General features: G+C 50.5%; 3 protein-coding genes across 5 annotated transcripts in view; 1 reads left to right on the forward strand and 2 right to left on the reverse strand.

Moving 5' to 3' along the window:
- The first annotated feature begins 269 nt into the window (after nt 1-269).
- Nucleotides 270-19,062, forward strand: ROBO3 (roundabout guidance receptor 3). The gene is made up of 28 exons (XM_027959794.3): nt 270-689; nt 3,634-3,960; nt 4,255-4,412; nt 5,088-5,208; nt 5,307-5,445; nt 5,752-5,879; nt 6,262-6,386; nt 8,017-8,188; nt 8,490-8,695; nt 9,262-9,343; nt 9,629-9,794; nt 9,994-10,160; nt 11,042-11,163; nt 11,344-11,569; nt 11,792-11,913; nt 12,143-12,314; nt 12,422-12,607; nt 14,748-14,771; nt 14,863-14,905; nt 15,119-15,258; nt 15,806-16,000; nt 16,165-16,303; nt 16,476-16,688; nt 17,094-17,242; nt 17,371-17,481; nt 17,662-17,829; nt 18,316-18,500; nt 18,820-19,062. The coding sequence occupies exons 1-28, from the start codon at nt 530-532 to the stop codon at nt 18,829-18,831; spliced, it is 4,158 nt and encodes a 1,385-aa protein (XP_027815595.1). The 5' UTR covers nt 270-529; the 3' UTR covers nt 18,832-19,062.
- Nucleotides 19,063-20,726: 1,664 nt separating this feature from the next.
- On the reverse strand, nt 20,727-35,370 carry ROBO4 (roundabout guidance receptor 4). Its single transcript, XM_027959296.2, has 18 exons — nt 35,261-35,370; nt 34,353-34,682; nt 33,990-34,147; nt 33,696-33,816; nt 33,054-33,181; nt 32,732-32,960; nt 32,372-32,484; nt 31,507-31,675; nt 31,180-31,365; nt 31,005-31,047; nt 28,510-28,646; nt 28,125-28,388; nt 23,945-24,052; nt 23,625-23,763; nt 23,246-23,491; nt 22,759-23,117; nt 21,540-21,746; nt 20,727-21,387 (listed from the first exon to the last, which is right to left on the reverse strand). Exons 1-18 carry the CDS (start codon nt 35,322-35,324, stop codon nt 21,377-21,379), a joined length of 3,012 nt encoding a protein of 1,003 aa, XP_027815097.2. The 5' UTR covers nt 35,325-35,370; the 3' UTR covers nt 20,727-21,376.
- Nucleotides 35,371-52,264: 16,894 nt separating this feature from the next.
- Nucleotides 52,265-69,209, reverse strand: part of HEPACAM (hepatic and glial cell adhesion molecule) — a 19,253-nt gene continuing 2,308 nt past the window's right edge. The window contains exons 2-7 of one of the 3 annotated variants that reach the window (XM_012101841.4): nt 58,793-59,134; nt 57,578-57,859; nt 57,184-57,283; nt 56,035-56,108; nt 55,666-55,736; nt 52,265-54,469 (exon numbers count right to left, since the gene is read on the reverse strand). In XM_012101841.4, the coding sequence (XP_011957231.1) occupies nt 54,167-54,469; nt 55,666-55,736; nt 56,035-56,108; nt 57,184-57,283; nt 57,578-57,859; nt 58,793-59,134 (1,172 nt within the window). In that variant the 3' untranslated portion in view covers nt 52,265-54,166. Of the gene's footprint in view, nt 54,470-55,665; nt 56,109-57,183; nt 57,284-57,577; nt 57,860-58,792; nt 59,135-69,209 lie in introns of all 3 variants that reach the window. The other 2 variants (XM_042238423.1, XM_027959684.3) reach the window with 2 other exon arrangements.

Consider the following 69,209-nt stretch of genomic DNA (forward strand, 5'->3'; position numbering starts at 1 on the left):
TCCTAAGGGCTGGGAACAGAGAGAAGGGTCTCCTCCTTTGAAGTCAGGCACAGGGGCAGGCTCCGACAGAGTCTCATCCCTCATATCGGGTGCTTTGAGAAAGGAGAGAAACTCTCCTGCGGTGCCCAGAACCGACGCGGGACGCCTGGAGCCGGGCGCAGGCCGCGGGGCGGGGACTCCAACTCGCGCGCTAGGCGACTCTAGTCTCTGGCCCTGCTAGTGGCCGTCGGGGTGGGGGTGGGAGGGCGGAGAGAGGCGGATTAATCCCTTAATTACGCGGTGATCGGCGTGGCACCTGCTTTCTCCCGCTCGGCTCCCAGGGGACCCCGGCTCTGGGGGGTGGAGAGAGAAGGAAGGAGGAAGGGCGCGCGGAGGCACGCACGGTACCCAGGCGCGCCGGCAGGAGAGCGGCACCGTGGCTGGGGCAGCGCGTAGAGGCTGTGGAGGGGCTTACGGCTCCCGGCCCGCGGGTCTTAGACCCAGGGGCTGGGCCCCGAGCCCCCAGCCCCGGGCCCCATCTGGGCGCGCCATGCTGCGCTACCTGCTCAAAACACTGCTACAGATGAACTTGTTCGCGGACTCCTTGGGTGGGGACATCTCCAACTCCAGCGACCTACTCTTTGGCTTCAACTCCTCGGTGGCGGCGCTCAACCAAAGCCTGCTGCCCCCCGGAGATCCTTCTCTCAACGGTAAGACCCTGCCCCGCGGGGACTTCAGATCCAGGGATGGGGGTAAGGTGGGAGGGAGGCGCGGACGGGGAGGTCCAAAGCGCTCCTGCCTTGAGGTCCGGGATCAAGCGGCGCCCTCCAGCGCTTCCCAGCGCCTCCCGGGTGGTGGGAACCGATGGGTAGTTTGGGACTTAACGCATCTTAGTGAGGACATCATCGGGAGGTCGAGGGTTTGGGAGGAGATGGCTACTGAGTCCACCACTTCTCACCTCCCCAACCGACGCCCACGGCCACCCCAGGTGAGAAGAACCGGAGTATGAGAGGCCCGGACCCACTGCGCCGAGGGTAGAGGAGGGGGCTCAGTCACCCGAGGGCCTGGGCCAAGCCGGGCCACTCGGTGACCCACCCAGGGCGCAGGTTTCCCTTCGGGAATCTAAGTTTTCCAAGAACTCACTTAGGACGAAGGTGATGACGCCAAAATGTTTAATGTGTTTGCTACAGAAGACGACCGCGACAGCGACCGTTTCAGGGAAACTTACAAGTTTGCCCCTCAGAGGTAGAACTCACCGCAGCCCCACCCCGGCAGAGCTGCGGCAGGCGGCCAGCGCCGGCGGGGAGGTCATTACCTCTAATTACGGTGATTAATAAATGACTGAGACAGCGCGCTATCCCGGAGCGCGGCGGGGCGGCGGCGAGAAGGGACCGCCGGAGGCTTGGGGAGAGCCCGATGGCGCCCCTGCCGGCCACATCGGAAACTCGCGCTTCCCTGAACACCTTTGCGGTTGATCCCTCTTTGGAGGTCACAGCCTCCATCCCTCTGCCTCTACCCATCCGAATCTATCAGCACCGTGCTGGGGACTGCAAGGTGGCCAGAAGACCCGGCCAAGGAGTGTGTTTGTGAGCGGGGTGCTCCAGGTGCTGGGGGAGGAGCCCCAGAGCCCCATTAGCATGGCCATTAGCTATTCATTAGCTGCTGCGAAGCATCTCCTGAGACCGGGAATGGCAGGGAAGAAATTCCAGGGAAAGGGCGCCCACAGCTGTGTCTACAGGAATTAAGGGGAAAGAGCTGATGAGAAGGGCATGGTAGGTGTGGAGGGAGCAGGGAGGAAGAAATTGGGGAATGATCTGGGATTCCCCAGTCTCTTGACCCTCCTAGGTTCCTAGGGGGATTAAGCACAGAATCCTCCCCACAGACACTTTGGAAACCTCTCTGCTCCCCCAGGGCTCTTACAGAGTGTTGTCGCCAACACATTGCCTCCTTTAAACTCGAAAATGTAAGGAGGTGCGTTGATGGCCACATTTTGCAACTGAAGAAACAAACTCAGGATGAATAATATCCCAGTGGTAACAAAAGCAGTGTAAAGTTTGACAATAACCAGTTCCCATTACACCTGAGGTTATGTGAAGGGCAGAAAGGGAATATTGGAGCCTGGAAAAGTCTGATTCAGGTGGAGACTGTAGAGATCAAGATAAGGTAAGGTGGCCCAGGAGAAAGAGCCCTTAACTAAAGGTAGATTAGCCATATTCATGGTGCCTTCTCCCAAGTTCTTTACATACACCATGGTCTTACGACAATGCATCACAACTCCCACATACAGGTAAAGAAACTTCGACCCAGAGAAGGCCATAATTTGCCCTAGTTCTTACAGCTAGGAAGTGTTGGCGTCTGAGATTCCAACCCTGGTCAGTTCCATAACATTTCTTGAGCGTTAACCGCTCACTAAAGGGTTGCCCGTCTGGTCTGCCTGAATGGGGACTGGAATGGGACAGAGGAGAAGAGACGAGAAACAGAGATTTCCATCTAGGATGGAGGAAATCGAGAAAAATTTCTTCCTTCCCTAAGTGGGAGGGAAACTGATCTTGTCCCAAACTGGTTATACACTCTCCCCAGGATAGCACCAGGCTGGGGCAAACCGTGCAGCTTTGTCTCAAGAACTTCTGAGAGCCGGGTCTGAAAATGAAACTCAGTACGACTCAGTGGCTGGAAGCCACTGAGGTCCCCGTGGGTGTTGGAACAGGGCCAGGGTGGGGATGGGCAGGAAGGCAGAGAACCGAAGTGTTAAGTGGTCCTTGGTTATTTAAGGACATCAGGTTAGACAAGGCGGCAGCGACGCCTACTGGCCACTACGGGGTACAAATCCATTTTTGACGAAGCTGGGGGTTGGGTGTCTGAGCTCAATCGGCTCCTGGATCCTGGGTCCCAAACTGAAGATGAAAAGTGAGCTTGGTCTGTAGACCAAGTGAGGGGCAGGAGCAGACATGCGGGTGAACGGATCTTGAGTGACCAAGAAAAGTTAGACGAATTCCTCTCTCAATGATTCTTAGCCTCTCTTGGCTACATCAACCTGTAGAATAATCTGTTGAAAACTATGCCTTCTTAGAAAAGAAGCGTTACTCACTCTTCCATCATCAGTTGTGTTCAATTCTTGTGATTTAAAAAGACCAGGAAACCTGGTTATCAGGGGTGTCAATGAGAAGGGTACTCTGCCCAGTTACAGAATCCAGGTGAAGGGCCGCTTCCAGTCCCAGGCCACAGCCCATCATTGCTTCTTCCCTTTCCTATGGTCTCCCCAGGCTGGGCCACGGTCTCTCCATTTCAGTGGAAAATCAAGTGTCAGCTTTTCACAGATCAGGGATGAGCCGCGAACCAGCGCGGCTTGGGGACTGGAAACCAGTCGGCTAGACTCGCGGTCTACTTGCCAAGCCGTGGTCCAGTCGCTTTGCACTTGAACTTGGCAGGAGAGGAGGCAGGAGTCTTCAGGCTCCCTAGGCGCTTGCGTCTCTGCTGATCGTCTGTTCTCAGGCACCTCCTTTCCAGCCTAAGAATATGCGGGGCAGATGCCTAGGAGAAACTCGACCTTACCCAGAGAGAGGATGGGCGGGTCGGCTTCTTTTTCTCTCTGGAGCCTCGCGCTCTCCTCTGATCTCCGGGTCTGAATGCTCTGCGCCATCCACCCCACCTCAGGGTCAAGGATCGGGCCGGAGGACGCGATGCCGCGCATCGTGGAGCAGCCGCCAGACCTGCTGGTCTCCCGAGGCGAGCCGGCTACGCTGCCCTGCCGCGCGGAGGGCCGGCCCCGGCCCAACATCGAGTGGTACAAGAATGGGGCGCGCGTGGCCACGGCGCGCGAGGACCCGCGCGCCCACCGCCTGCTGCTGCCCAGCGGCGCCCTCTTCTTCCCGCGCATCGTGCACGGGCGCCGCTCGCGGCCAGACGAGGGTGTCTACACTTGCGTGGCGCGCAACTACCTGGGGGCAGCGGCTAGTAGAAACGCCTCTTTAGAAGTGGCAGGTAGGAGTCTGCTGGTCGCTGCCAGAGCCTCGGGGAGGTGGAAGGGCAGCGGGTAATCCCATCCGAAGCCAGTCCCAATCTCACCCCATCAGCAGCCTCCCTTAAACCTTCTCCTTGGCCAGAGGAGGAAGCGGGCCTGGTCTTATCGCAGCCGGAGAAGAGCTCTGGCCTGCGGTGGTGATCCAGCTCTTCCCCCAAACCCTTTCCTGGGTCCTCACCCAGTTATGTCACCCCACACCCTGTTTATTCCTCTGGTCATTCATTCTGGCTTTCTCTCTTTCTCCCTCGCTCCAGTCCTCCGCGATGATTTCCGGCAGTCTCCTGGGAACGCGGTGGTGGCAGTGGGGGAGCCTGCCGTAATGGAATGCGTGCCCCCCCGCGGCCACCCAGAGCCTTCGGTGTCCTGGAAGAAGGATGGTGTTAGACTCAAGGAGGAGGAGGGGAGGATCACGGTGAGGGGTGAGACCAGGGCTGAGGATCTCACTAGGAGCCAGGTCCTGACCAGGAACATCCTGAAGGTCAGGCCCTTAGGCTAGAGATCTGGGACAAGCGTCAAAGGAGGAAGGTCTGAATCTAAAGGTCTTGGAAGGGTGGGGGTGGGGGGGATGTCCTGGAAGCAATAAGAGATTTTAAATTGGGGCATTAGCTGACCAGAGGCTGAGAGTCAGCTACTGAATGGGGGATAAATCAGCATGGGTAAGATGGAATTGGTGTAAGAAGGTGGGGGTATGATGATGCCCCATGGACTGGTGGGAGGTGGTCTGGGCTACAGGAGCAAAGATTACACCTGAGCCCTATCTTGGGCAAATCACTTAAGGATTCCTTAGAGGGCTTCCCTGGTGGCTCAGATGGTAAAGAATCTGCCTGCAGTGCAAGAGACCTGGGTTCAATCCCTAAGTCAGGAGGATCCCGTGGAGATCCTCCAGTATTCTTGCCTGGAGAATCCTATGGACAGAGGAGCCTGGCGGGCTCCATGGGGTTGCAAAGAGTTGGACACGACTGAGCGACTACTACTGCTATAAGGGGCCAACTCCACTGGTCGTCTACATTGGCTTGCTGTGAGGATCAAATAAACAAGTGTGCAGTCGTGGCTATAAAGGACCCAAGTCTCCATGATTACTCTGCAGATCCGTGGAGGGAAGCTGATGATGTCACATACTTTCAAGAGCGACGCAGGGATGTATGTGTGCGTGGCCTCCAACATGGCTGGAGAACGGGAGAGTGGGGCAGCCAAACTTGTGGTCCTGGGTAGGCTTGTGCAGTTTGGGAGTTACGGGAATGGGCAGCCCAGGGAGTGGGTAGCTGTGCAGACCCACTGACTCTTCACTCCCCCCACCCCTCCACAGAGCGTCCCTCCTTCCTGCGTAGACCTGTCAATCAGGTGGTCCTCGCTGGTGCCCCCGTTGACTTTCCGTGTGAGGTGCAGGGGGATCCCCCTCCTCGTCTACGCTGGCGCAAGGAGGATGGGGAACTGCCCACAGGCAGGTGAGAAGGCCCCTCCTACTGCCTGTAAGGAGACCCAATCAGCTCAAGAACATACCCAGCCCTAGAAAACTGGAAAAAGAAAAAGAAGGTAGATGCTTCTCATTGGACCACGCAGTCTGTTCCCAGAGCCTGTGGCCCTGCCCCAACCAGTCCCCACCTCCATTCATGGGTCCATGAGTACCAGCTTCTGTCCCTGCAGAGGTCTACGTTGTCCTTACGTACCCTAATTCTGGTGTCCGTCCTGGGGGATGCGAGAAGGGGTCTGTAGTTGTGGCCAACCCAGCCTGGGGGTGGGGAGGGGAGCAGGTACGAGATCCAGAGCGACCACAGACTTCAGATCAGGCGTGTGAGTGCTGAAGATGAGGGGACGTACACCTGTGTGGCGGAGAACAGCGTGGGCCGCGCCGAAGCATCCGGCTCCCTCATTGTTCATGGTGAGGGTGCCCCTGGGCCGGCCTTGGTGGGCATGGGACGAGGGCAGGTGGAGGATGGGTGGAGGTGGAGAAGGCGGAGAAAGGACAGAGCAGGAGATATGAGTGGGTCCCCTGAGACTTCAGTATTCTTGCCTGAAGAATCCCCATGGACTGAAGAGCCTGGTGGGCTACAGTCCATAGGGTCACAAAGATTTGGGCATGACTGAGGGACTAAGCACACACACCCTGAGGCTTCTAGGAGGAGAGGAAGGAAGAGAAAGCTAAACAGGCTTGAGCAGGAGACAGATATCTGCTTCTCCCTAAGCCAAGCTCAGGCTTCTCTCTCCTGTTCCTCCCTTAGTGCCCCTGACTCCCTGCTCCTTTATCTCCCTCCCCTTCCCAGTCCCACCCCAGCTGGTGACCCAACCCCAGGACCAGATGGCGGCTCCTGGAGACAGCGTGGCTTTCCAGTGCGAGACCAAAGGCAACCCCCCGCCTGCCATCTTCTGGCAGAAGGAGGGAAGTCAAGTAGGTGGCCAGCTCCCAGGGCCTGTCCACAGCTCCTCCTCTGGGTCTTGGCCTCCCTCCTCTCACATTCTGCAAACTTCTCTCTGGGCTTCAGTCTTACCCTTCCTCCCAGAAACCCATGCAGGTTATTTGGGAGGATTAAATAAGGTAATGAATATAAAAGGCCTGGAAAAAGGAGAATATAGTTAGGTGGCAGGGATTCCTATATGGGAATTCCTTGGAGAATCTTTCTGTTTTGGACAAGGCTATCCAGAGGATGTGGGCTTTCTAGGTGGCACTTGTGGTAAAGAACCCGCCAGCCAATGCAGGAGATATAAGAGACTAGGGTTTGATACCTGGGTTGGGAAGATTCCCCTGGAGAAGGGAGTAGCTACCTACTCCAGTACTCTTGCCTGGAGAATCCCCATGAACAGAGGAGCCTGGCAGGCCACAGTCCATGGGGTCGCAGAGTCGGACACGACTGAGTGACTTAGCACACACGCACGTGCTGGGGATGTAGCTGATCCTTCCTCCTCCCCACGCCTCGGCCTGGACTTTAGCATCCTGCTCTGGAAAGGGAGTTCCAGACCAAAGCTGCTCAGGGTAGAAAGTGACGGGCTCATCTACTTACAAAAGACTTCCACCAGGGGGAGCTCACGGTCACCCCTCTTTAACCTTCACAGGCAATTCAGAGTTCTGAGCAGCTTTGGTATGGAACTCAGCATAAAACAAAATAGAACGGGGTCTCCCACATTTCAGGCTGATTCTTTACCGGCGGAGCTACCAGGGAAGCCCATAAAACAAAATTTCAGTCTGATTAAACCCACCCCACTAGGAAACCAGGCCACCACCACCTCACTGCATATCCACAGCCCCGATTTTTCAACATCTTTTCTAGCACTGTGAACTGCTACATTTTAATTATTTTCTTAAATGAATAAAAATGCTGATAATAGGGACTTCCTTGGTGGTCCAGTGGCTAAGACTCCGCACTCCTCATGCCAGGGGTCTGGGTTTGATGTCTGGTCAAGTAACTAGATCTCATATGCCTCCACTGGGTTCGCGTGCCCCAAGTAAAGATCCCACATGCCACAACAAATACCCAGTGCAACTAAGACCCGGTGCAGCCAGATACATAAATATTTTTTAAATGCTGATGGTAGTAGAGGGTGGGAATAGATATCAGAGAGGGGTTCAGCATGGTGTCATTTTCCCTGAAACCCAAACCTGCTTCCCTACCTTCTGTGTATCTAATGTAAAATGTTAGAACCAGAAAGAAGCAGAACATACTTAATATTTCTCACTCAATCTACTGAAAGCGTTTCACGCAATTTCTTGGTTTAATCCTTATAACTACCCTTTAAGAGTCAAATTTGGGGAAAGTGGGTCTCAGGAAGGTTGCTCAGATTTCCCCAACTAGCTTGCTCAGATTTCCCCAACTAGTAATGCTGAGATGTGTACCCCCAAATCATCTAATAAAACTCTGTTACTGTTGTGAATAGGCTTAACTAGTTTGCCTCAGGTCACAAAACTGGCTAGGGACAGCGTCATGAACTAGCACCTTAGGAATTCTCTGGATCCTGGGGTTGCTGAGAATGCAGAGTTCTCCCTGGCAGCTGCCACCGGGCTCTGTTGCTTGCTCTGTCCCCAGGCTCTGCTATTCCCCAGTCAGTCGCTTCAGCCCACAGGGCGCTTCTCAGTCTCTCCCAGAGGCCAGCTCAACATCACTGAAGTGCAGAGCAGGGATGCAGGATACTACGTGTGCCAGGCAGTCAGTGTGGCCGGCAGCGTCCTGGCCAAGGCTCTGCTGGAGGTAAAAGGAGGTACGTGCCTATGGAGATAGGGCTGGAAGGAGGTAATAGCTGAAAAAGGTCTGTTTTTCTTGGATTCTATGTAATATGTCTGCATGGGGAGAGGCATGTTCCTGGCACATGTCCGTGAGGTTTGGGAACCAGGTACAGAAGCCGCTAATGGATGGCTGATCCCAGGCAGAGAGAACACACGGCTACAGAAGCCCCGCCGATATCCAGGGGAGGGGAAGTGAAGGGGTAGAGACGAGGACAAGGAGCTGGTTGCCTGAACCCAGGACCCTCGCCTGAGATGCCCAAGTTCTTCCTCTCTTAGCTTCCCTGGAAGGACTGCCTCCCATCATCCTCCAGGGACCAGCCAACCAGACGCTGGCACTGGGCTCCTCCGTGTGGCTGCCATGCAGAGTGAGCGGGAATCCCCAGCCTAGTGTCCAGTGGAAGAAGGATGGGCAGTGGCTGCAAGGGGATGACGTCCAACTCAGTGTAATGGCCAACGGTACCCTGTACATCGCCAGCGTGCAGGTTAGGCTCACTCCTGGACCCCAAGTAACTGAGAACGGCTGCGTGGTCCGTGTGCCCCGCTCTAGTGCCTGCTGCGACTTGAACTCCATCTCTGTCCCTCTGCTGTCAGACCACCTAGAGCAGGGAGTCCCCGATCCCCAGGCCATGGACCAGTACTGGTCCGGGCCTCTTAGGAACCGGGCCCCACAGCAGGAGGTGAGCAGCAGGTGAGCGAGCAAAGCTTCACCTGTATTTACAGCCAATCCTTATTGCTCACATAACCGCCTGCGCTCTGCCTCCTATCAGATCAGCGGTGGCTGGCATTAGATTCTCACAGGAGGGTGAGCCCTACTGTGACCTGCACATGGGAGGGATCTAGGTGGCGTGCTCCTTATGAGACTCATCCCCAAACTACCTCCCTATTCATGGAAAAATTGTCTTCCATTTTGGCACTGGTCCCTGGTGCCAAAAGGGCTGGGGACCGCTGCTGCAGAGTGGACAGCATCCTCTCCATCCTCCTATATGCCCACCTCCACCCTTCACCTTGCTCACTCCCAGTGTGCCAGTTTCTCCACCCTCTCCTGCAGGAGGGACACATGGGATTCTACAGCTGTGTGGCCAAGAGCTCCACAGGGGAGGCCGCCTGGAGTGGCTGGCTTAGGAGGCGGGGTGAGTTTTTCCTTTGTTCTCTCATTTTTTGCCAGCACTCTTCTCCAAATTGGCCTCAAAGGTGGTCAATACCTCCCCCTCAAACCCCAGAACTGGTTTTATCTTCCAAAGGCCATAGTTGTGGCTGTTGGGCGGAGGACAGAAGTGGTACCTGTGGGAACAGATGTGAGCAGGGTCAGTTCACTCTGTCCCCGGCTCCAGGATCACCATTCTCACGGCTCCTCTGGGAAAGAGGAGATTACACCGGGCCCATCGTTCTACTCAAAGATTATCTCCTCACTGCAGAAGACCAGGGAGCAACACCAGACCCCCCTGCAGAACCCGTTACCCCTCCGGGACCTCCCTCGCAGCCTGTGGTCACTGAGATCACCAAGAACAGCATTACTCTGACCTGGAAGCCCAACCCACAAGCTGGGGCCACAGTCACCTCATATGTGATAGAGGCCTTCAGGTACAGAGGAAGTTTCCAATGCAAACCTGGAAAGCTACCGGGAGGCACCCCTGTGTCTGCAAAGTCTTGGCTGTGGCGGGAAGAGGTTTACCAGTTCTGTCTCCCCAGCTGAGGAGCAGTTAGAGGGGGGGTGACAGAGAATGGATGAGAGGGAACAGACAGCTTGGGCTGGCACAGCCCTGTGACCTCATTCTTGTAGCCAAGCTGCTGGTAACACGTGGCGGACAGTGGCGGATGGCGTGCAGCTGGAGACACACACAGTCAGCGGTCTGCAGCCCAGTACGATCTACCTGTTCCTGGTGCGAGCCGTGGGAGCCTGGGGCCTCAGTGAGCCCAGCCCTGTCTCTGAGCCCGTTCGCACCCAGGGTGAGTAAGGCCTGGATCTCTGGATCACAGGTATGGCATGCAACCCCGCAGAGCACCCCCTGCCTGCAAGTTATGGCACCTATCTGCTTCCAGTTTCTGTACTGGTGGCCGGGCCTGGAAGAGGGAGTCATGCTTCCCTTTCACTGAGGGAACAAGAGAAGAGGCAAGAGAGAAACAGAGAGAGAGAGAGAGACTGATTCAGTCATCTTGGTAGCTCCTCCCTTCCGAGCCTTTACTTATAGATAACAAGACTAGAAGGAAACTTGGAGGGACGTCTTCATGTGAGAGATGAGGAACAAGGCCTTGAAAGGTGCAAGGGAATCCCCAGGCAGTCCAGTGGTTAGGACTTCGTGCTTCCTTCCACTGCACGGGGCACAGGTTCAACCCCTGTTCAGTGGACCAGGATTCTGCATGCTATGCATTCAGGCAAAGAAAAAAAAAAAAAATATATATATATATATATAAATCTGCAAAGAGCCAACTCATTAGAAAAGACCCTGATGCTGGGAAAAATTGAAGGCAAAAGAAGAAGAGGGTGGCAGAGGATAAGATGGTTAGATAGCATCACCAACACAATGGACACGAATCTGAGCACTAACTCTGGGAGATAGAGAAGGACAAGGAAGCCTGGCCTGCTGCAGTCCGTGGGGTCACAGAGTTGGACACAAGTTAGCAACTGAACAACAACAAATATATGCAGAAAGCAGGCTACCCTGGCCCACCTCTGGAAGCTCTTCCCTTGACCAGCCATCTCCTGACTCTGGGATGGGCTCCAAAGTACTAAGTAGTGGTCTGCGGGGCAGGGCAGGGGACATACACATGCCCTCAGTCCTGGCTCCCCGTCCCAGAGGCCCTTGCTGAGTGGACTGTTTGGCCAGCAGACAGCAGCCCATCCAGGCCAGTGGAGGACCCATGGAGAGGCCAGCAGGGACTGGCCGAAGTGGCTGTGCGTCTGGAGGAGCCTGTAGTCCTTGGGCCTCGGACTCTGCAGGTGTCCTGGACCGTGAGTGTGGCCCAGGGATGAGCGTAAGGGCAGGCATGATGATGGGGGACACAGGGGAATGCGTACGGGAGTGTGCAAGGTGCGTGGCTGGGGAAGACTGCTGGGTGAAGAAGGGGCTGCGACAGGAGGACTTGTTGGCTCCAGCCCCTCCTCTGGCATCCTCTGTCCTGCCTCCCACAGGTAGATGGCCCAGTCCAGCTGGTGCAAGGTTTCCGGGTGTCTTGGAGGGTTGCAGGACCTGATGGGGGAAGCTGGTCGGTGCTGGACCTACCGTACCCAAGCCAGCAAAGCACAGTGCTAAGAGGACTCCCCCCAGGGACCCAAGTCCAGGTCAAGGTGCAAGCTCAAGGCCAGGAGGAGCTGGGGGCTGAAAGCCCCTTGGTGACCAGGAACATTCCTGAGGAGGGTAAGGGAGTGGGGCACAGCGCTGATGGGTGGACAGGAGGGAAAAGAGAGAGGGGAGGAGGAAGGTTTGCCTGGGGAGGGCAAAGGGCGGGGGGTGGGGGGAGGAGACACGCCTCTCAGTTCCCTAAGAGGTTAGCACTGGGAGGATGAGCAAGGTTGGGGCTGGAGGGGCAGCTTGCAATGACTGTCTGTGTCCTTCTCACCATGCTCCACCCTGGCCCAGCCCCCAGTGGTCCCCCCCAGGGAGTGGCCGTGGCCTTGGGGGGTGAAGGCAACAGCAGTATCACTGTGTCCTGGGAACCTCCGCTCCCCTCGCAGCAAAATGGGGTCATCGAGGAATACCAGGTGCAGGGGTTGAGAAGGGCCTGGGTGGGCAGGCTGGGCAGTGGAGGGAGAAGGTTAGGATCAGGGAGGAGGGAACCTAGGACTGGCTTTGGGACTAGAGACGAGGTCCGGGTAGAGGAGAGAGGTTTCAGAGTGCTCTCTCCGAGCGAATTACGCCTGGCCGAGGCGTCATTCCCACCATTCAGAGATCCACTTCTGACCCTCTAAGCCCGGGTCTCGGCCTCCCCAGATCTGGTGCCTGGGCAACGAGAGCCGCTTTCATCTCAACCGGTCCGCGGCGGGCTGGGCGCGCTCGGCGGTGCTGCGGGGCCTGCTGCCCGGTCTCCTCTACCGGACCCAGGTCGCGGCGGCCACCAGCGCGGGCGTGGGCGTGGCCAGCGCCCCGGTGTCTGTGCAGCTGCGTGAGTCCGGAGCGGGTGCGGGGGAGGAGCTGGGGTTTCGGGAGTGGGGCGGGGGGTGTCCTGGGGTAGAGTTGCCTCTACTCCCCTCACCTCTCTGACCCCCGCAGCGTCCCCGCCGGAGCTGGAGCCTGGGCTCGAGGCGAGCCCGGGGCTGGCAGAGCGGCTGGCGAGGGTGCTGCGGGAGCCTGCCTTCCTCGCGGGCAGCGGCGCCGCCTGCGGGGCGCTGCTCCTCGGGCTCTGCGGCGCCCTCTACCGGCGCCGGAGGCAGCGCAAGGAGCTCAGTCACTACACCGGTGAGAGCCCAGCCCCGGGGGCCGGCGGCTGGGAGACTCGACGGGGGTGGGGTGGGGTGGGCGGAGCCTTGAGATCTCGCTCCCCCAGGAAGGGAGGCGCGGAGAATCGAGAGAGAGTTCAGCCGCTCAGTTGTGTCCGACTTTTTGCGACCCGATGGACTGCAGCACGCCAGGCTTCCCTGGCCATCACCAACTCCGCTGAGCTTGCTCAAGCTCACGTCCATCGAGTCGGTGATGCCATCCAACCATCTCGTCCTCTAACCTCCCCTTCTCTTCCTGCCTTCAATCTTTCCCCGCATCAGGGTCTTTTCTAATGAGTCAGTTCTCCCCATCAGGTGGCCAATGTATTGGAGTTTCAGCTTCAGCATCAGTCCTTCCAATGAACATTCAGGACTGATTTCCTTTAAGATTGACTGGTTTGATCTCCTTGCATTTCAAGAGGCTCTCAAGAGTCTTCTCCAACACCACAGTTCAAAAGCATCAATTCTTCAGTGCTCAGCTTTCTTTGTAGTCCAACTCTCACATCCATACGCGACTACCGAAAAACCATAGTTTTGACTAGATGGACCTTTGTTGGTAAAGTCAAGTCTCTGCTTTTTAATATGCTGTCTGGGTTGGTAATCGGAGAAGGCAATGGCACCCCACTCCAGTACCCTTGCCTGGCAAATCCCATGGACGGAGGAGCCTGGTGGGCTGCCGTCCATGAGGTCGCGAAGAGTCGGACACGACTGAGCGGCTTCACTTTCACTTTTCACTTTCATGCATTGGAGAAGGAAATGGCAACCCACTCCAGTGTTCTTGCCTGGAGAATCCCAGGGATGGAGGAGCCTGGTGGGCTGCCGTCTATGGGGTCGCACAGAGTCGTCTGACTGAAGCGACTTAGCAGTGGCAGCAGGTTGATAATAGCTTTTCTTCCAAGGAGCAAGCGTCTTTTTATTTCATGGCTACAGTCACCATCTGCAGTGATTTTGGAGCCCAAGAAAATAAGGTCTCTCACTGTTTCCACTGTTTCCCCATCTATTTGCCATGAAGTGATGGGACCGGATGCCATGATCTTAGTTTTCTGAATGTTGAGCTTTAAGCCAACTTTTTCCACTCTCCTCTTTCACTTTCATCAAGAGGCTCTTTAGCTCCTCTTCACTTTCTACCATAACGGTGGTGTCACCTGCATATCTCAGGTTATAGATTTTTCTCCCAGCAATCTTGATTCCAGCTTGTGCTTCAGGAAGGACTCAGCTGCTGGCGGGGGCGGGGTGGGGGGTGGAGGTCACGGGAAGAGTTGCACTGGAGCTCAGCCCCTTGGACAGAGGCAGGGTGCCCATGGTGGAATCCCCAGCTGTTGGAAGCAGGAGGACGGGGGTTGGGGGGTTGAGGGGGGGTTGGGGGGGAGGGCAAATTCCAGAGGGGATGGAGTCTGCAGAGAGGGGTGAGATTTTGTCCTTTAGACTCCTGGTGTATGGGGAGGAACAAGCTTTGCAGTCAGCCCCAGTAGAGAAGTGGGCTTCCCAGGTGACGCTAGTGGTAAAGAACCTGCCTGCCAATACAGGAAATGTAAGAGACCCGAGTTCGACCCCAGGGTCGGCAAGATGCCTTGGAAGAGGACATGGCCACCCACTCCAGTATCTTTGCCTGGAGAATTCCATGGACAGAGGAGCCTGGCAGGCTACAGTCCATGAGGTCATAAAGAGTCAGACACGACTGAGTGACTAATACTTTCAGTAGAGAAGGGGCAAGTCTGGTGGAGGGAGGGAAGCTCACTTCCTGGAGCCTGGGGGCTGGCAGAGGGAGTGTGGCCACAAGCCCAGGTGATAAATTATCAAGCGGGGTCTGGATGGAAGGGAGGGGGGCCCGCTGAAAGGAGGAGACTTGAGTTCTCCTCCCTGGGATGGTGCCTGTCTGGAAAGGTCTGAGGTCTCTTAGATAGAAGGTTCTGTCTTGGCTACACGCAGGAATCACTTGGGGAGCTTTAGAAAAATACTGATGCCTGAGTCGAAGCCTTAGGAATTCCTATGAACTTGGTCCAAGGTACCGCCCGAGTGGCGTAATTAGGACCAGAGCCAGGGAGTGGACAGGAATATGGGATTTCTGACTTTCCTTCCCTTTTCCCCTCTTCTTTCTCCCATGGGTTCCTTTTCGGAAGCCTCCTTTGCCTACACGCCTGCAGGTAAGACATCTGTCTCTGCCTCCGGGGTGGGGAGTAGGGTTCAGATCCCAGGTAGGGGCGCTTCTCACAGTCTCCCCCTCACCTTCCCCAGTGTCGTTCCCACATTCAGAGGGCCTGTCGGCGGCCAGTTCCAGGTAATTCTCTTAGCTCAGCTCCCAAGAATGATCCCCTCCCCCAAGAGACCAGTCCCTCTGTCCCCACACCTGCCTGCCTCCTGGTGCTGCGCTTCTCCCTCCTCCCACCCCTATACTCCCCATTTCAGTCCTCAGCTCCCGTTACCCCTGCCTGCCTTACTTTGCTGGCCTCTGCAGGCTCTCTGTCCCCAGTGTTCACCTGCTGTCCCTCAGGCCACCAATGGGCCTTGGCCCTGCTCCCTACCCGTGGCTGCCAGACTCGTGGCCTCACTCATCTCGGAGCCCCTCAGCCCAGGACCCCAGGGGAAGCTGCTGCCCGAGCAATCCTGACCCGGATGACAGATACTACAATGGTAAGGAGGTCTGCTTCCCGCCCTGGGAGGGGAGGGCAGCAGCAGGAGGCCCCACACCCTTTCTCCTCTCCACTGCTGGGGTAAACTGAAGGGGGCCAGGGAATCCCTTCTTGCTGAGGCTGCTCCATCCTTGGGAGGCTCTTGGGAGTTAGGGGAGACTCTCTAGTGCCTAACCTTTACCCCGGCTTGGGGTTGGGGAAGAAGATCACCAGCTTCCCTGGTGGCTCAGATGGTAAAGAATCTGCCTGCAATGCAGGAGACCTGGGTTCGATCCCTGGGTCAGGAAGATCCCCTGGAGAAGGGAATAGATACCCACTCCAGTGTTCTTGCCTGGAGAATTCCGTGGACAGAGGAGCCTATGGGCTATAGTCCATGGGGTCCCAAAGATTTGGACACAACTGAGCAACTAATACACACACAAACTTTACCCCAGCTTGGCATGGGGGAAGAAGCGGGATCTCCTCTCACCCTCCATTCTTCTGTCATCCTCTGTTTTCCTGTTTCTGCCCCATCTGCTCCCCTGGGCCTCTCGCTCTCTCCCCCTCAGAAGCAGGGATCTCCCTCTACCTGGCTCAGACGGCCCGGGGCACAGCCGCCTCTGCTGAGGGTCCTGTCTACAGCACCATTGACCTGGCTGGAGAGGAGCTGCAGACCTTCCACGGGGGGTTCCCCCCACATCCCTCAGGAGATCCAGGCACCTGGAGCCCATACACTCCCCCAGAATGGAGTCAGGGGGACAGTGGTATGACTTCAGTTTCCAACACCCCACTTTGAGCCCTGAGCAGCACCTCCCCAAGAGCATCCTCCAGGCTTCCCCTCTGGGACCTAGTGCAGCACTTCCTTCTGATGTGTCTCACCTCTGCCTCTTTCCTGCCTGAGTCTTGTGTGCCCCCATCCTGTTCTCAGGAGCCAGGGGAGGCAAAGTGAAGCTTCTGGGAAAGCCTGTACAGATGCCCTCTCTCAACTGGCCAGAAGCCCTGCCCCCCCCGCCCCCTTCCTGTGAACTGAGCTGCATAGAGGGGCCTGAGGAGGAGCTGGAGGGCAGGTAAGGATGCTCACTGCCTGCAGATGCCTGTACACAAAGGACCAGCCCAGGGCCTCCTGCCAGGGCAAGGAGGGAGAACATGCTGGGAGAAGAAGGGAAGGGGCAACGGAAGGTCAAAGGGAGGGTATGAAGCTATTCAGTCATCCTTACCCTCCTGCCTCTTTGCCCCCAGCTCAGACCCAGGAGAGTGGTGCCCACCGATGCCTGAGAGGAGCCATGCGGCAGAGCCCAGCTCCGGTGGGGGGTGCTTGGTCCCTCCGTCCCGAGGACAAACCCCCTCTCCCACACCTTCCTATGGGCAGCAGTCCACAGCCACTCTCACCCCTTCACCTCCTGACCCTCCCCAGCCCCCCACTGACATTCCCCATCTCCACCAGATGCCCAGGTAGGGAGGTATATAGTACCTTGCACGTTATAGCCCTCTGTACATCTCTATTCAGTGTGTGGATGGATGGATGAATGCATGGATGGATGGATGAATCTGGGGTCTGGAGATCTCATGACTGTATCGGGGTGAAAGTGTGACTTGAGGAGAAACGTGGAGACAAACGAAGTCTCTCACTCTCTCCAGACTTTCTCCATCAGAGAGACCCTGCAAGCTTACCCTGCAAGCTTCCTGGGGCATTTTAGAGATGGCTTTCCTCATACTGCACTAGGATGGGAGCTTTGTGGGGGACATGCTGTGTCTTTTTCATCTGAGTATTAGGCTGACTGATTAGGCCAGTGCCTGCTACAGAGTAGGCACTTAGTGTTTGCTGAGCAAACAAAATGCAGTCTCGTCTCATTGCAGGAGGGTGCCCCTCGGGCCAAGCTCCCCTCTTAGTGTCTCCCAGCCTACCCTGAGTAGCCACGAAGGGAGGCCCGCCGGCCTGGGTGCTGGCCCTTCTGGCCCCCATCACATCCCCAGCCCCGTTCCTGCTACAGCCAGCAGTGCCCCCGGTGAGTCTGTAGGCCCCTCAACTTGCCCCACACCTCCGCATCCTCCCAAAACCTTGTTTCCCCTTCACCCTCGAGCCCCTTTCCTGACCCCCTCTCTTACCCACCTATCCCGTCTCCCAATGCTGCAGGGAGAGCCCGGCAGGTGCCTGGAGAGCTGACTCCTCCATTGCACGGGCCCCGCGCCCGAATCCGGAAGAAACCCAAGGCTTTTCCCTACAGGCGGGAGCACAGTCCTGGAGGTGAGGGGGCAGTGAGCCTAGGAGGTGGGGACAGGAGTGGGGACAGGCTGGAGGAGGGAGCCAGTGAACCCAAACCTCAGGCTGTTCCTTCACAGCCTTCCAGTGCCAGGGAGTGGGAGTGGGAGAAAGACTGGGGTCAGGAGAAGCAGGAGACCCGGCTGACAGCAGGTCTCTCCCCAGACCTGCCCCCGCCACCCCTGCCACCACCGGAGGAAGAGGCAAGCTGGGCCTTGGGGCTGAGAGCAGCAGGCAGCATGTCCTCCTTGGAACGGGAGCGGGAGCACAGTGGGGAGAGGAGACTGGTGCAGGCCGCGCCCCTGGGGGCCCAGCGGCGCCCCCACCCAGATGGTAAGGAGGGCCATGGCTACAGAGAGGGTGGGCTTTGGGAGGGCAGCCTAGTGTATGCAGGGTGCCAAGGGTGCGCTCATTTTCAAGCCAGCTCACCCTTGACCTCCAACTGGGTTCATGCATCAACGCCAAAGACACTTGTCTCTCTAGCTTTCTCTGGGCAGAATTTCCTCCAGTTCCCAAATCATACCCTTCCCCAGGACTGGAGCCCAGGTGCAGTGTGGGGGCTGGGCGCTCTGTCCCTCCTTTCCCAAGGCCGTCTCTTTGTGGCAGCGGGAGTGGGGGCGCTCCCTGCAGGCTTCTGAGCACGTGTTATGTCAGGGCTATGGGCTGGGCCAGTTGCTGCTGCTTCTCAGTCCCCAAGATGGTATGCCCTCCACTCTTCTTCCAGAGCTGAGGTGGTGGTCAGGGCGGCACGAGGCAGGGGGAAGCAGCCCTGTTCGGCCCCCTGCCTGAGTCCAGCTGCCCTTCTGTCTCCTGCTGCAGAAGAAGCCTGGCTCCCCTATAGCCGACCAAGCTTCCTGTCCCGGGGCCAGGGCACGAGCTCCTGTTCCACAGCCGGCAGCAACTCCTCCAGAGGCTCCGGCAGCTCTCGGGGATCCCGGGGTCCTGGACGGAGCCGAAGCCGGAGCCGGAGTCAGAGTCAAAGGCCCGGACAGAAGCGTGGAGAGGTTGGGGCCAGGGCAGGCCAAAAAATAAGAGTGGAGGGCTAGGGAGGCTGGGCCAGGGAACGATTACAAATAGGAAGGTATCAAGGGCTTGGGGTGGGGTAGGGGAGTGTGAAAAGGAAGGGACTCTGTGAGTAAGGAGGAAGGGAGGAGCCTGGAGCGAGGTGACAGAGGATGGACACGGATGACCTAACAGAGGGGCCTGGGCTCCATGGGGGAGCAGGATCAGGAGAGGAGATGACCAGCGAAGAGGCACATCCCCAAAGGGGCCTGTTGGCCCTGGGCCAGGGCCTTGCAAGCCAGCCTGTCTCTCTTTCTCTAGGAACCAAGATGACCTTTGACAATGAGCCAGAAGTTCCATGGGGAGGGGCTTGTCCCTGGGCCAGGAGTCTGAACATGAGCCCCTCCCCCTGGTGAATGAGGGCTGAGCAGAGAGGAGCGAGGAGGGGTCTCCTCACGATGATGCCTGGGGCTCTCTGAGGAATTGGCTTAGAAGCCAGAGAGCCAGATCTTTCCTTGCCATCTGAGACCCTTTCATAAAAAAAAAAAAAAAAAAACAAACACACAATAAAAAGAACAGATCAGAGCCCTGAGCCCTGTTTGTCTGGTTTTGTGCAGGACGTAGGGAGGAAGCAGGCTGCGAGCAGGTGTGTATCCTTTGAAGTCCTTCAGCCGAAAGCAGTAGGTGAGGGCAGGGCTAAGATGCCACCTGTCCTACCTCCAGAAGGAGCTGAACCACTGTCTCCCCAGTTACCACCAGAGGGACTTTCCGCATAACCAACCTTGAGAAACTTGTCCCACCATCCCAGAACCCCTCCCTAGGTGCTCTCCTCCACAGTCTGGAAATACGCCCTTTACAGCAACAGCAATCTTTCAAAATTCAAGAAAGGAGGAGTTCAAGGGGGGAGTCCTGGCCAAGAAGGAAAAACAGGCTTTTTCAGACACCCATCCCCACCCTTTCACAAAGAGGTACAGATGGCCACCTCTTAGCCAGATTAGTGTGCTAAGTTACTTCAGTTGTGTCTGACTCTTTGCAACCCTGTGGACTCTAGGCCACCAGGCTCCTCTGTCGGTGGGCTTCTCCAGGCAAGGATACCGGAGTGGGTTGCCATGCCCTCCTCTAGGGGATCTTCCCAACCCAGCGATCAAATCCACGTCTCTTAGGTCTCCTGTGTTGGCAGGGGAGTTCTTTACCACTAGTGCCACCAGGGACGCCCGACTAGCCAGATTAGGCTCATATGTAATTGGTTAGGCTGGCAGAGAAAAATTAAAAAAAAAAAACAACACTCCGCTTTCCCAATGCAGGGGGCCGGGGTTCGACCCCAGCTCGGGGAAGTAGATCCTGCATGTCACAATTAAGACCTGGCGCAACCAAATAAATTTTTTAAAAAATCAACAGAAAATTTTGGGCTCGACTGCCATAGTCGCCATCACTCCTGATCCCACGGCCTGCACCGTTCACTGCATAGACCTGGGTATTGGTCAGTGACTGCCTGGGGCTCTCAGGGAATGACCGCTGAGCCCCAACCCCAAGCTTTGACCTCTCCTGCCAGTTTGACCAAAGTGTATACAAATCTATTTTTCTCATTTGCTCTGGCATATGAAGTTGGCATGTTTTCAAAAGGGGTTTGACCAGGAAACTAGAAGAAACTCCTAAAAAGGAAAAGCAGACAGTGGAACGGATGTGTATCCGGCGGGGCACTGAGTCCTCAGCCTGAGATCAGGACCCCGGTCGTGCTGAGCCGTATGCTCGCAGCATGTGGATTCTGCCCCCGACCTTTCCCTCCAAGAGAGGAGGGTAAAGCCCTGCCTGCCCTCCAGTGGTTTTCTGTGGCTCAGGCTCTGCAGGTCCTGCTCCTCCTCCATTTCTCTGCTCTGTTCTCTGAAGGGTGTCCACCAGCCAACCATTACAGGTGGTTCCTACCTTTCGTGAAATGGAGCTACTTCATACATTTTAAGAAACTGTCTGGGACTGGTCTTGGGGGCTGGGATTGCTGAAAGCAGGAGTCATCTTCATGGGATGAGTTGCTAAGACCCGCAGAACCTGGAAACACCCTCATCCCTGCCTTTTCTGGATTCTGCTTAAAATCTGAAAGATGCAGGGAATTCTCCCCTTGATAACAGAACAGAAAAAAAGAGTGACACCGGAGGGTCAGCGAATGCCTGATGCTCTTCTAACCCAGGTGCCCTCTGCAGGATACGGTGCTCCACGGAGTGATCTCACAGAACTCAACTCATCGCAGCTTTATGGTATCAAATTCCTCAGTGACAACAGTATCAGGAGGGTGCATTCGTCCCACATTTGTCCCACTTCAGCTTCCTCCCTCGATTCATCTTGAACCCTTTGCCTTGGTGCCGAGGTCGGGCCTCACTGCCTCAGTGGAGCCCCTCTTTATGTCCCTTCGCAGTGTGGTTGGGACGAGACCAGGAATGGACCGGAAAAGGCTGAGAGGAGGCCCTGAGATGCTCCCTGCTCCACAGTCCTTTCCCATGAGCCAGTGTTGTCCTCCAGGAAGACGTCTGGCTCCCCCACTTCCTGTGACCCAGGCACAGGTGGGGAGGGGAACACACAGGATTGAGGGCTGCCTCTCTGGCCAAAATGACCTGATTGTGGGCATGGATGGAGCAGAGGGAAAGGCAAGGGCTGCAAGCCAGGGGGAGATAACATTTTGCTCCTGGAGGCTGCAGGTCCGCTTTGTTCTTATTTTGTTTTGCTTTCATTTGTTCCCACAATCCGGGAGGAAGAACGCCAGAGGCCAGGCAAGGTGGACCCCCACAACTGCAGCGAAGCATAGGCCGAGACCCGCAGTCCACAGCCCCGGCCAGTGGCTGATGGGAGACGAAGGTCTAGTTCTCATCTTGGCAGTCGGGCGGTCAGTTCAGGAGGAGTCTAGGAGAAGTTGAAGGAGGTGGAGTTATCCCCCGCTGCTTCTTATCGCTCCTTCCAGACCCCTCTTGACTCCCCTGAACCACGATAAACCTCCCCCCCCACACCTGCCCCCGGTCAAGATGGATCGCTGCATCAGCCAACGAGACACTTACCGCCAGCTTTGGGCACAGGAGAGCTGAGCTGGCTTTTCTGGGAAGAGATCCGAGATTCAGGCAGCCAGGGAGGCAGCCCCCTTCCCAGCCACTGGGTGGGATTTTTCTCAATGTCCTCCAACCAGTCTGACCTCCACTCCCACGGGGTCAGGGAAAGGGTGGAAGTCAGAGAGAGGTCGTCCCGAGGGGAGGGAGGTGACGAAGCGTCTGTTAGGGAGGGTAGAGATTTCTGTGGAGGGTTGGCCTTCACTCTTGGGGACTAGTTTAGGGCAGAAGATGTGGGGCTGCTTAAGGCATACACCTGACCCTAGGCAGAACCCAGTCCCACTCGGTGCATCACCCCAGTGCCACATCCCCAGGGTCCTCCGCCCTAGGGAGAGGAGGACGTTCATGGATTTCTTCGAGAGAACAGCTTGAACTCTCTTCTCCCAACTCGGCCCTGGCTTTCTGTCCTAGGTAGTTCCTGCTATCCTGTTTGCCACAATCCTGACTGCTTTTTTAGGGGGAAGAATGTAGAGTTAGGGTTTGAAAGCTAGGTCTAGGGGATATATGTCCGAGGAAGGGAACACTGAAGGGGCCGGGGGAGTCCTCACTACCTGCCGTTGACTCGGGAACGATGGTCCTGACCTGCTAGACAAACGAAACAGGGAGCCCAGCATCACCTCACCCGGCCATAGATGGGAGAGGAGGACGGCTTTGACAGCTCAGCGGGATGTAAGAGACAGAACAGTACTTCCCACAGTGGGCGAATCTGTCACTGGGCTGGGGAGGGCAACCTCTCCTGCACCCCACATTTGGTAAGAGGAAGGTCCTAGAGGTAGCAGAATGGACCATACAATTGGCTGCCTCCGGGCCTTGTTTTTTGTTTTAAATTATTTATTTGATTGTGTTGGGATGCTGGATCTAGTTCCCTGACCTGGTTCTGAACCCGGAACCCCTGCACAGGGATTATGGAGTCTTAGCCACTGGACCACCAAGGAAAGTCCCTGCCTCTGGGCTTTTAACTTGCACAGTTTATCCTTGTTCTGGGTGATCCTGGGCAAGTTAATAAACCTATGGGACTTATAGTTCCCTCATTTGGAAAAGAATGATAAAGAATATTCCTCAGAGAGCTGCTGCGAATGCTGAATATATGGAAGGCACTTGGCCTGGGGGCTGGGTCATAGTGACGATGGTGAGGATACTTTGACTCTTTGTCAAGGACAGTGATCTCACGTACCCGTGAAGACGCAGTCTGCTTCCCTCGGCTCCAGACCAAAGCCAAAGCTGTCTGCAGCCACGGCCAGGGCCCGGGCGAAGTGGGCATCAGCCAGGAAGGAGCCATCGGAGGAGCTGACCAGGCTGGCTCTGGCGCTGGGGCCGTTGTCCTCTGAGGCTGAGCCCCAGCCGTTGGCCAAGGAGCCCTCGCTGGGGGTGGGTGTGAGGCAGGGCCGAGGTGGGCACAGCAAGCCCCTCACCTCGGACCCCACCCCTCCTCCAGGCCTGCCCATGTCCGCTAGGTCTGAGGCCGTGGGGACGCTGATGTAGCCATAGGTGATGGGAGGGGAAGGCGCCCTTGGCATCGGAGAGACACTGTTCCTAGGGAGAGGTCAAAGGGGAGATGGCATGCTGTTGGGCAGGGGCAGAAACAGTCCAGTGAGGAAGATGGAAGGCACACTCCTGTCTCCAGCTTATCTGTATCCTCTGGCTCCCCTCCGGCCACTCACCTGGGGGTCTCCTCACCCTCACTGAGCTCCAGGCACAGGGCCACCTCCTCAGGGGTCAGCACACTGTCCTGATCCTCCCCCAGGGAGGACAGCGACGAGCTGGACAGGCGGCTGGATGCTGGGCTGGGGCCAGAGAGGGAAGAGGGCTGGGGGCTGGAGAGGTGGAGGGTACTGGAGGGAATGAAGGCGGGGACGGGGGCTGCTGGCGGTGGAGGGGAGGTGGGGGCTGGGGGCTCCACCGAGTGCCTGTTTGGGGTAACACAGCAGGATGGTTAGTGCAGTTCTTCTGGTCCCTGCCGCCCCTCCTGCAGCCCCGCTCAGCAAACACCTCCCACATCCCCAGTGCCCCTCCCTGCTTCCTGACCCCAGGCCCTCTTACTGGGTCTGTTGACTCTGAGTGGGGGTTCCACGGGGAGCGAGGGGTACTGGGGGCAAAGGGCGAGTCATCAGCTCACTGGAGGAGCTGAGGAGCTGTGGTCCCAGCGCCCGCCAGGCCACCAGAGCACGGGGCACAGCTCCTGGGGAACAAGATCCTGGGCATGAGATCGCAGAACCCTCACAGCCCCCAGGCCGCAGCTTGTCTGTCCCCACCCCGCACAGAGCCAGCCTCCTCAGGGACAGGAGAAGCCAGATGGAGGGGCTGGTGGGCCCCACACCATGCCTCACTCCCTCATTTGCCTCCCAGGGCCCTCCACTCACCTGGGCTTTGGGAAAAGTTCTTGGAGCCTCTGTTGCCCAAGTCGCAGGCCCAGAGCTCCGCAGGGTGGCTGGCCCGGAGCAGTGGGGAGCTGTTCGCCTGGTGCAACTCTGCAAAACAAAGAGTTGGGGGGCTGGTGGCCAATCCAGGTGGGCCTTTGAGATCCCAGCCATAGGCTCTGTCTTCAGCCTGATCATCCACTTAAGCTTTTCTCTGAATCCAGAAAGAAGAGAATAATCTCCCTCCATCCAGGCAGCTGTGATATAACAATGGAAGGAGCACTAGGCTTGGAGTTAAATCACCTGACTCATAGCCTGGCTCGGCTGAATAGTAGCTGTGTGACCTCAGATAAATGCATCAACCTTCCTGAGCCTGTTTTGTTGGTAAGCAGCCACTTCAAAGGATGGTTTTACCAAGCAATTAAAAACAGATTGGAAAGTTGCTGGCATCTAATAGATAATTTTAAAAACAATGCTGGGGATTTCCTTGGTGGGCCAGTGGCTAAGACTCTGCACTCCCTATGCAGGGGGCCCGTGTTTGATCCCTGGTCAGGGAACTAGATCCCACATGCTGCAATTAGCAGCTGGCTGCAACTAGAATAAAAGATCCTACGTGTTGCAGCTAGGACCCGGTGCCAAAAAACAGATACTTAAAAAAAAACAACCTCTCTACTGTGTACATGACAATTTCCTGATCTCTGTACCCTCACATCGCTACCTCCTACTTTAATGAATTTTGAGTCTGTGAAGGCAAGTACTCTTTCTTTCCTTGGAGAGAATCTGTTCATTTCCACTTCTCATGTGGTATATATTTCACATGGCTCTGGATAGTCTTGTCCTGATAAACACAGTGTCTCTCTCTTGGAGAGATGAGTTGAGCTCTCAAGTTGAGCTGAATGAGGAAGACAAAAGATGGGAGCCCCAGACCAGCCAGGTATGACGGGAGAGAGTCAGCTAACGGGAAGAGGAACTTTAGAGTAGGGCAATGTGTTGTTCTCACCCAGGTGGGCAATGCCTTGCCTGTGGATATTCAATATGTGTTGAGTGAATGAGTGAATGGATGGATGATATTAGAGACGCAGGTGTAAACACAAGGTGAGAAGAATCATGTATGAGATGGCAGCTACCATCCGGCCCACGTGGCCACTTAGGAGACAGGGCTCTGAGTAAATCGTGGCAGTACAATAGCCCTGGCAGTGTGCACAGACTTCATTAGGCCAAAACCAAAATGGATCTAAGTTTAAGCCAGAAGAGAAACAGAGTGATAAAAGGAAGGGATTTCCCCAAGACCTGGACTAGGAGAACATCAATCAAAGAAGAAAAGATATAGCCTTATGATCAAAAGCCCAAAGCCCAGTTAGGAAAGGGGAGCAGAGACCAGGCAGGACTCCCGACACAGAGCTGTCAGTCTAATATAAAAGATGTGGGGGCCAGGATGGGCAGGTTCAGAGTGGGACAAAGCATTCATCAAGGATCCATCTGGGCCCTAGAAACCCATGTACAGTGGCCGGACCTTCTAAGCCACTGGATGAAAACTCACACAATGGCTATACTTCCTCCACCAGAGTTTCCTTTTGCACTTTGGCTGGTTTAGCTTTTACTCATTTCCTTTGATTGTTGTATGACCCAGGGAGCCCTGGAGGCCAGCTTTGAGTGCTCCAACCCCACTCTCACCCGCTTTGTCTTGTCTTGGGCCTGGCTTCTTGCCTAAGCTCAGAAGTGGGGTCACATGCTGTTGGTGTTGATTTGTGTGGAAGGTGAAGGGAAAAGGCTGTATTTATCCCAGCTCATTTTATTTCTTCTAAAGGATTTTTGGAACCCCCCTCAAAAAAAAAACCAAAAAAAAAAAAAAAAAGCACACACACACACACACACACAAACCCTGCTTTCCACCTTGCTTGGAATTACTTGAATTTAGTGTCAAAATTATTTGAATTAAACTGTTATCAAAGTGAGGTGGAATCTTGTTGGGTATACCTGAATTGTGATAGATATTTGTTTGAGTGAATTATTTAACGGGGATATTCAATATATGTATTGGCAAAGTGAACTAAGAATCTGACATAATGGACGAGACAGCTGTTGTCAGACTATTAGCACAGAGGTAAAAAAATTCAGCGAGGCTCAGATAATAAGGAAAAGGAATAAGCAGCTCAAGGAGGGGCACCAAGAGAGGCTGCCAGTGTTCGAAGACAAAGAATCAGCAGACTTTTGGACTAGATGATAGCAGTAGGGGAGCTCAGTGCCTCTGGATGAGATAGTCCCCCCCCCCCCCACTATCAGGCTGTACTGCGTAGCCTGTGAGGTCTTAGCTTCCTAACCAGGGACTGAACCTGTGACCCCTGCAGTGGAAGTGCAGAGTCTTAACTGCTGGACCACAAGGGAAGTCCCTCTGGATGAGACCTTGTGGTTGTTGCTGTTGCCCACCAGCCCAAGGGAGTTATTATGCTGACCCCATCCTGGAGCAGTGATGGCGTGGAGCCAGATGACGGAGAAAACGGGTGTGATGAGGACCTAAATCTCTAAGTGAGATTAGGAAACTTCGTCTCAGAATGGGAACCTTTCTTAACAACTGACCGTAGGAAGTTGCTCCTCTTTTTGGGCTAGCATTAATGTTTTCAAGTGGGACATACATTACATTCAAATCAGTGTGGTTATCCATGAAAAAACTACTTTAAAAATGAGATTTATGCAACCTCTTTTTAGCTGGTATTTCATGATCACAGAAGATTCTAATGCAATAGCTCTGAGGCAAAGCTGGAAAGGATGCCAGCTTTGCTAATATTTAGAGTCATAAAATTCTGGATATTGGCCAAGTCCTTAATTACTCTAAATCCATCTTTATCTTGATAAAAGTTGGATTATATCCACTTAACAAAACTGGCTGCTGAAAGTTTATAAATCTTACTAATCAGTACAGGAGGCAGAGAGTGAAGTCAATGTTCAGAAATGGAGAAACAGAGTCAGAGAGAGAACAGTTTCCCCAGGGGTGCTCCCAGACAGATTCAAAGTAACTTTTGGAAGCAGATGATTCTGGTTTCAAATTTGAGAACTGCAGCTTATGGACGTAGGGTTTTAAACAAGCTGCCCCATTCTGATCCTCTTTCCTTATCTGTAAAATTAGAGAAATAACACCTTGCCAATGTGTTGTGAGGATTCAATAAGGTAACAAATATGAGTAAGGCACCTAACATAGAGTAGTTGCTGAAGAAATAGAGACTGTACTTATTTCTCTTTGGAAAGTCAAAGCAGATAGCCGGAAGCCAGGAGAGAAATCTGGACAGAAAGGAAATGCTCATTCTCTGGGACGCGAGCTGGGAGTCAGTACTGGGGCAAGACCCATACATCGTGCATAGCACATATGTACATATTACATAGTACAGAGGTCATGCAAGCCTGAGGTTTCGTGCTAGCACTAGCCACACTCCTCCAGGTTCTAGAATTATCCGTGTGCTGGTCAGGCACGTTCATTAGACTTGGAGCTGGTAGAGAGCAAGGATTCTGTTTAGTATCACTGTGTTCCCCCATCCCCTATCCCACCCCTGTTGCTGCTGCTGCTGCTAAGTCGCTTCAGTCGTGTCCAACTCTGTGTGACCCCAGGGACGGCAGCCCACCAGGCTCCCACCGTCCCTGGGATTCTCCAGGCAAGAACACTGGAGTGGGTTGCCATTTCCTGCTCCATCCCACCCCTAGTGGTGCTTATTCAGTATTTGCTGAATTGAGCTGACTGCAGAAACAGGGCTCAGTGCTGGTGTGCAAAACCCAAGCAAGAGCCCCATGTAAAGAAAGTCTGAGGCCTAGGGCTTCCCTGGGTAGTCCAGTTGTTAAGAATCTGTTGGCAATGCAGGGGCCATGGGTTCGATCCCTGGTCGGGGAGGCAGGATCCCACATGCCTCGTAGCAACCAAGCCCACTGGCCACAACTACTGAAACTTCCACAAAAAGAGAGAGAGTCCGTGCATAGCAACAAAGATGATGCATGAATTAAAGAAGATCCTGCGTGGCTCAACAAAGACCCAAAGAAAGAAAGAAAGAAAAACTGAGGCCAGCATACTCCTGTCTGGGTGCACGGTAATAGGTGCCTATTAGGACAGACTGTGGGTAGAGGGCAGCCCACGATTAGCACTGAGGCTCCTGTCCCCCATACACCCAGATTCAGGCTGCGTGCATCCTCCCATCCTTACCCTGCTTCTTTCTGGCCTTCCAGGCCTCTGCAGGGGCCAGAGACAAGCGTGGGGAAGAGAGGCCCCGGCGGCCACAGAGGCTGTCCGAACTGGGCCAGGGGCTGGAGAGCTGAGCCAGCTGGGGTGTGAGCCGCCTGGCAGCTGGGGCCTGGGGGCTTGGCCGGGCTGGGGGGCTGGAAGGCCCCTCGGCGATGAGGGAGCCATAGAAAGTGCTGGTGTCAGGAAGCAGGGGCACCCCAGGGCTTCGGGGATCCCAGGAGATCACTGAGGTAAAAAATGACAGGAGGGATTATGGTGAATGCAGCCCACCCACGCCCCCCTTTCTCCAGCACCCGGCTCAGCTGCTAGGCCCCCTACGCCCACCCCTGGGGGAGGGCATGCTCACAAGAGCGGCGACCGTCTAGCGGGTCCCGGGGGTCCACTCCCAGCCGACTGCTGAGGCTGCTGCTGCTGCTGAGGTCTCGAGAGCCGGAGGTGGAGCGCCACGTGTCCGCTAGCCAGGGGGAGTCGCTGTGATCCATCCTGGACAGTGGGGGGCGGGGTAGAGAAGCAGGTGGAGGGAAAACGTGATAGGTCAAGACCTGAGCTCAGCAGGTAGCAGAAAGGGTAGAGTAGATGGCGGTACCAGCTTTATTCTCACTGCTTTTCAGGCCCCCACAGACTCCTTAAGATCTCTGATCTGCTGTCCCAAACGCAGCGACCCTTTCTTATCCTGAGATCAGAGGACGTCCAAGTTGCCCCAGAGCTGGGAGGTATCACAGACAGATGGCTGTGTGCTGAGACAGAAAGAGTACACATTGGGAGCCAGATCTGGTGCCGCCTAGCTGTGCAACCTGGGGCCAGCTCAGTCTATTAGCCTCTCTAAGCCCTGGTTCCTCCAACAGTAAGACCTTCCTCACAAGGCTAATGCTGTAAGCTGAGATGAATAAGTGAGACATCACTCGGCCAGGAGTGCAGGAGTTTGCAACCTGAATATTGGCTCCTCTGTCTCTAGCCTGGTTCCCTTTGGATGGGGCGCCATGCCGGCGGGAATCAGACCAAAGCACTTCTCTGCCTAAAACCCCCTCAGTGGCTCCCCATGTACAAAGATGGAGCCCAGCTGCCTAGCGTGGCTAACAGGGCCCTCATTGGCCTAGCTTCCAGCTCCTCAGCTTTATCTTTTGCTCTGATCTATCCTATACCAGAGGCCCTAGCCCAACCAAAAGGCTTGTCTTTCCCTATAAATAGCAGGCTATTTCTTGCTATTCCCTTGGTCTTTCCTCTTTATTTCAGCTTTAACTTTTGTGTGTGTGTGTGTGTGTGTGTGTGTGTGTGTTTTAAATATAATTGCTTTACAGTGTTGTCTTAGTTACTGCTGTACAATGAAGTCAATCAGCCATATACTTACATATATCTTCTCCCTCTTGGACCTGCCTCCCACCCACCCCCATCCCACCCCTCTAGATCACCAGAGAGCCCTGAGTTGAGCTCCCTGTGCTTTATAGCAGCTTCCCACCAGCTCGCTATTTTATACCTGCAGTCAGGGGAAATGTGAAAGTTCCCCACCCAGCCCCCTCCTTGTACTCATACGTGTTTCTGCACTCCCAGCTCGGGATTGCATTTATGCTAGTGTGCCTGTCTCGGCTAGACTGAGTGTTCTTCTGGCAGACAGCGACTCTTCTAAAGAAATGAATGAACAAGGTGATCAGAATGGAATCTCCCTTGAGGAAAAAGATGATGTTCCAGGGGAGACAGGGAAAGTTCAGGAAGGCTCAGACTAAGCCCAGGAAGTAGCTGGAAGAGAAAAACCAGGGAGCACAGAACAACACAGGAACACAGTATCAGCCGGCACAGAACCTTGCTCTGGGCTGAGAGACTGACAGCAAAAGGGGAGCCTGAGAGCTGGCCCTTAATAGGCGCTTGATGCACTCCTGCTGAAAGATGCAGATGTGGAATGTGAAATCTCTCAGATGAACGCTAATGAGATAAAGAGCAGAAGGTGGGCAGAGGTGAAGTGGTTCAGTGCAAAACTCAGCCAATAGGAGAAAACAAAGGATGTTTTGTTTCTTAGCGTCTTGTCTCGTAACTGGAGACTTGGTCTGGCAGCCAAACGCACTCAGAGCAGATGGATGGATACCTGCAGGGGGGCTGCGTTATTGAGAACAAGGAGTAAGAAGTTTCACATAGGGACAGAGTGCCCTCTGCTGGAACTGTGGGTGGATTAGTGTGAAAGAAAGATGCCTCAATGGGGGTAGGTGATTGCTGAACTCAAAGGTACTGCTAGGTCGATGCTGAATGTACAGAGAGAATTAGAAATCAGACTGGTCCTCCCGTGCTAGCTATTCTCCATCCAGCAGGAGAGTGCAGTAAGTATTAATGAGAGCTCAGTAACAAGAGCACCAGATTAGGGGTTCAGAAGGCAGGTACTGGCCATGTAACCTTGTCTGGGTGGGGCCACTCACCTGTCAGATGGTGTGATAGTGACATTAATGAAAGAGAAATTAATTCTCACTTGAAGTTCAGGGGAGATTCAGGTGTTAGGATGACAAATTGCCTGGCGGGAGGGGAGACAGGGCTTCCCAGGTGGCGTTAGTGGTAGAGAACCCGCCTGCCAATGCAGGAGATGTAAGAATCGTGGGTTCAGTCCCTGGGCTGGGAAGGTCCCCTGGAGGAGGGCCGGGCAACCCACTCCAGTATTCTTGCCTGGAGAATCCCACGGACAGAGGTCCCTGGAGGGCTACAGTCCATGGGGTTGCAAAGAAATGCCTGTTGGGCTGCAGTCCATGGAGTCGCAAGGAGTCAGACACAGCATGCAGGGGAGAGGAATGCTTCAACCAGTTCTCTGTCCCAGCTCCACTGTCCCTCGGCCCCTCCCTCATCTCTGCCCCTTTCCTGTCTCACCTGTGTTTTAAGATGGCATCTTCACTGGTGTACCTGTACAGACCTGGGAGAGGGCAGGAGGAAGGGTCAGCCCAGAGTCTCCAGCACCTGGCTAGAGGCCCAAAGCTCTGTTGCATTCTGGCAGGACCCAGGGAAGGCCAGCCAGTCCACCTGCGAGGGCGCTTCACCTGCTCACCTGGGCCCAGGCGCACCCCAGCTCGGCGCCGGCGGTGGATACACACGGCAGTGCCCAGCAGCAGCAGCCACAGCACGACGCCCCCACTGGCAATGACCTCTGGCCGCTTCAAGGCTGCCCACAGCTGCTCCAGGGTCCATGGGCTATGAGCACTGGGTTGCTGGGCAGCTCGCTCCATGGCCTGCTCTGTAAGGGAATTCGAGCTCAGGATGAGGCAATGAAGGTGGGCAGACAAGGGGGGAGGAGCTGGCAGCATGAGCAGGGAGAGGGAATGGTGGAAAGGGGGCCGGGATGGGTCTGGGTGGGGCCAGAGGGCACTGTCCTCACCTAGTAGGAGGCAGACAGGGCTGCTGGGCTGCCCAGCGCCTGCGCCAGTGACTGCGGCCACTTGCACGCAGTAGGAACCTGACATGTGCGTGGCAATCTCCAGCTGGGTCTGCTCACCCACCACGGTCCAGTTGGCCGGGGGCAGTGAGGTGTTGCCCAGGCTCCAGACCTGAAACACAAACAGAGATGAGCTTGCCCCCCTCCAAAACCATCACAGCAGTTAAGCCCCTTCATCTGCAGATCAGATTCTGGGTATGTGGTCACCCTGTCCTGGCGTTCACCTGGAGACACCCCCACATGCACCCACCCTTCCTATTTCCTTCTTCCCTACAAAGTGGGTGAGACTTCTCTCTAGACTGACAGAAGAGGGACAAAAGCAATCTTCCGAAGTAGGTGTTAGACCAGTGGTTCACACAGATCAGTGTGATTTAGGATCACTTGGAGGGTTTGTTAAAATCCAGATTGCCAGACCCATCTCTGACATTCTGACCCACAAAGCCTGTCAACGGACCAAAGGATCTGCATTCTAACAAGTTCTCAGACAATGCTGATATTGCTGGTCCAGAAATCACACTCTGGCACCACTGCCTTAGAAATGGAGAGCCAGTCACAGCCTGGTTTGGTCCCTGTTCTGTTTTCCCGCACTTGTGACCCTAGCCTCACTTTCCATGTCTGTAGACCTGGGATAACAACCCAGGATGGGCTGTGAGATGAAATGAGGTCATGTGGGTAAGCGCTTGGCAGTGTCTGGCAAAGAGTAGAGTCTGTGCTCCGCTGGGCAGGTGCCATTTCTTAGTGCCCAGAGCCAGGGAAGAGGGAAGTCTTGGCAACACTACGGAGGGGTGCGTTAGCTTGTGGGGGGTACCTGGTAGCCACGGATGATGCCGTTGTGGTTTTCAGCAGGTGGTGGGACCCAGCTCACAAGGATACTGCCGTTGCCAGGTTTTAGGGTCACCTCCTGGGGAGGGGCACTGGGCACTGGAGGGGAGGGAGACAAGCTGTAAGGAATGCAGAAGGAATCCTCGGGAATCTCTTTTAGAGAAAAGAGCAGGACTGGAGACATAAGGTCAGAGCTATACTGACAAGAACAAGAGCTTCTCTCAGGTCTGCTTTCAGAGCCAGGACAAGAGGGGGCCCCGGAGTGGAAGCCGCTGTTCCTCTTCCTCCTGACTACAGAAAGGGGCTGGGGGTATATCACTGGGTTCTGGAAGCATCTGTTCCTGACCTTGTTCAGGCAGCCTCAGGAGCAGCACGTTGCTGTCAGGGCCTTGAGCGCGGCCAGAGGACGGTCTCACTTTGAACTCGTAGTCTTGGCCCCAGTGGAGGCCCCCAAGCTCTGCGCTCTGCCAGCCAGCCAGCAGGGCCTCTGCCCACGGGGCTCCCTGGCCCCCAGGGGCGGCCTGGGTCCTGAACAGGGCCGTGTAGGACTGAGCAGGTGCAGCGGGGCCGCTCACCTGGGGAAGACGGAGGGTGGGGAGGACTCAGGGCTCTTGGGAGCAGCACTTTCCGGAGCTGTGACTGTTCCAGCCCTAGGTCCCGGGCCTCACCTTCCAGCTGAGCCATACAGCTGGCCCAGGCTTGGTGCCCTTCTTGGGGTCTGGGTTCAGCAGGGTCACGTTTTCCAGCTGAATGTGCACAGCCAGAAGCTCCAGGGGCTCCTTGTAGTCCTGGGGCTCTGGGAGCACACATGTTGGGGATGGGCTCATAGGTCAGGGGGAAGAAATTAAAGAGTGGAGCATACCTCAGCCACAAAGGAGCCAGAACTCCCAGACTGCCCCCGTCATGAGCTCTCCAACGTCTATCCATCCTCAGATGGAGGATGATGATGATTTAGCACCTCAGTCGTGTCCGACTCTTGCAACTCCATGGACTGTGGCCCACCGGGCTCCTCTGTCCACAGGATTCTCCAGGCAAGAACACTGGAGTGGGTTGCCATTCCCTTCTCCAGGAGATCTTCCCGACCCAGGGATCAAACCTGGGTCTCCTGCACTGCAGGGAGATTCTTTACCAACTGAGGGTAAAGGAAGCCCTCGGATGGAGGAACCGCCCCTAAATGAGGTCCCCACCACTCTGACCCTGATCCTGGGTCAAACCCCCACATCCCCTAACCCCAGCCCAAATCAGAGGGCACCACGCTAACTGGTGCCCCCCACCTTGGCCCTGGCCTTTGCCGACCGCCCTCCCCTTACCCTGGATGGACACCCTGGCCACCCGGCTCTGCCGTCGTCCTGCACTGTTGGTGGCCACACACATGTAGGTCCCCGCGTCACTCTTCTCTGCTCTTGCCATCAGCAGGGAGCTTTGGGACACCTGTCAGGACCAGGTGTCTTGTGAAGTCTCCCACATGGGAAGGCCTAAGGCCTCACAGCTGCCCCTTCCTCAAATACTGCAGGAGACATGGGGCTGGGGGGTTGGGGTCAGGCCTTCAGGTGTGCGCAGCTGTGGCCCGGACAGAGTGAAGTTTGGGAGGGGGCTACACTCACCGAGTGCCGCCCTGGCTGCAGGGCCAGGGGTTTCTCATCCTTCCACCATGAGACAGTGGGCTCTGGGTGGCCCCAGGGTGGCTCGCACTGCAGAAGCACCTGCTCACCCACTGCAGCCACTGTGTCCCGAGGCTGGACCTGGAAATCCTCCTGGAGGACTGTGAGGAGGACAGAGGGCTGGCACGCAGCAGGCCCCAGCCCTTCCATCCAGGCCCCACCTTGGCACTGCCAACCTGCTCTGTATAACCTACCCTTGGGCTCTGCCTTGTGCTGAACTCTTCAGAACCCCACCTCCCAGGTCTCCCAGCTAGGACCGCCCCGTACCCAGCCCTCCCCTCCCAGGTCTCCCCACCCAGGCCTCACCAGCCATGGACAGCCGTGCGCCCCGGCTCACTGCCGTGCCCAGCCGGTTGCTGGCCTCACAGGTGTAGACTCCCAGGCCCGTGGATCGGGTGCGGTCATCGTGGGCACGTCCCCGGGGAGGGGGCCGCAGCAGCAGGAGGGTTCCGTCCGGGAGGAGGTGGTGAACGTCTGGGGGCACCATGCTCAGGGGGTGCCCGTCCAGCAGCCAGCGGATGGTGGGAGGCGGCTGACCTGAGGCCCGGCAGCTCATCCTGGCCGGGTCGGGGCCCTGGAACAGCTGGTCCTCAGGATGGACTAGGATCTGGGGTGGGAAATCCTGGGCCATGCTTCCTGGGGAGAGAAAAGGAGGCGGGGCCCAGTCCGACTACCAGTAGGGCCCCCAAACCCCTGCATGTCTCATCTGCCTCCTCGTCTCTGAAAACGAGTTCCCAAATAACATACTGGGGACGTGAGGGCGATCTGGTTGTCACATCTGTCACCCCAGGGTTGACTCGGCTGATCTGGCTGGCTAGGCGGGCGTCCCCTTCTTCCCTCACCACTCTGTGTGTGTCCCTCCCGAAGCTATGCTATCAGGCAAAGAGGACGACCGTCCATGATAGAGAAGGACCGGTCTTCAGTCAAGAGTACAAGCTGTGCTCTGCTGCTAGCACCTCCAAACAAGCTCCTAGATAACATGCTGGGAGGGAGGCGAGAGGGCCAGTGTGCATGCGTGGCACGCAGTGAGGGCCTGTGGAGCTCTCAGTCTGTTTGTCTCTCTGTCTCACACTTAACAGCACCACCATCATCATCACCATTGTCTCTGCTACCCTCACCGCCAAAGGGAAACAGGCGTAAGGGCCTCCCCCGCCTCAGCCAGGACTTGGATTAGGGATGTGTGGCTAGGAGCGGGAAGGCCCAGCCGTACTCACCCGTGAGGAGCAGGAGAGGCAGGGCCCAGTGGACCCTGAGGAGGCACGCTCCTCCAGAGCCCATGGCTGCTCTCGGGGCTCTGAACTCGTCCGCAGCACTTGGTCCTACTGCTCTGAGCTCATAGCGGCGGGGGAAGGAGGGGCGGGGCGGGCTGGTGGTGGTTGTTTGTGACCGAGACTCTGCCCCAGGAGGGAAGCAGCTTTGAGGAAACCGATGCTTCCTGCCCAGGCTTCAGGGCCTTGGAGAACTGGGAGGAGACCAGAGGAGACAGGCTCTATGACCTTGACCCGCATAACCTCTGACTCTAACCTCAAACCCTAGTCTGGGATTTCCTAGAGGTAATCCTAACTGTAACTCCAGCAGTTTTGATCCTTTAACTCCAAGCCTCTAGTGAACCATTCAATCCCAATCCCAATTCCTTTGTTTCCCGATTACTCCTCACCCCTACTCCACTGCTCGAGTGGATTAGAAACCCAGCGCTGAGATCTCAGGGCATGGGCATTCTGAGGCTAAGGGTAGAGAAAAGCGACAAGGAAGAAAACGGTGTGGGGGGCAGTGTCTCATGTCCATTTCCCAGGGAGAGGTGGGGTGGTAAACCAGAAGATAAGCAAGATAAGAGACTCTGGGACAGTCTGGGAGATGCCTACAGTTCACTCCTAGTCAGCCCAGAGACAGACAGATAAACTCCTGGGAGACCTTGGGCAAGTGACTTAACCCTTGAAAGTCAGTTTCCTTATTTGTAAAGAGGGAATAATAATAATAACAACAACAACAATAATAGTTCCTACCTTGAGAGATGAAATAAGAGAAGAGATGAAGCGTAAAATCAACCTAGTACAGTGCCTAATGCTTTGTAAGTGATCAGTAAAGCTTAGCCAGTACTGTGATTTATTTATTTTTATGCACACCCCATTACTGAAACTATTTGAGCATCCTTGGCTGGGATATTTTTTTAGGCCCTGGAAGGATAGCTAAAGTAAATGACCTTTAAGAGTTTTTCTCAGCCCTGGGACTTCCCTGGTGGTCCAGTGGTTAGGAATCCACCTTCCAATGCAGGGGGTGAGGGTTCGATCCCTGGTTCAGGAACTAAGGTCCCACATGCATGCAGCAAAAAAATAAAATAAAACATTTTCCCAGTCCTGAAATATTGTGTTTATAGCAGACAGACCTGTAGCTTCTGAGCCTACAATGTCAGCGCACACCCTGCTTCTCCCCACCCCCTCCCTAGAGATCCACTGCTCTCCCCTTTCAGAGCCCAGCTCCTGTTTACAGGTCTCTTCCTTCCAAATCTGGAATCTCAGATATTTCCTGGAGCTGTTCCCGGAAGACCAAGGCCAGGCTCTGGGGGCTCAGCGGAAGAATGTCCAGGCTTTGTTCCCCATTGTTCCTGGCCAGCTCCTTTGTGGGGCCCCTAACCCAGCTGACTGCCTCCCTTCCTCCCCTGTCCCAGCCTGGCCTCCATGCCAGCCCCAGTCCCAGCCCCAGCCCCAGCCTTCATAGCCTGAAAGAGGAAAGCCTCCCTCACGCCTTCTTCTCCCCTCAAATGTAGAACAAGTCTGATTAAGACAATCAGGGCAAGAGAACACTGTGTTCTCTACAAACTGGGCATTTCCAAGGGGTAAAGAACAGACAGAGTGACAGTCACAGAGTGTCAGAGCTGGAAGAATAGGAATTGGTGTCAGAGAAGAGTTTGGTATTTCAGAAGTGGAGGAGCAAAGGGAAGTGATGAATTCCACGGGGCGTGCAGGGTATATGCATGCCAGGCAGAGCAGAGTAGAATTTATGGGGTCAAGGATCTGTGGGGCCAGCATGATGAAGGGGGTATTCAGATGGAGACTGAAGTCAGCCAAGGATGAGCAAGTATTAGGGAAATTAAATAGTTTTGTCTAGGCTTCAGAGACAAAGCAGAGCAGGCCTTGCACCTTGCCTCTAACCTGCCTGAACACTGCCCTGACTGCGAGTGCCCTGACTGCCTGATGCAAGTGCAAGGCTTGTGGCACCATAGATAAGATAGGGGACAAATCTTGACATTTTTGAGCCCTTGGAGTGGGGGTGGTCAATCAAGCCCCAGGCTTAACAACATTCCAAGTTTTACAAGACAAACAAATAGCATTAACAAAAAGCCAGAGATGCAATTTGCTCAGATTGATGATGATATCAGTTTGCATCTGGGAACCCCAAAAAGCAATCTTTGAAGTTTCACATACTGAGCAGATGAGCTGCCTGGGACCTTTTCCCAAGTGGGACTCCAGATGTGCTATGGCAGGGGACTTCCCAGCGCTATTTGAGTCTGGATGTTGGTCAAAACCCAATTTGCTGAAGTATCCTCTGGTTTCTATTTCGCCTTTCTTTTAATGTTACTATACTGAAAGTAAGCTAGGTAATTCTCTAATAAATATTGGTATTGTTTATTTGTGCATAACAAGTGGTTTATTTTGTTAACATAACCTTTGAACCTGAGATGAAAGTGAAAACTTTGGCAAAACGACAAGGAAGGATGGATTTACTGCTGCTGCTGCTGCTGCTGCTAAGTCGCTTCAGTCATGTCCGACTCTGTGCGACACCATAGACGGCAGCCCACCAGGCTCCCCCATCCCTGGGTTTCTCCAGGCAAGAACACTGGAGTGGGTTGCCATTTTCTTCTCCAATGCATGAAAGTGACAACTGAAAGTGAAGTTGCTCAGTCATGTCTGACTCTTAGCGACCCCATGGACTGCAGCCCACCATGCTCCTCTATCCATGGGATTTTCCAGGCAAGAGTACTGGAGTGGGCTGCCATTGGAGATTTACTGCACATCCAGCCAATTTGGGATTTCCCAGGTCCAGAGCCCCCCAAGCCTGTCTGACTCCGTGACTGCCTGCCCTGTAGGAATGCTGCCGTTAGCAGTCCTCTCTGGTCTCTTTGCCTTATACATTGGACTTGGGGAGACTAACCAAGTTCTTTCCTAATGATTTAATGGCAGCTTGCTTTGACTCAAATCTCTACACTCTAGAAAGATGGTGTGTTTCTCTTGAGGAAAAGGACAAGTCTCAAAGGAATTCAGATTCATGACTAGGTGGTCCTCAGGTGGGTAGGAATGGGCAGGTGACTCAGGGAGAAGTGCCTGGAGGCTCTGCAGCTGGGAGAGGACTCCCTGCCCCACAGTCACATGACCCCTCCCTAGAGATGCTGTCAACACAGCCTCTTTCCTTTCCCAGACTCTGCAGACCCAAGTGCTAAGAACTGATGGGGATTGAAGGGTCCCTTCCCTCTGAGCTGTTCCTCTGGATATTAAGGCTTTCTCCTCTCTCAGTTCAAGCATCCAGGGCCCTCAGGGATCCGTGGAGTGAAGGCCAAGGGGACTTCCCAATAGCAAGGCGTGTCTGGATGGCTCCTAGAGGCCGTGATGCTCATTTCCAGCAATCTGCCCGCCCCCCCCCCCACCCCCCGCATCCTGATTGTCTCATTCCCACACACTAAGGAAGAGCTGACAGTGTGAGTCATGGGAATGACGTTGGTGGATGGGAGCTGCCTCCAGCTGTTTCGAGGAGGCTCTGCTTTGGGACCCTGGTGATGTTCTGACAAGTGACCACTTCAAACAGTATCTTCCTTACCTTCTGGTCTTAGAGTTTTGTGTTTTTGTAACTCTTTGATTGCTTGTAAGAGGGAAGAGAGAGGAGAGAGATTGTAAGGTGCTCTTTATAAGGACCCTCCAGAGGACATTTCTTCCTACCTCCAGCTCCCGGCTTCTCTGGCTTCTTCTGTGTTTTCTGGAAATGAAGCCAAGGCTCCTGCTGACCAGGCTGGTGGGGTAAATGGTACTAATTCAGGTGGGATTAGATGTTGCAGTCCTGGTTCCACCTCTTATTGGCAGAGGGACCTTGAAAAAGTCATCTCTGAGCCCCACTTTCTTCATCTGTAAATTTTCTGTATGAGGTTTGAGGACAGTGGTGCTTTGAAAACACTAGGTATGCGTGCAAACCAGCCCTTGACTATTCTGGAAAGGGTATAGCCCCTCGCTGACCGCTAGAACCATAGCCCCCACCACCCAGGACACTCTCTTTGGCCGTGAGATCCTACCCTTTCTGTCTTCTTGTTTTTGGTTTGTTTCCCTCTTTGTGTGAGTTTGGCCCCAATTTCCAAATCCTCCTCTGTTCCAAGATGCCAAGGGTCGGAGGGAAGTTGAGACAAAAGAGAAGACAGGAATGATCTCCTCTTAGCCGAAGGGGAAGTTGCCCAGACATCATTTCACTGGCTGAGCTTCTGTCCCCTCATTCCTGGGCAATTTCAGTGTCCATGTGGAAATCATGTCTAATACTCACAGCTCCACAGTTTCTTGACTTCCTTAGCACCAGTGTCTGTGAGTCACATCTAGATCACACATTGGAGATTGGAACAAGTGGAGATTTCAAAGGCTGTTGATGTCAATATTTGTCTGCTCATGTGTCCAAGAAGAAAAAAGACCAGACCAGTTATTGTACTTTGTGTTCAGCTTGTCAATGCCTAACTCCGCACCCCACCCCCACCACCAACCCGGCTAAAGAAATGACCACTAGGAACACACTTGTTGTTAACATGTTGAGGTTCTTACTCTTTGCAGCTAAGGGCATGCATATCATGGGGTGCCTCAGTAAGAAGGTGCATTTGTACTAAGTCAAGTCTGATTCTGTGACCCCATGGACTGTAGCCCACCAGGCTCCTCTGCCCGTGGGATTTCCCAGGCAAGAATACTGGAGTGGGTTGCCAGTTCTTTCTTCAGGAGATCTGTCCAACCCAGAGATTTAACCTGTGACTCCTGCTTGGCAGGCAGATTCTTTACCACTGGGCCACCTGGGAAGCTCTAGTAAGAAGGTGTCAGAACCTATGATAAGATTTGGGTTTTGACTGGGTAGTAGGAAGCGGGAGCTTTGGTCTAAATTGGTTGCTTTTGGGGATCTGGGACAATTCAATGATTCTTTGCAGCAGAATATCTTTAATAATTTCCTTACTATGTAGTATATCAAATGGTTCTTTTTCTTCCTCTTCTATTATAAACATTACTGCTCTGAATCTTTATTTTGTATGTCTCCCAGTATAATTAAGATTTTCTTTACAGAATACCTAAACCTAGTTGTCGAATTTCTGGGTCTGTCTTAGGGCATACAAATTTCAATTTCAGATGCTAAAGACGAATTGTTTTCCAAATCAGTTGATTGCCCCAATGTCCTTAAAGTCACATCTTCATAATAGTTGGTGGATTTCTTAGTTTTTGACAATCTAGGATGCAAAATAATATTTTATTGTTGTCTTAATTTGCATTTTCCTGATTAAACAATGAAGCTAAGCATCTTTTCAAGTGTTATCCACCATTTGTGTTTTTCACCTGAAAAGTATTTATTTCTATCTATTGCTCATTTTTCTGTTGCTTATTTGTCTTTTTCTCAATAACTTTCAAGAGTTTTATATAGCCTGGAAAATAATTCTCTGTGAATTAGAGATATTGCGAGAACAAGTTTGGCCTCATATTTTCTCTTTCTTTATGCTGTAATAGATGTTCTTAATTTTTCATAGATATATTTATTAATATTTATTTTATGTTTAGTGCATTTTTTTTCTGTTTTTGAAGAAATTTTTCTCTATACTAAAATAAGGAAATATTCTCCCATTGGTTCTTCTAAATATATTCAAGTTTTACTTTTAAGTATTTGATCTATCATGAATTGATTATTTTTTAGGGCTTGAGGTAGGGATATACCTTTTTTGTTTTCCAGGTGGTAACCAATTATCCCAGCATGACTTACTGCTTAGTCCCCAGTGACCTGCAAGTATTCCTTGATCACACATCAAATACCCATATATACATGCATAGCTTGTTTCATTGGTCTATTTGTCTAATTGTGCATGAATCCCACGCTATCTCAGTTACTAGAGGTGTATAATGTTTTGCTATCTGGTAGGCTTCACTTTCACTTTTCACTTTCATGCATTGGAGAAGGAAATGGCAACCCACTCTAGTATTCTTGCCTGGAGACTCCCAGGGACAGAGGAGCCTGGTGGGCTGCCGTCTATGGGATCACACAGAGTCAGACACGACTGAAACGACTTAGCAGCAGCAGCAGCAGCAGCAGAGTGAATGCTCCTTAGTTACTTTCCAAAGCTGTCTTGCCTATCTCTGCACCTTTAGCTTATCAAGTCCTTGAAAACTTTGTGGAATTGAAATTGAATGCATAGGAAAAACTGACATCTCATAACATTAAGTCTTCCTATTCATGAACGTGTACACCTGTTAATTTATTTGGTTCTTCTTTATTTATTTAAATTATTTTTAAAAATATTTCTTTATTTATTTTGCGGCATCAGGTCTTAGTTGTGACACATGGATCTTCTGTTGTGGCCCTCACACCCTCTAGTTGTGGCCCTCACACTCTCTAGTTGTGGCTCTCACACCTGGTTGTGGCCCTCACACTCTCTAGTTGTGGCCCTCACACTCTCTAGTTGTGGCCCTCACACTCTCTAGTTGTGGCCTTCACACCCTCTAGTTGTGGCCCTCACACTCTCTAGTTGTGGCTGTCAGGCCCACTAGTTGTGGCCCTCACACTCTCTGGTTGTGGCCCTCAGACCCTCTAGTTGTGGCCCTCACACCCTCTATTTGTGGCCCTCACACTCTCTGGTTGTGGCCCTCACACCATCTAGTTGTGGCCCTCACACCCTCTAGTTGTGACCCTCACACCCTCTAGTTGTGGCCCTCACACCCTCTGGTTGTGGCCCTCAGACCCTCTAGTTGTGGCCCTCACACCCTCTAGTTGTGGCCCTCACACCCTCTAGTTGTGGCCCTCACACCCTCTAGTTGTGGCCCTCACACCCTCTGGTTGTGGCCCTCATACCCTCTGGTTGTGGCTCTCACACCCTCTGGTTGTGGCCCTCACACCATCTAGTTGTGGCCCTCACACTCTCTAGTTGTGGCCCTCATACCCTCTGGTTGTGGCCCTCAGACCCTCTAGTTGTGGCCCTCAGACACTCTAGTTGTGGCTCTCACACCTGGTTGTGGCCCTCACACCCTCTGGTTGCGGCCCTCACACCCTCTGGTTGCGGCCCTCACACCCTCTGGTTGCAGCCCTCACACTCTCTAGTTGTGGCTCTCACACCTGGTTGTGGCCCTCACACCCTCTGGTTGTGGCCCTCACACTCTCTGGTTGTGGCCCTCACACTCTCTAGTTGTGGCTCTCACACCTGGTTGTGGCCCTCACACCCTCTGGTTGTGGCCCTCACACTCTCTGGTTGTGGCCCTCACACTCTCTGGTTGTGGCCCTCACACTCTCTAGTTGTGGCCCTCACACCCTCTAGTTGTGGCTCTCACACCTGGTTGTGGCCCTCACACTCTCTAGTTGTGGCCCTCACACTCTCTAGTTGTGGCCCTCACACCCTCTAGTTGTGGCTCTCACACCTGGTTGTGGCCCTCAGACCCTCTAGTTGTGGCCCTCACAGCCTCTAGTTGTGGCCCTCACAGCCTCTAGTTGTGGCCCTCACACCCTCTAGTTGTGGCCCTCACACCCTCTATTGTGGAGCTGGCTTAGTGGCTCCATGCCTGTGGGATCTTGGTTCCCTGACCAGGGATTGAACCTGCATCCCCTGCATTGAGGGCAGATTCTTAACCACTGGATCATCAGGAAAGTCCCTACTTGGCTTTTCTTTAATGTTTAATAAGGCTTCATAATTTGCTCTATATAGGTACTGCACATATTTTGTTCAAAGTATTTTTAGCCAAATTTTTAGACCTCCTGTTGAGATTATTAGCAAAGATAGATGCAAGAATCTCTACTAACCTGTATGCTTGTTCCTTTGCAATACTAGCTGTCCCTCTCATAAGGAAGCAGAATCTTTTCCCAGACACCTTGAAGTTAGACTGACCTTGTGAGTCACTTTGACCAACAGAATATAGTGGAAGTGATATGTGGAACTTCTAGCTCTAAGCCTCAAAAGGTCTTGCAGTTTCTGTTCTTGAAACATTGCCCTGAGACTATTATATGAAGACGCTCAATTTACCCCCACAGAGTAAAAATGAGCTATTCTAGCTGATGCCTAAACCTTCTAGCCAACTGTAAATACCAGTCACTAGACTTAGTGGCAACCCACTCCAGTACTCTTGCCTGGAAAACCCCATGGGCAGAGGAGCCTGGTAGGCTGCAGTCCATGGGGTCACAAAGAGTCGGACATGACTGAAAGACTTCATTTTCACTTTTCACTTTCCTGCATTGGAGAAGGAAATGGCAACCCACTCCAGTACTCTTGCCTGGAGAATCCCAGGGATGGAGGAGCCTGGTGGGCTGCCGTCTATGGGGTCGTGCAGAGTCGGACACGATCGAAGCGACGCAGCAGCAGCAGCAGCAGCAGCAGCAGCAGCAGCAGCAGCAGGCTTGTGAGTGAGGCCACCTTAGACTCCAGCTGCAGTTCAAGAGGCCAGAGGATACAGTCACATAAATGACCTCATGCGGCACCTGCAAGTGAATTGCCTCGCTGGGTCCAGCCCTACCCACTGACACAATGAATTGTGATAGAATAAAATGGTTATTCTTTTAGGTCATTTAATGTTGGAGTGGCTTGCTACAGAGCAATAAAGAAACGAGACATTGTGACATTATGTCTAGTAGTTTGTAGATTCAAGTTTCTATATAGAAAATTTTGTAATCTAAATGAATTTGTGGTTTTTAAATTTCTCATCTTTATGCATTTTGGTTTCTTTTTCTTGTTTTACCAGTACAATGTTGAAACCAGGAGTGAATATGAGTATCTTTGTTTAACCTCTTCATTTTAAAAGGAATAGATCTAATGTTTCACAATTAAGAATGAGGTTTGCTGTTGGTATTTTTTAGGTATTATTTATCAGGTTTTAGAAGTTTTTTATTTCTAGTTTGATAATGCTTTTATCATTATTAAGTTCTCCAAATGTTTTTTCAGGTATCTAGTTTGTCTCCTTTAATCTATTAATGTTGTGGGTATCATTTAGGAACTTTCTAATTTTAAATTATTCTTGCATTCCTGGCATAAATATACTTTGGTCATGATATATACATCCCTTTTTAACACATTCCTAGATTCCTTTGCTTACATTTGTTTAGGGTATTTTGTATGTATGTTTATGAGACTGGCTCATAATTTTTTCTCTCATACTTTCCTTGTCTCATTTTGTTATCAGGGTTTCACCAGTATCATATAATGAGTTAAAGAGTATTCACTCTGTGTTTATTTTCTGGAAGAGTTTGTATAACGTAGAAATTATCTGTTCCTTGAACAAATAGGAGGACCTACTTATAAGAGCATTTGAGCTAATGTTTGCTTTGTTCAGTTCAGTTCAGTTGCTCAGTCGTGTCCGACTCTTTGAGACCCCATGAATCGCAGCACGCCAGGCCTCCCTGTCCATCACCAACTCCTGGAGTTCACTCACACTCACGTCCATCAAGTCAGTGATGTCATCCAGCCATCTCATCCTCGGTCATCCCCTTCTCCTCCTGCCCCCAATCCTTCCCAGCATCAGAGTCTTTTCCAATGAGTCAACTCTTCGCATGAGGTGGCCAGAGTATTGGAGTTTCAGTTTTAGCATTATTCTCTCCAAAGAAATACCAGGACTGATCTCCTTTAGAATGGACTGGTTGGATCTCCTTGTAGTCCAAGGGACTCTCAAGAGTCTTCTCCAACATCACAGTTCAAAAGCATCAATTCTTCGGTGCTCAGCCTTCTTCACAGTCCAACTCTCACATCCATACATGACCACTGGAAAAACCATAGCCTTGACTAGACAGACCTTAGTCAGCAAAGTAATGTCTCTGCTTTTGAATATGCTATCTAGGTTGGTCATAACTTTTCTTCTGAGGAGGAAGCGTCTTTTAATTTCATGGCTGCAGTCACCATCTGCAGTGATTTTGGAGCCCTCCAAAATAAAGTCAGCCACCATTTCCACTGTTTCCCCATCTATTTCCCATGAAGTGATGGGACCGGATGCCATGATCTTCGTGTTCTGAATGTTGAGCTTTAAGCCAACTTTTTCACTCTCCACTTTCACTTTCATCAAGAGGCTTTTTAGTTCCTCTTCACTTTCTGCCATAAGGGTGGTGTCATCTGCATATCTGAGGTTATTGATATCTGGCAATCTTGATTCCAGATTAATTTCTTTTTTCTAATTCAAATTCTGTTGTATATAGGATCCCCAGACTTGTTGATCTTACACGTGGAAGTATGTACTCTTTGACCAATATTTCCCATTCCCCTACCCCTCAACCCCTGGTAAATACCACTCTACTTTCTGTTTCTCTGAGTTTGTCTTTTAAAAGTTCTCTATATAAGTAATATTGTACGATGTTCATCTTTCTACGTCTGATGTATTTCACTTAGCATAATGCCCTCAAGGTCCATCCAAGTTGTCACAAACAGGAAAATTTCCTTCATCGCTGGATAATATTCCAGGGCATGTGTATACCACATTTTCTTTATCCATTTATCCCCTGATGCATGAATATGGAAACCTAGGTGTTTCTGTATCTTGGCTATTGTGAAGAAGACTGAAATGAACATGGAGGTGCAGATATCTCTAGACATCTAGATTTCAATTCTTTTGGATATATACACAGAAGTGGGATTGCTAGATCATATGATAATTCTATTTTTAATTTTTAAAAGAAGTTCCACACTTATTTTCAGAGTGGTTGTGCCAGTCTGCATTCCCATCAATGGTGCCCTGGGGTTCCCCTTTTTCTCCGGTCTCTCATCAACACTTATGTCTTTTTTTTGTTTTGTTTTGCTGGTAGTCCTTCTCATTGATATGAGGTGATAGATATCTCATTGTGGTTTTGATTTGCATTTCCTAGATAATTAGTACCATAGCTTCTTTCTTTTTTTTTATTAACTAAATCCATACTTTATTCGGTTTCCTTAGTTTTTACCTAATGTCCCTTTTGTATTCCAGGATCCTATCTAAGATACCACATTACATTTAGTCATCTGTCTCTTTAGGTTCTTCTTGCCTGTGATGGTTTAAGCTTGCCAGTGTTTTGCTGTTGTTTTGTTTTGATTTAACATTTTAAAACTGAATTGAGTACCACAGTTTCTTTATCTAGTCACCTACTAAAGGACATCTTGGTTGCTTCCAAGTCTTAGCAACTTTCAAATTCATTTGAAATATCAAATGAATACAGCTGCTATAAGCATCTGTGTGCAGGTTTTTGTGTGGACATGTTTTCAGCTCATTTGGGTAAATACCAAGGAGTGCAGTTGCTTAATCATATGGTAAGAGTGGGGCTTTCCTGGTGGCTCAGTGGGTAAGGAATTCGCCTGCAATGCAGGAGGCACCAGAGACACTAGTTTGAGCCCTGTGTTGGAAAGATCCCCTGGAGAAGGAAATGGCAACCCACTCCAGTATTCTTGCTTGGGAAATCCCATGGACAGAGGAGCCTGGAGGGCTACAGTCCATGGGGTCACAAAGAGTTGGACACGACTCAGTGAAGCACATGTAAGAATATATTTACTTTTGTTTAAAACTGCCATACTTTTTTCAAAGTGTGTGTACCATTTTGTATTCCCACCAACAATAAATCAGAATTATTCTTCTCTATCCTTATCACATTTGGTGTTGTCAGTGGTTTGGATTTTGGCCACTCTTTGTGCAGTGTTGTTGTTTTTAAAATAATTGTTGTTTTAAATTGCATTTCCCTGACGACATATGACATGGAGCATCTTTTCATGTCTTTACTAGCTATCTGTATATCTTCTTTGGTGAGGTATCTGTTCAGATCTTTTGTCTATTTTTTAATCAGGTTGTCTGTTTTCTTTTTGTTGAATTTTAATTTTGTATATATTGGCTATATTATTGTATATGTTAACTTTGTATATACTGGGTAACAGCATTTTGTTTTTCATATTTCATCAGATATGTCTTTTGCAAATATTTTCTTCCAGTCTGTGGCTTATCTTCTTGTTCGGTTGACATTATCTTTCAGAAAGCAGGAGTTTCTCATTTTAGTGAATTCCAGCTTATAATCATGTCTTCCATGGATTGTGCCTTTGGTGTTGTATCTCAAGCATTGCTGTATCCAGAGTCATCAAGGTGCTCTGTTATCTTCTAAGAGGTTGTGATTTTTTTTTTTATGGCCACTCCATCCAGCATGCAGGATCTTAGTTCCTCGACCAGGAACTGAAACTTGCAATGGAATTGAGAAGTCACAGTCATTGGACTGCCAAAGAGGCCCCTTCTAGGAGTTTCAAAGTTTGATGCAGATTTAAGTTTTAAAATTTCTATCATAATTTCTTCTTTAACACATGAGTTATTAAGAAGTGTTCTTTTGTTATCTATGTGATAACAACCCTCCTAAATTTATTGAGATTTATGCCTTAATCAATGCACATGGTCAATATTTGGAGAACATTTTGTTTATTCTTCAGAAGACTATATATTCTTTAATTGGCATAGATCTTTGTATATTTTCAAAACAAACATTGTGTATTAAACTACTGAAATCTTGCAAATCTTTACTATCTTTTCAAGTCCGTTTTACCAATTGCTAATCGAAGAGATGCTTTAAGATCTTCCACTGCAAAAATAGATTGCTAAATTTCTCTCTGTAACAGTATCAATTTTTACTTCATATATATACATGTATATGTATATGTGTGTGTGTATATATATATATATATATATATATATATATATATTTGGCCATGCAGCATGTGGGATCCCTTACCAGGGATCAAAGCCAGGCCCCCTGCATTGGAAGAACAGAGTCTTAACCACTGGACCACCAGGGATGTCTCTTATTTCATATGGCTTGAAATTAATTAATTAGATGCACATAATTCAGTTTTAGTGTTTGTTTTGGGTGAAAACAAATCTTTTGATTTTATGTAGCTATAGACACTATTGAGGCTTCACTTATAATTCCCCAGAGTTTCCCTCTACACTGAAAGCTATTCTGTGTGCATACCGGCAATTCTTTTTGAGGAGCATACTGGGATACATGAAAGTCAGGCTGGGAGTACCAGGAATTAAGGTAATAAAAGAAGCCCTAAACTAATGATGGATGGGGATTCGCTGGATTGACACCCCAGTTTCCTTGCCTCTCAGTGGGGATTATCCTCAAATCTGTTTAACGCCATCTCCCAGGGCTCCCAGCAGCACTGAGCTCCACAGTATTAGCTGGTTTGATAACATATCCCTTATTGGTTTTGATCTCTTTGCCGATCCATTTCTTTACTCCTCTACTGATGTCTCCTGAAGTAAACTATTTTCACCCAAATTCAAAGTACCCCATTTATTCCTAATAACAAAGGAGACATCTGTTTAACAGGAGTTAGCCAGGACTGTCTCAGCAAACATGATGTGGGAACATCCTACTGTAATTAGACTTTTGGTCCTAAGTCCATTTATCTTGTATTACTAGCTATCCCCACTTCCTATGGCTTACTATCTGCCTGGCACATCTTTTTGCAGCACTGCACTTTAAACTTTTCCAAGTCTTTGTTTGGAATGTGTATCATTTAAACAACATTATAGCTGGATTAAAAAATCCTGTCCATCAGGTTGCATTTTAACTAATTCAGGCCATTTATAATTTATTTATAATCTGTAATTTAGCTGTGTTTCTATCGTCTTATTTTTTTTTTCACTCTCTATTCTCCCATTTTTCTATGCTTCTTTTTTTTTCTTCTCTTGGCTTTAAAAGAAATTGATTGAGTTTGTGTTTGTTTCCTAATCTATCAGTATGGAACTTATACCAATTCTCTTATTTTCTTCTTTTTGCAGTTACTCTGATAATGTTTTCTTGAATACTCAATAAAATCTGAAATTAATATTTTAACCACCTTCTCCTCCCAAAATAATTTAAAGACTTAGGAATAATTTAATTCTGATAACTCTTCTCCTGATTTACATCCTATTATTTTCCTGTATATTATTTATAAGGTTTTGAAAGCCACAAATGGATATTATTTTCATTTTATAAGATACTATTTAATTTGTCAACATTTTTACTAAATCTTTGGTCACTATTCTTTCTTCATCTCAAACCTGTCTTTTGGAATAATTTTCCTTCTTCCTAAGATGTGTCTTTAGGAGTTCTTTTAGTGTTGATGGTAAACTGTAGTTTTTGTCCATCTGATAATATATTTTACCCTCATATTTGGAAGACTGCATTGGTAGGTACAGTATTCTAGGTTAATAGCTATTTTTACCCATCATTTTGAAGATATTGTTCACTTTCTAATGATTTCTTTTATTATTGTCTAAATGTGTAAGACCTTTTTCCCTCTGACAGCCTTTAAGATTGCCGACTATAAATTGGCACTTGCCGTCTACCTCTACAAGGAGGCAGTCTTGAGTCACTGCAGGTACTAAACCAACACTCCTCTGAGAGGAGTTCAGGGTGAAGATCAGGAATGAGGCACTCTGTGTTCTGGGAAAAATTTGGCAGAACAGGTCTTCCAATAGATATTTTCAGGAGAAGATTTTATGAGCCTAATTCTTTATCTTAAAAAAGACTTATTTATTTATTTGGCTGTGTTGGGTCTTCGTTGTGGCACAGAGGTCTTTGCAACTCATGGAAAGACAGCTCTCTAGCTGTGGCATGCGGGCTCTAGAGTGTCCAGGATTTGGTAGTTGTGGCTCTAGTTGCTTCACTGCATGTGGGATCTTGGATCCCAGATCAGAGATTGAACCTGCGTCCCTTGCTTTGCAACGTGGATTTTTAACCACTGGACCACTAGGGAAGTTCCTATGAGCCCAATTCTGGCATCTTCTCGTATCTTCTAGAAAAGCATTAAAATCATTAACAGGGGCATCTGCTCTTCATGACTAGCAGCAAGCCTCCGCCAAAATGTATGCCTGAATGCAGGTATCCCCCCTTCACTAAAATCATATTACACTCACCTTCCCCATTGCCTCTGCAGCAGTTTCTCAGGGCTATCTGAAATGCTGTCTCCTAGGCTATAGTCCTCATTTTGCCCCAAATAAAACTTAACTCACAACTCTCATGCTGTGCATTTTTTTCAGTCAACAAGATTGTCTCTTTTTATTTGGTATGCTCCAGTTTTACTACATTTTAGGTAGGTGTGGAAACCTTTACAAGCACCTTGCATGTATATTCATGTTTGAATGTGTATATTTATGTTTGTCATGAGTTCTACAAAAATTTCAGTCATTACCTGACTCATTTGAAAAGACCCTGATGCTGGGAAAGATTGAGGGCAGGAGGAGAAGGGGATGACAGAGGATGAGATGGTTGGATGGCATCACCGACTCAATGGACATGGGTTTGGGTAGTCTGGAGTTGGTGATGGACAGGGAGGCCTGGTGTGCTGAAGTTCATGGGGTTGCAGAGTTGGACACAACTGAGCGACTAAACTGAACTGAATTGAACTCTCAAGATACTGCCTCTCCTCCATCTCTCTATTCTCCCCTTTGAGCTCTTGATGAAATGTTAGACCTTTTCATTCCACATGAAAGAAAAGCAAAAGTGAAGTCATTCAGTCGGGTCCGACTCTTTGTGACCCCATGGACTGTAGCCTACCAGGTTCCTCCATCCATGGAATTTTCCAGACAACAGTACTGGAGTGGGTTGCCATTTCTTTCTCCGGGAGATCTTCCCAACCCAGGGATTGAACCCAGGTCTCCTGCCCTGCAGGCAGATGCTTTACTGTCTGAGCCACCAGGGAAACGCTCATTCTACATGACCTGAGCCTTAATCTCTTTTTCTCATGTATTTCACTTCCTTGTCTGTCTGTATCCTATTCTGGATAAGTTTTTCAGATAAACTAACTCTCTTCAGCTGCATTTAACCTCTTTCATTTATATTTTTATTTCAATAAGTCATATTTCTGTTTATAAAAGTTCTATTTGTTCCTTTTCAAACTTGATCACTTCTGATAGTGTCTTATCGCTTGCTCATTTTTTATAACAGTGTCTTTTATTTCTTCAAGCATTTCATAATTATTTTATGTTTTATGTATGATAATTTCAATATCCGAAGACCTTGGTGGTCTAAATATATTGCTTCTTACTTGTTTCCTTCTGTGTTTGATGTCCTTTCCTTGTCAACTCATCTTTAATTAGCCTTAGTCTCTGAAAATTTAAGGAGATGGTTTTCTTCAGAGAGGATTTACATTTTTATTTTGGGAGCTTGGGATGCTACCAACTGGAGGCCAATACCAACCTAATCCAGGAGTCTCAGGTTCAGCTCCTGCACTTTGCCACTGGCACAAGTCTGGTCTTTGTCCGTGCTAATATAAACATTCGTGCTGTGCTTAGTTGCTCAGTCGTGTCTGACTCTTTGTGACCACATGGACTGTAGCCTGCCACGCTCCTCTGTCCATGGAATTCTCCAGGCAAGAATACTGGAGTGGGTTGCCGTGCCCTCCTCTAGGGGATCTTCCCAACCCAGGGATTGAACCCACGTCTCCCTCATTGTAGGTGGATTCTTTACCATCTGAGCCACCAGGGAAGCCCAATTGAAACATTTGCCCCTGGTTGATCCACATTTTATGAGTGCTAAGAAGTAAGGATTCTACTTACTAAGCATTTTTTACATGCTGCTCCTGTCTGGAATATGTGTCCTTTCATCCTTTTCTTTCCTCCACCCGATTAACTGATCTTTCTAAGACTAAGTTCAGGCTTGTTCTCCTCCAAGATACCTTTGCTGAAAACCCCTAATCTGGGTTAGATGCTGCTTTTACATGCTTCTAGAGCACCTTGTATCTACTTCTGTCATTGCGTTTTCCACACTGTATTATGCTAACCTGTTTATTATCTCTGTTCCTCTATGAGACTGTCTCTTCGGTATGTCGTGGCATAGTCACACTGTCTCCCCAGCGTCTAGCACACTTCATGGTCCATGAATAAAAGAAAGAACATCAGAATGAATGAGCGAGTGTGTGATGATTTTGGAATCAACAGTTTGGGATTTCCAGAGAGGGTGAAGAATGATGAAGGAAGATGAGAAAAGGGAAACAACTGGTATTTTTAGGTGATTTGTTTGTTCTCCTTGATTAAGAGAAACAAAGTTATCACTTCATTTCATCAAAAGTTTATTGAGCATCCAGAATGTGCTAGGCACTCTGCTAGATGCCAGTAATACAAAGATGAAGATCAAAACAAAACAAAAACAAAACCACTGCCTTGTTCCACCCCCTCCCCCTATTTAAGACAGATTTGACTTGAGCCTGGGAAGCCGACCCCTCAGGGATGCAGCACTGGGGATTAGAGTACAGCTTGCCCTCATCTCGCCTTAATTGTCACCCTTGCTTCTCCAGGTTGACTGGGATGTACCTGTCTGAGACTACATCTTGCATCTCCCACCTGCCTGAGCAACTTGTGGCGGGGGGGGGGGGTGTTCCCCCCCCACCCTGCCCCGCACACATCGTCTCCTAGATCAGGCACCTGGGAAAGTAAGGTGAGCAGTTCTGGGGTGAGGAAGCAGAACTGCAAAGGCATACCTGCACAGATGAGCCTGGAGAAGTGCACAGGGGCAGGGAGCTGGGAGGACCACGACCTGCAGGTTATGAGGGGAGGAGGGAGTCAACTAGAAATGTTGCTGCCCTTGGGCTGGGACAAAACTTGTCCTACGTGGAGTGGTGGGGAACTGGGACCTCGGGAGGTCTTCTGTGGGATGGTGCAGGGTCCGAGCTGGAGCTCAGGAAGCTGAGGAGGGACCAGAGATGCACTAGAAGTATCAGGGAAGAGAGGTCAGCACACACAGAGGGCTTCTTCTGCATCATTTTAATCGCCTTCTATCTTCACAAGGTAGATGACTGTCTTGCCTCCAAACTGTGCAGGAAGTGGTGGCGGCATGGACGTGGCCTAGCTAGACAGTGGACCAGTCTCTCCATATTCTGCCGGTTTGTGTAATTAGGGAGCCTGCCCTGGCCTGTCTCCTGGGCCCTGCACACCCGGGAGCAAGGCAGGTGAGAGGCCTGAGACCAAAGATTCCATCCGGCCTCTAAGACGCAGTGGTGGGTGGGGAGAGCAATGAGCATCTTTCTCCTTCCACTATTTCTGGGGAGAGTCGAACTTCATCTTCCTAAACCTTCAGGAAGCTCGACAACCTTTCCTGGGGACAATGATTGTTTGAAAGGCTTATTTTGTGCAAAGCCAGGGAGAACCAGTAGATAGGAGGGGTCAAAAGACAGATCCTCACTTGATTTAGCTTTCTGGGTCTGGGAATGAGTGAGGAGCCCCTTCTCTAGGGACTAGAGATGAAAAGAATGCTGGGCACGCTGCTGAAGTGGGCTTTGGGAGGAGGCCAAGCCTAGGAGGCTTGAATCCTTTGCTCTGGCTAGACCCGGGTTGTGGGAGGGGCAGGTGGCAAAGAAATGCCCTTGAACCCCTCCCTGGCCAACTGGTAGGTACCCAGGTCCCAGATGCCTGAGAAGGGTGCCCCAAGGTCCTGTCTTCCCGGTGATTCTCTGGGCTCCCCCTTAGGTCAGGACAACTGTACCTTTGAGGCAAGTGGCCTCTCTAGTCTGGACTTGCTGAGAAAGTTCCCCAGGAACCAGGAGTTCGTTCCTGGAGAGCAAGGGGAGAGGGTGGGTGGGAAGCATAAATGCGTCCTAGGAAGGACACAGGATAGTCATCGGGGTTAGGTTACTGATGTTAGTTTCCATAAGCCTCTCCGGGGATTGGGCCGTAAATTTAATAATCTATATGGTCCTAAGAGGGCATAACCCACACCCACTGAGAACACAGCCAGTGATCAGGGAGCAAACGCACCTCGATTTCACAATCTGGTCCACCCTCCGCCATTCCCGCCTCGTCCCCGGACTCCGCAGGCTCACAGTCGTCCCCGCGCCCTATCCTCTTGCCCGGCGGGACCTCGCCTAATCCCTCGCCCCTCGCGGGCCGCAGCCCCGCTGCCCCGCCCTCCCCTGGACGCGGGCCTCGGTGTGCGGGCGCCTCCGGAGGACGCCAGGAGGCTCAAGCGCTGATCTCCACCGGCCCGGCCTCGTCTTGCTCGCGGATCAGGTGCACGCCCGCAGTCCGCAGTGTGCGAGAGGCGCTGCGCGAGCGGCCAGGCGAGCCCGGGGCCCGGGGCGGCGACGAGTGCGTCCGGCCGGTGGCGGGGGAGCGCGCTGGGGAGCGCGGGTAGCGGCGGGCGGAGCGGATGGGTAGCCCGGGAGACCGGCCCGGCACGGCCGGGGACACGGAGTAGCCCGGCGGGCCGGGCTCCGCCGCGCTCCGAGGCTCCGGGGCGGGGTTCTCCTCAGGCTCCGGGGAATCCTGCAAGGATAGTTGCCAGGAGGGCTCAGCGGACAGCTGGCCAGGGCTGGGAGCACGCCTGGTGTTCCAGGGCCCTGGGAATACCGAGGTGAAAGAGACACAGTCCCCTTCACACTCTGATCTCCTGGAAGGCTGCAGACCTATGTCTGGTTTCTCTTGCAACTTAGGACACAAAGCTGTGGTTTTCCCAGTAGTCATGTATGGTTGCGAGAGTTGGACTATAAAGAAAGCTGAGCGCTGAAGAATTGATGCTTTTGAACCCTGGTGTTGGAGAAGACTCTAGAGAGTCACTTGGACTGCAAGGAGAGACAACCAGTCTATCCTAAAGGAAATCAGTCCTGAATATTCATTGGAAGAACTGATGCTGAAGCTGAAACTCCAATACTTTGGCCACCTGATGCAAAGAATTGACTCATTGGAAAAGACCCTGATGCCGGGAAAGATTGAAGGCAGGAGGAGAAGGGGATGCCAGAGGATGAGATGGTTGGATGGCATCATCAACTCAATGGACATGAGTTTGAGCAATTTCAGGGGAGTTGGTGATGGACAGGGAAGCCTGGCGTGCTGCAGTCCATGGGGTTGCAAAGAGTCGGACACAATTGAGCGACTGAACTGAACTGAAGGACACTTAGCATGGTGCCTGGCACATAATAGGTGCCCATTAAATGTTGAAATGCATTAAACTGAGTGCTTTGACCACTTATTCTCCGCTTTCCACCTGCCTTGGACAGCATGGGACAGAGTTGGTTGTGGAACAGCTGGGAAGTCACCCAAAGCCCGTGTCCAGAGATCTGGGTTTGAAGGCTAGTACTGCCACCAATTGGAGAAGGAAATGGTAACCCACTCCAGTATTCTTGCCTGGAGAATTTCATGGACAGAGGAGCCTGGCAGGCTACAGTCCATAAGGTTGCCAAGAACACAACTGAGCAACTAACCCACAGACACACACTGCCACCGATTTACTTGTTTGATTCTCAACAAGTCATTTACCCTATTTTATTATACAAAAATAATATAATAGGGTAAAATGATTTTTACCCTATTTTTCTCATCTCTAAAGTGGGGATGACAGAAATATTTCTCAGGGTTATTCTGAGTCCTAGAAAGGGATGCCAACATAGCAGGGCTACGGTAGCACCAGAACATGGCAGGGACTGATGGGGTGTTCGTGGGGCACTTAGCCCGGAGCTGCTTACCTTGTCTTTCAGGACATAGAGTGCCACGGGGTTCTTCCGTTCCTGTTCTCCACTTCGTGGGAGGGTGTCTGCTGCACAGGGCAAAGAAGGGGGCAGCTGGCGCAGGTCCAGAACCCTTTCCACCAGCCAGCACCTGTACTCCTTGCTTCCCAGCGGGCAGTCGGGGTCCCGCCACAGCCTCCACCGAAGGATCCGCCATCCCCGGGGTCCTACCTTGGCTGCTCCTCTCCCTGCTCTGCAGTCTTCGTGCAGTTGGTGGAGGAAGGGGCCCTGCAGAGCTGGCTTCCTTGTCGCCCAGATCTGCCTTTTCCCAGCAGCCCACTGCTCTGAGTGACGATGGGATGGGTGAGTGGGCGGCTGGGAGCTCACCTTCAGGTTTCAGGCGGTCATCACTCTGATCCATATACTCCATGGAGTTTTGCTTCTCCAGCTTCCTCTTCTTCCTGCAAATCAACCCAGCACCTGGTGAACACAGCTGCTGAGTGTGAGCAGAAGTTCTGGGCATGGGGACACAGTGGGGCAGTATCTGATGGCCATAAATGAGGCAGTGTAATAGGAAGACGGGCTGGGTGTGGTGGGATGGGGTATATCTCACCTAGGTTTGCAGGCTGAGTCTGGCCCTGGCAAGTCATTTAACTCATCTGAGTATCTGTAAACTGCAGAGACTCACACTAAGATAATCACACTGAAAGGTAGTGCGCTAACCACACAGGGCCTGACTCACAGAAGGTGATGTGCAAGTGAAACCATTATTAACAATGCTGGGATTGTTGGGGTTGTGAGCACAGGATGTAATTCCATATACAATGCATGCATTGGTAAGATGGATCTCCTGGGAAGAGCTTTGGGCCCTGGGAGGAAAGGCATTTAAAGAGACTAAGAAGATGGGGACTTCCTTGGTGGTCCAGTGGTTAAGACTTTGCCTTCCAGTGCAGAGGGTGTAGGTTCGATCCCTGGTTGGACAGCTAAGATCACACATGCCTTACAGCCAAAAAAAACAAAACATAAAACAGAAACAATATTGTAACAAGTTCAATAAAGACTTTAAAAATGGTCCACTTAAAAAAAAAGGTGTTTGTTTTTTTAAAAAAATAAATAAAGAGACCAAGAGGAGCTTAGTGGTGGTCCAGTGAATGGTTAAGAATCCACCTTGCAATTCCGGGGACACAATTTCAAACCCTGGTCTGGGAAGATCCCACATGCCTTGGGGCAACTAAGCCCATGTGCCATGACTACTGACTCAATGTGCTGCAACTACTGAAGCCCCTGCACCCTAGAGCCCACGTTCTGCATCAAGAGAAGCCACCACAAAGAGAAGTCCACCCACTGACACTAGAGAGTATCCCCCCACTCACTGCAACATGGGAAAGCCCATGTGTGGTAATTAAGACCCAGCACAGCCAAAAATAAATACAAATAAATAAATAATTTTAAAAGAGAGAGAGAGAGACTAAGGAAAGAATGGAGCTCGGGGCTGGGGTGTGTAGAAGGATTAGGGAGGGGAACTTGGAGAGTTACCCAGACTTTTTGGAGGGTTTCCAGCAGGCGCAGACAGTCACCAAGGTCACAAGGAGGAAGATGCCTCCTGTGGACAAGATGATGTAGAGGGAGCTTCTTCCTAGGGAGAGAGGGAAGCAGAGAGGTTGGAGAGACTTCAAGGTGAGCAGTGGGTGTGGGGAGGAGAGAGCTCCCTGGGGCTGAAAGAAGAGAAAAGGAGCCCCAGGCAGCAGGGCTGGCCAGTGGTGGAATTTCCCCGGAGCTCACTCCCACCAATGGCTGTCCTCCAGGGAGACCTGGCCCATGTCCGCCTCTCTCCCACTCCAGTGGCACTCTGTCTGGGATGTCCTCATACTCTTGTGGGCACCTGTCTCTCAGGGTTGTGAGTCCCAAGGGAGGGCAGCGGGAGACTCACGGTACACGGTGATCTTGACGGGCGGGCTGCGGCCCTGGCTGATGGGGTTTTCCACCACACAGCTGTACAGGTCGTCATCCTCCATGAGCACGCGCGTGATGGTGAGCACCTTTTGGTCTGGAGACAGGAGCATCCGAGAGTCGTTGAGGAGGGGCTTGCCGTCCTTCAGCCAGGTGTAGCTGGGTTTGGTGCCGTTCTCGTGCGAGCAGTTCAGGGTGAAGGCCTCACTGAGCTCCAGCACCGTGGTTGATGCTACTAACACCTGTGGCCTTGAAATGGGCACTGAGCCCGGGGTTGGGGGAGCCTGTGAGCCAGGGGCCAAAAAGCATCTCCCTTCCCCTTCTTAACTACCCACTTTCCAGCTTGATCTGTGGTCTTCAGAGGTCTCAGTATAGCTTTTTACCACCACCCACCCACCCATCCACCTATATATCCATCCATCCATCCATTTATTCATTTATTTACCCACTATTTATTGAGGGCCTAATTGAGCGCAGGGGGTACAATGCAGAACAAGACAGCCACGGTCCCTGCCCTTCTGGACTTTCCCTTCCTTTCTTCCCAAATACCTTTCTGAGATGTCTTAAGCTGACCAGCCTGGAAAATATTTTCAGTGGGCTAAGTTCAGGTCTGTATGTTTTAAGCTGCTAAGTTGTGTCCGACTCCTTGCAACCCCGTGGACTGTAGCCTGCCAGGCTCCTCTGTCCATGGGGATTCTCCAGGCAAGAGTACTGGAGTGGGTTGCCATTTCCTTCTCCAGGAGATCGTCCTGACCCAGGGATTGAACCCAGGTCTCCTGAGGCTCCTGCATTGCAGGTGGATTCTTTACTGCTGAGACACAGGGGAAGCCCCAAATAGGTTCAGATATTGACTCTCACTTACTAGTTGAGTAGACTTGGTCAAATTATTCAACCTCCTTGTGCCTCAGTTTTCTCATCTTGAAGCAAGGCCAGTGATATTAACTATCCCTAGATTACTATAAGCATTAAATGAGTCAATATAGGCAAAACCTAACAATCATTTCTGGCTCATAGTAAGCACGCTATACATGTTAGCTATGGTCTATTGGCCAGTCTCCAAGGTCCAGTTGCCTCACTCTCTGCTCGCCAGTGGCTCTTGTGTGGGTTTTCCTGGGGTCTAGCTAGGGTACTGGGTGGACCCTGCCCCCCACCCAAGCTGCTGGTACCCCTGCTCCTTCCCTGCCCGAGACTTTACCATCTACAGTGAGGTTGATGGTCTTCTCCCCGGTGAAAGTGTCATCAGTGATGGAGATCTCGACCTCGTAGGTGCCCTCGTCGGCCAGTTGCAGGTCACTGAGAAGCAGGGAGCCGTTTTCGAAGAGGCGGATGCGGTCTCGATAATCAGGCCGCAGGGTGCCAATGACCTCTGTGCCGATGGACTGAACCACGGTCACTGGCTTGTCCCGTTTGAGCTGCCACTTGACCACGGGCTTGTCACTGCTGGTGCTGCTATACTGCACAGAGAGCAGGGCGGCCTTCCCCACCGTGCCATGGATCAGGCGCACCGGGCTGGTGATGTTCACGCCTTCCAGGGGCTCTGTGAACAGAAGCCCACAGAGAGAGGGCAATGTCAGGCCCTGGCTCCTTACCCCATTCTCATTTCTGATTCCTCTGGTCTCTCCATGCCTCACCATGCTGGGCTCTTCACTTCCTAACAGTTCTTCCTTTTTCCAAGCCAAAAGGCAATGAAACTAAAAGGTTAGTTGTGCAGATCAAAGCAAATTAAATTTAATAAACATATCCAACCCATTTGGGGAACAAGTGCTTTGTTAGGTAGTGAGCTCCTCATCTTTAGAAGCAATCAAGGAAAGGCCAATTGAATATTCATTCCCCTCTCTGTGCTTTCATTTTCTCCTCTGAATAATGAGGTAGTAGGACCAGATAATCTGCAACCTGACGTTCCAATCCTGACTTTCTATCATCATGTGTCAAGAATGTTATAATAAAAAAAAACCTTTAGGTTTGGAAGACACTACCGCATGATGAAAGCCACCATAGTCATGAATATTATATACTTGTCATTGAGGGGAGTCTCAATTGTGGGGGGAGTTAGAATGGAAAAAACCAAGTATTTTCAAATTTTCTTATTAAAGGTATTTTTGTTCCCCAAAACCCTATATAAATTGAAAAGAAATGAAACCCTATATAAATTGAAAAGAAATGAAACTTAGTTCTAGCTCACTTGATTTAGTCAAAGAGGTGGTGAAGACCTGAGTCCTGTCCTTCCCAGGATCTCGGGGCGCTGCTAGGGAATATTCTATGGCTCCATGCATCAGACTGAAATCTGATTGACCTCATGATACTTAAGATTTCTCCAGCTCTTGGTTTCTGGGATTATATAGATGGGATTTCCTGCCTAGCAGGTGCTAGGTCCCAGGCTTGGTTTGACTTAGAAACACAAGCTTTCAAACTTCCCAGGCAAATAGGGTTTGGTGTAGGTGACTTGAAGTGGCTCTGAAAATAATCAGTGAGCTTCATTAAGGGCCAGGATGGGAACATATACCCTCCTTCTCAGGACCCAATCTGAAGCAGTGGGGTCAGCACATGAGGGTGATGTATGCAGAGCCACCCTGGGGTTTAGCAACCCCAAGCTCCTTGGTTCTCATTTCTTCTTTCCAGGACGCTGGGCTATGACAGTCCCAGCCTCAAGGAAAAGTGGAATGGATTTCCCTCCCTGCTTCTTTTTTCTTGGACTCTCCCTTGAGTTTCCCCTGTGTCTACTCTGTCTCGTCACATATAAGGTCCTAGTAGTGCTTTTGGCGAAGAGCAAAGGAGAAAAGGAAAGATAGAAGCATCTGAATGCAGAGTTCCAAAGAATAGCAAGAAGAGACAAGAAAGCCTTCTTCAGTGATCAATGCAAAGAAATAGAGGAAAACAACAGAATGGGAAAGACTAGAGATCTCTTCAAGAAAATTAGAGATACCAAGGGAACATTTCATGCGATGATGGGCTCGATAAAGGACAGAAATGGTCTGGACCTAACAGAAGCAGAAGATATTAAGAAGAGGTGGCAAGAATACATGGAAGAACTGTACAAAAAGATCTTCATGACCCAGATAATCATGATGATGTGATCACTCATCTAGAGCCAGACATCTTGGAATGTGAAGTCAAGTGGGCCTTAGAAAGCATCACTACAAACAAAGCTAGTGGAGGTGATGGAATTCCAGTTCAGCTGTTTCAAATCCTGAAAGATGATGCTGTGAAAGTGCTGCACTCAATATGCCAGCAAGTTTGGAAAACTCAGCAGTGGCCACAGGACTGGAAAAGGTCAGTTTTCATTCTAATCCCAAAGAAAAGCAATGCCAAAGAATGCTCAAACTACCACACAACTGCACTCATCTCACATGCAAGTAAAGTAATGCTCAAAATTCTCCAAGCCAGGCTTCAGCAATACGTGAACCATGGACTCCCTGATGTTCAAGCTGGTTTTAGAAAAGGCAGAGGAACCAGAGATCAAATTGCCAACATCCGCTGGATCATGGAAAAAGCAAGAGAGTTCCAGAAAAACATCTATTTCTGCTTTATTGACTATGCCAAAGCCTTTGACTGTGTGGATCACAATAAACTGTGGAAAATTCTGAAAGAGATGGGAATACCAGACCACCTGAGAAATCTGTATGCAAGTCAGGAAGCAACAGTTAGCACTGGACATGGAACAACAGACTGGTTCCATATAGGGAAAGGAGTACATCAACGCTGTATATTGTCACCCTGCTTATTTAACTTCTATGCAGAGTACATCATGAGAAACGCTGGACTGGAAGAAACACAAGCTGGAATCAAGATTGCCGGGAGAAATATCAATAACCTCAGATATGCAGATGACACCACCCTTATGGCAGAAAGTGAAGAGGAGCTAAACAGCCTCTTAAGTGAAAGAGGAGATTGAAAAAGTTGGCTTAAAGCTCAATATTCAGAAAACGAAGATCATGGCATCCGGTCCCATCACTTCATGGGAAATAGATGGGGAAACAGTAGAAACAGTGTCAGACTTTATTTTTCTGGGCTCCAGAATCACTGCAGATGGTGACTGCAGCCGTGAAATTAAAAGACGCTTACTCCTTGGAAGAAAAGTTATGACCAACCTGGATAGTGTATTCACAAGCAGAGACATTACTTTGCCGACTAAGGTCCGTCTAGGCAAGGCTATGATTTTTCCTGTGGTCATGTATGGATGTGAGAGTTGGACTGTGAAGAAGGCTGAGCGCCGAAGAATTGATGCGTTTGAACTGTGGTGTTGGAGAAGACTTTTGAGGGTCCCTTGGACTACAAGGAGATCCAACCAGTCCATTCTGAAGGAGACCAACCCTGGGATTTCTTTGGAAGGAATGATGCTAAAGCTGAAGGTCCAGGACTTTGGACACCTCATGCAAAGAGCTGACTCATTGGAAAAGACTCTGATGCTGGGAGAGATTGGGAGCAGGAGGAGGACCCAGGATGAGATGGCTGGATGGCATCACTGACTCGATGGACGTGAGTCTGAGTGAACTCCGGGAGATGGTGATGGACAGGGAGGCCTGGCGTGCTGCGATTCATGGGGTCGCAAAGAGTTGGACATGACTGAGTGACTGAACTGAACTGAATTGAGTGCTTTTGGGATGTCTTGCCCCCTTCAAGTTTGCTCTTTCTACCAATTTGTTTATTTATTTTTGCTGCATGATGCAACATGTGGGATCTTAGTTCCCTGACCAGGGATCGAACCAGGGTCCCCTGCAGTGAAAGCATGGAGTCCCAACCCAGAACTGCCAGGGAATTCCCTCTTTCTCCTAGTGTAAATTTGATCCTTCTGGGGACTTCCCTGGTGGTCCAGTGGCTAAGATCTCCCACTCCCAATGCAGGAGGCCTGGGTTCCACCCCTGGTCGAGGAACTAGATCCTGCCTGCCAACTAAGACCTGGTGCAGTCAAATAAATAAATATTTAAAAAACAAAAAATAAACTTGGTTCTTCTGGATAAAACCACTGGAGAAGTTACTGCATATGGATCACCTTGGGCCTCAGCCTCCTCTTGGTGGGTGCCTTCCCCGTGTCTGTGAACGAGTCGTGCCCCTGAGTCATAGGGGTGTACGTAGGCATGTTCAGAAGTGGAGGGTGCAGTCTTTCCCAGAAGCTGACAAAGAGCATTTTCTGCAGAGCAAACACTGTTTCCCAAAATCTAGCCAAAACTGGAGTTGGTTTTAAGGTCAGGGTCCCACAACTTTCAAGGGACACAGAGAACTAGGACAGGTGCCAAGGAAGGACACAGAAGCGAGGAAATGGCTAATGGTGCAAATAAAAGGAACTAAAACTCTTCAACCTTGAGAAACGATTAACTTAATCATCGTCCTCAAGTCTCAAAAGCATCGTTAGGTAGAAAAGTCTCCGTTCCCGCTGGAGGCTGAACAGAAGGAAATTGACCTCGCTGCAAGATGTCCCTGCCAACTTAAATGGCCACACGGATCAGGGAGGTGGCCCTCGTCAACTAGGATTTAAACCTACTATGACATCAAAGAATGTCAAACTTTAACATATAAGAATGTACCTGCCAATAGCCTTAGGGGCCCTTAATAGCCACTTTCTTAAACCACCATCTGTTCATTTCTATGTGCCCTTTTTGGTGGGCAAAGGTTTTCTATTACCAGTATTTGCCTTAAATTTACCTTTTAAACATATCAGTGAGAGGGGTTTCCCTGGTGGTCCAGTGGCTAAGACTCCTCTCTCCCAATACAGGGGGCCTGGCTTTGATCCCTGGGTCAGGAAGATCCCCTGGAGGAAGGCATGGTAACCCACTCCAGTATTCTTGCCTGGAGAATCCCATGGACAAAGGAGCCTGGCGGGCTCTAGTCCCTGGTGTTGCAAAGAGTCAGACATGACTTAACGACCAAGCACAGCACAGCCACAGCACAGGGAACTAGATCCCACATGCCACAACTAAGAGTCCGCATGCAAATAAGAGTTCACATGTCACCGCTAAGAGTCTGCATGCGACAACTAAAGATTTCATGTGCTGCAGCTAAGACCCGGTGCAGCCAAATGTTGTTCAGTCACCGAGTTGTGTCCGACTCTTTGTGATCCCATGGACTGCTGCAAGCCAGTCCATGTCCTTCCCTGCCCTTCACTATCTCCCAGAGTTTACTCAGACTCATGTCCATTGAGTCAGTGATGCTGTCTAACCATCTCAAAAGCATTCATGAGATACTGCGAAACATGTTATACCTAATCCACACACTCTGACACTCCGGACTGCAGGTATGTCCCTTTTTAACTGAAAGGCTTTTTCTTTTGTTTGGATCTGTCTCTATAGGAAGTCCCTCCTTCCCTTGGGCTAGCGTAGATACCCTTATTTGGGCTTCCTGCAACTCTATTATTTCTTTTTTGAGGTGTGGTGACCAGAACTGCATACAATAACCCAAAGGCAGCACACAGCACGGTTTTCTTTTTCTTTTTGGCTGCACTCCACAGTATGTGGGGCCTTAGTTCCCCAACCAGGAATTGAATCCACATCCCCTGCATTGGAAGGCAGAGTCTTAACCACTGGACTGCTCGGGAAAGTCCCATATGCCATAGTTTTCTAAAAGCAAAAAATATTACTTTTTGCTCTTCATTTTTATTTTTATTATTCTGAATGAATTAATAATAATGAATATTAAATGCTCTGAGAAAACAACACCCCTCCTCTGCCCCTATTGTAGAGGAGCTTCACTGTTGGGGTGACTGTGTTAGAGTTTTCTCTTGTTACTACGTTGAGGCCTACAAGAGTGTGAACTCATTTTAAGTGTCAATCACTCATGAATATAAGGGAAAATCAGGATACAGAAATTGTGAAGAAGGCCCTTGGGATCCAGGAAGAGAGGGGTAGCTTTTTTCCTATACTGTAAAGAAAGCAAATGTTCAGTAACATGTACCTAGCTAATAAGTATAAAGATAGCACACAGAGATACACCATGCTTTGGATAGGAGTAATCATTAATGTTAAGCTCTCAATTCTCCAAAGCTGGCTTATAAATTTAATACAATACTGATCAAAATCCCAAGAGATTTATCCTTGGCACAATAGACAAGTATATCAACAGAACAGAATGAAGAGTTCGAAAACAGACTTAAACATGATAGCTTGACTTTTTATTTTTGGTGTGAGGGTTGTGGGATCTTAGTTCCCCAACCAGAGACTGAACCCTTGATACCTGCAGTGGAAACCTGGAGTCCTAACCACTGAACCACACGTGACATGCAGTGAAGTGCAGAAAGGATTTTTTTAAATAAATAGTGCTGGGCCACGTTGGAATAAAAATGAATTTTGGTCCTTACCTCACATCTCACACAAATACCAATTCTAGGTGGATTGTAGATCTAAATGTGAAAGGCAAAACAATGTTTTAAAAAGAAAACACAGGAGAATATCTTTGTGACTTGAGGACAGACATAGATTTTTCGACAGGACACAAAGGTGGTACCCGTAAAAGACGAAAATGATACAGTGGACAATAAAATTAAGAGCTTCTGGTCATCAAGAGACACCATTTAGAGAGTGAAAGGCAAGCTGTACAGTGGGAGATCACTCCCACTTTCCAGGTGGCGCTAGCTGTAAAGAATCTGCCTGTCAATGCAAGAGACAGAAGAGATATGGGTTTGATCCCTGGGTTGGGAAGATCCCCTGGAGGAGGGTATAGCAACCCAATTCAGTGTTCTTGCCTGGAGAATCCCATGGACAGAGGAGACTGGCAGGCTACAGTCCACAGGATCACACAGAGTTGACACGACTGAAGCGATTTAGCACACACACACGCACAGTGGGAGATAGCTGTAATACATATATCCTATAAATGACTCATATCCAATATATGTATTTTAAACTTCTACAAATTACCACTTTTAAAAAAATCTAGGAAACTCAAAAGAAAATAGACAAAAGACTTGGATCAGGTATTTCACATAAAAGGATTTTCAAATAGCTGATAAGTATATGAAAAAGACACAACTGCATTCATCATTATAGATTTGCAATTTAAAACCATAATTTAATGCCACCTCATACTAGGAAAGCTAAAATGAAAAATAGAAGATTCAGTTATTGGTGAATATATGGAACAAACATCTGGGACTCTCAGTCAGGGGTGGTGGGAATGTGGCTTGATATAACCACTTCTAAAAACTCTGGCTATGTCTACTAAGCCGAAGCGCATATACATAACTCGGCAAATTCTACTCCTGGGTATATCTGTTCACCAAAAGTCATCTACTAGAATGTTTTTAACAACTTTGTTCATAAAGGCCCAAACTGTTAACAACCAAAGTGTCTATCAAAATTGAATAGGTAAACAAATTTTGGTATATTTATACACTGGAATACTATATAGCACTGAGATCAAACAAGTTACAATTTCAACAACATGCATGAATCTTACAAATTTGGTGTTCAGTGAAAGAAACCAGGCTTAAAAGAATGCATAGATATAATCACACTTTCATGAAGTTCAAAGACACACAAAATTAATCTGTATTAGAAATTAGTATACCACTGTGACCCTGGAGGGCAGGCAATAGTAATGATATAGTATGGAGGTGCTTCTCAGGTACTGAAATATTCTTTTCCATGACCTTGGGGGCTAATTAAATGGATTTATTCACTTTTTAAAGGTTCATAAAACTGTATCCTTAGGCAAAATTGCATGTTCCTGTATATAATCTTTAATTGCAATTTAAAAAAAATACAGCACCTACAATATGGAAGGTGATCTTAGAACGCAGAGGGTGGAACCTAGGCAAGGGACTCCTTCCTAATGGGAGCCTAGAGGACGGACTGGCTCCCAGAGGATCCCAGAGAGTAACATCTTGCAAATCAGATTATCTAGATGTATGGTATGTTGTGTTTATGATTGTAAATTAGTATCCTAGCCTCTAGAAAAGCTGTGTTGGAAAGTTCCAGGAATAGGGCTGTGACGAATTTAGGGAAGCCTCCTTAGTTCGTATTAGGTTCAGAGCATCAAGGACTAAGTGCTACTTGCCTGAGGCAAGTAAAGTGGTTGCTGCCAGAAGGGAGTATTGTTGCTGTTCAGTCGCTCAGTCTTGTCCGACTCTCTGCGACCCCATGGTCTGCAGCAGGCCAGGCTTCCCTGTCCATCACCAACTCTTGGAGCTTGCTCAAACTCATGTCCACTGAGTCGATGATGCTGTCCAACCATCCCATCCTCTGTTGCCCCCCTTTTCCTCTTGCTCTCGATTTTTCTCAGCATCAGGGTCTTTTCCAATGAGTCGGCTCTTTGCATCAGGCAGTCAAAGTACTGGAGTTTCAACTTCAGCATCAGTCCTTCCTATGAATATTTAGGGTTGATTTCCTTAATGGCAAGGGGTTAAGGCAGATCTCTGGGAGCTAGAGTCATATGGTCCAGGCCACCCTTTTAGTGCCAACCTTAAAGATATATCTCCCAGCCTCCCTTGCAGTTAAGTATGGCTGTGTCACTACTGATTTCTACCCAATAGTACTAGTAAAAGTGGTAGATTCCACTTATAGGCTGGTATACTCCTTCCTTTTTTTTTTTCTCCTTCATCCTCTACCTAAAAGAAATAGAGATAAATCTCACACTGACCATTGGAAACACATGTGAAAGTTGATAGAGCTCCATGAGCTTGGTCTCTGGAAAACCTCATGGAACAGCCTTTGTTCATACCAGGCCTTGCTTGAAATGGTACTGACTACTCCAGGGTTAATGCCAGGAGAACTTAAATGTTGGAATTTATTTGTCACAGAAGCTGACATTTTCCTAATAGATTGAGGATGGCAGAAACTCCTCATAGAATCTCAGCCCTTATTGCTTTTGAATCCACAGCAGTACAATGGCCTGACCCTACACTTACCTCTTACCTATCTTAGTTTGTAACTAATATCTTATAAGCATACTTTAAATTTAGAATTTTTTGTTATACTTTTTTTTTTTTTTTTGACTGTGCAGCGTGTGGGATTTAAGTTCCTGGACCGGGGATTAAACCTGTGCCCCTGCAGCAGAAGCACGGAGTCTTAACCATTGAACCACCAGGGAAGCCCCTTGTTAAATAATACTCAGTTCCATTATCTCTCACAGAAGTTCCTTTTGTTTCTGCCTAATCACAGTGACTGACAAGATCCTTCCATAATTTTTTCTTTACCATATGATGCCCTGAAAGAGCTTAGGGACACCTCTGATTTGTACAAATCATTGTACATTTCCTATTGCCGGTACACTGCCTCCTACCGTTAGCTCTCATTCCCTCCATTCATTGTAATTTCCACTGACACTGCTCTCACTAAGGCAAATGGTAACCTCATGGCCACATCAGATGGGCTCTTTCAGGTCCTTATTACACCAGATTCCTTGATACATTTGATGTCAACTCTCTGAGAATATCCCGACTCCCTTCACTTTCTGGACACCACAGTCTTCAGGATGTCCCTCTGTCTCTCCGATTGTTATGCGCCTCCTCAATGGGCTTTTGTTCTCTGTTTTCCTCTGCAAATCTTGGGATTCCTCAGATTCACACAAACTTAGAGAATGAACTTATGCTTGCTTGGGGGAAGGGATAGTTAGAGAGTTTGATCGACATATACACACTGCTCTATTCAAAATGGGTAACCAACAAGGATCTACTGTATAGCTCAGGAAACTCTGCTCAATGATATGTGGTAGCCTGGATGGAAGGGGAGTTTGTGGGAGAATGGATACATATATATGTATGGCTGAATCCCTTCACTGAAGCTATCACAACATTGTTAACTGGCTATACTCCAACACAAAAAGGTAAAAAAATAAAAAAGTTTGCATTGGTTTTAAAAAAAGTCTTAGGGTTCCTCAGTGTTCCATATTCAGCTCATTTATTTATTTATTCTGTTTTAAATCTCACCTCTTAGCTGACAGCTTCCAAATACCACTTCCCAACCCTCCAGTTTTAGGTTGTTCAACATTTCCCCACAAATGTCTCACAGCCATTTCAACCTCAACATGAGTAACACTAATCATTATATCTCCCAATCTTGCCCCATTTTTAAATTTAATGTTTTACACAGAAACCCTACCTCCTTCCCTAGATTCTTTAGCTTCCTATCAATCACTAGGTCCTGATTTTCCCTCCAAAATATTATCTCATTATCCTTCCCTCCCTCCCTCTTTACTCTAATTCCAGCCTGGTTCATGTCTCTCTTGAACTATTGCAGTAGCCTCGTTATGGGTTGACTTGTGCCCCCTATAATTTATGTCTTGAAGTCCTGATCCCAAGTATTTCAGTGTGTGTGTCCTCAGTCAGTTTCCTTAGCAAGGTTTACATAGCTCACCTAACTCCATTCACTCTTTCCTCTCCAGAAGGAGTGACTGACTGGGCTGCTCCTAACACTTCAAAAGTGTCTGACTCTTTGCGACCCTGTGGATTATACCCCGCCAGGCTCCTCTGTCCATGGAATTCTTCAGGCAAGAATACTGGAGTGGGTTGCCATTTTCTGCTCCAGGGGATCTTCCCGACTCAGGGATCAAACCCACATCTCTTACGTCTCCTGCACTGGCAAGTGGATTCTTTACCACTGAGCCACTTGGGAAGCCCCAAGTATCTCAGAATGTGACCTTATTTGGTATTCAGGTCATTGTCAAGGTAACAAGCTAACACTGGA

The sequence above is a fragment of the Ovis aries genome, chromosome 21 (assembly GCF_016772045.2).
Source record: "Ovis aries strain OAR_USU_Benz2616 breed Rambouillet chromosome 21, ARS-UI_Ramb_v3.0, whole genome shotgun sequence".
Classification (NCBI taxonomy): Eukaryota; Metazoa; Chordata; class Mammalia; order Artiodactyla; family Bovidae; genus Ovis; species Ovis aries.

Coding starts and splice junctions, on each gene's coding strand:
- ROBO3 (XM_027959794.3), top strand. CDS start 530: ATGCTGCGCTACCTGCTCAAAACACTGCTACAGATGAACTTGTTCGCG. Junction 5,880..6,261: donor CGGCTCCCTCATTGTTCATG/GTGAGGGTGCCC, acceptor TCCCCTTCCCAG/TCCCACCCCAGCTGGTGACC. Junction 16,001..16,164: donor ATGGAGTCAGGGGGACAGTG/GTATGACTTCAG, acceptor TCCTGTTCTCAG/GAGCCAGGGGAGGCAAAGTG.
- ROBO4 (XM_027959296.2), bottom strand. CDS start 35,324: ATGGGCTCTGGAGGAGCGTGCCTCCTCAGGGTCCACTGGGCCCTGCCT. Junction 24,053..28,124: donor GAAGGCCAGAAAGAAGCAGG/GTAAGGATGGGA, acceptor TTTGTTTTGCAG/AGTTGCACCAGGCGAACAGC. Junction 23,492..23,624: donor ACTCAGAGTCAACAGACCCA/GTAAGAGGGCCT, acceptor TACCCCAAACAG/GCACTCGGTGGAGCCCCCAG.